The following is a 61,575-nucleotide window of genomic DNA, read 5'->3' as shown; positions in this document are numbered from 1 at the left end:
ATGCATATTGCATAATATTTTTCATAACTCTGACCATCCTTTACATTCAGATCTCCCGGGACAATTCTATCCTGTTCGTAATACTAGGCAGGCAGTTCATTCTAATAGCCAGGCCTTCTCCATCATGAGGCTCAATACTACACAGTATTCTAGAAGTTTTATTCCAGCTGTGACCAAGTTGTGGAATGAGCTTCCTACTCGTAGGTAGTAGGTTGGCCAGGGCACCAGCCACCCGTTGAGATACTACCACTAGAGATTTATGGCGTCTTTTGACCTGCCAGACAGTACTACTTAGATCCTTCTCTCTGGTTACGGTTCTTTCGCTTTGCCTACACATACACTGAATAGTCTGGCCTATTCTTTACATATTCTCCTCTGTCCTCATGCACCTGACAACACAAGAGGTTACTAAACAATTCTCCTTTATCCAAGGGGTTAACTACTGCACTGTAATTACTCAGTGGCCACTTTCCCCTTTCTAAGGGTAGAAGAGACTCTTTAGCTATGGTAAGCAGCTCTTCTAGGAGAAGGACGCTCCAAAATCAACCCATTGTTCTCTAGTCTTGGGTCGTGCCATACTCTCTGCACCATGGTCTTCCACTGTCTTGGGTTAGAGTTCTCTTGCTTAAGGGTACACTCGGGCACACTATTCTATCTTATTTCTCTTCCTCTTGTTTTGTTAAAGTTCACATAGTTTATATAGTAGATATTTATTTTAATGTTACTGTTTTTATTATCTTATTTTTCCTTATTTCCTTTCCTCACTGAGCTATTTTCCCTGTTGGAGCCCCTGGGCTTATAGCATCCTGCTTTTCCAACTAGGGTTGTAGCTTGGATAATAATAATATATAATAATAATAATAATATTTTTATGAATACTATGCTAAAAATAGAAGTTGCTAGAATTTTCATATATTTGAATATTTCCTCATAGTTATTGGGAAAAACCCTCAAATATTTAGACCATATTTAAAAGAAAATATATATAATAATACATATCTTATATTGCTATGTTTACATTGAAAATGCATTGCTTAAAATAGCCTTAGGGAAAAATAATAATTGTCATTTATTATGATTATTTTAACTTTAATAGTAACACACAAACACACACACACACAACCCCCACACATACAAACATACATTTTAACTCTTCTAAAAAGTATATTAACCCCCCCCTCTCTCTCTCTCTCTCTCTCTCTCTCTCTCTCTCTCTCTCTCTCTCTCTCTCTCTCTCTCTCTCTCTATAGATGCTATAAAATCGGTATTTACTGTAGTAAATATTAGATAATTAAAAGATTTAAGCTTAAATTCCTCCCCTGGAGAAGTATTGGAACTACTTCTTTGCGCCATTTGTGACTGACGCCCACCTCCTCCTGTCTAGCTGTGTCAAAACTCAAAAGTCCCCCTTTCTACAGTGTCTTTAGCTGCCATTGTATATAGATTTTCCCGTCAGTATAACCGTGATAGGATTGGCTAATTACAGGTAATTAAATTTCTCACGTAATTGTGGTAATTCATTGCAATTAAACAAATTAACTCCGAAGTTGTCACCAATTCAATATGGCTGCCACGTGTCAAGCAAGCCGGCAGGCGAGCCAAGAGTCAACTCGAAATTTTTTGGATTTGGAAATTATGCCTAAGGTATGTATAGGGCCTCTGTAAATTTCAGTCTTGTATATTTGTATAAGTTGGAAGTGTCTTGTACTGTGAAGTTTCGTCATTTTATTTGATACAGAAATGTCTTCTGGTACCATGTGCAGTATGGGGTCACGTGCTCTATGAGTGGCTTTTATAATTTGAGTAGATAAGTAATTGCGCTAATCAGTTTAAATCGGGTTTGTATTATTTTCGGAGCCTTTGTAGTTTGCTGGGACAGTGAAAAACCACATTTTACAGACAAGAACATCACCTAACCTTACCTTACCTTACTTAACCTAAGGTTCTCCACCTAACCTGACCTAGGAGCCGTAACCTTAGACTGCTGTACTCTTATCTTACCTGTCCCAACGAACTACATTCACCCCAGCTGATCATTAAGGTTTTTGTAAAGATTCACCAGCCCTAAAAATCGATATTCTCGGGTATCAGACTTAACCTGGCTTTATTTATCGGTAAAGATTTACTGTATTACAGATTCTCATTTCGATCAGAAAATATGTCTTCCTGTAGTATATAACGGGATTTGACCGAATTTCAACCACAAACCAACAACAACCAATTCTACTAACTTTAAGTATCCGAACTGGTTACTGTTAATACGGATGAAATGAAGGTGGAAACCGGTTTAATCACATTATTTTCTACAGGAAAACATTTTCTGTTGAAATGTTTAAATGTCTTTTATATATATTTTGTTAAAATTTTTAAATATGACTTGTTCAAAATCCGGTATTATTGTAGTGTATTACAGGGCAATGTAACCTAGTAAAAAAAACTACTTTTTCTTATAGAGAAAATTACGCTCTCTTGGAAAATGACACGTTCCTGTCGCAAATTAATAATTTCAGAAATATATATATCTATCCTACGGTAATGGAGGACCCCCAGTGGGAGCTCTGGGTTTTGGGTGGGAAAAACATACTGGGGAAACGATGTATAATAGTAAAACAAATACTTTCTTCTCTATACATTACCTTCTTGGATTTATAATAATTGGAGGAAAAGACAAAACAGTATAACTGGATAAACTTTGGAGGCGCCGTTGCAAAGGTTATGCCTCATGAAAAAATACAGTAACCAGTACTGTCAATGTCTGATGTAGATTAAATGTTAGCATTCCATGCTAACATTAGCACGCTCACGCACTTACGTTCGTACATACCAGTTTTCGATCTTCTGCGCAAAAACCCCGCCTCCCTGCGCAGAAACTTTTCCCCCACCAATAGGATTTCTTCTTCCCTAACCGTGAAATGTAACTTCGTCTCTCTACCAGCTCTTCAAGTCTATTACGTGATTTCTTATGTAATACCCCCGTATACATATTACTTTTGACCCTAGAATTACTCTTTATGATCCTATACCTTATAAAATCAATCATTTTAATTCCCATTCAATATTATTTATCATACATCGCATTTTATCTTCCTATATTGGTTTTATTCCTTTTGTTATTTCTGTCACACCCCGATTTCACATAAATACTTGCTCTATACAAGTTTCTCTATCCAATTCATTCATGTTTACCCTCTAGACTCCGTTGTTTTCCCGTTAACCAATCACGAACCTGTACGTATTCAAAGTTTTCACAAAGGGGGTTGTCAGTTGATATTTCCCTACCCCCTTCCTCTAGCTCTTTAAGTGGTCTATTCATACCCCTTCCGCCGAATCCTATTCCCTGGAAACCTTTGTCCTAGTAAGGTGTCCTTCATTTCAAGCGAGATTTATTTTTTCGTATTTTGCGATGGAGGAAGTTATAGAAACTTGTAATGGCTGCAGTATTCCATACCTAAAGGCATTTGCTGAATTCCATGGTGATTTCTATGATTCTTCATCCAATGTTGATAATTTCCTTAAAGCATACGATGTAATTCCTCAACGTTTACAGTGCCCCAAGTGCCGTTCCCTCCTATCTTACAAGAAAGACATTCACGTGTTTTATTGCCGTTCCCTCCTATCTTACAAGAAAGACATTCACGTGTTTTATTGTAATACCAAAACCAAGATACCTAAAACCAAAAATAATCGTCGCTGTGGTTATACTGTTACTTCTTATAAAGGTACATTTTTTGGAAAAAGTCGCCCACCCCCATGGTAGATAATATTTAAAGTTAAGCCGTCAGTCTCACCCTCCCGTGTCCCGCAAGTTTCGACGTCCCCTTCATAACCGTAAGTCATTCAACTAAAGTCATTATGTGTGTTTTGTGACCTGTTAACTTCTAGGTTAGGTTAGATGGGTTTGTTAGGTTCTGTACCCTTTTTGTACCTTTTTATATATTTTGTAAAGTATTTGGAACAATTCATTAAAGTACACATGACAATATTACCGTAGCATTGCTACCGTTAGCAATGCCTTTGTAACGTTGTTAACACTGTGTATCATTGGTAACGTTGCTTATTTTAACATTCCCAGTACTTACGCGAGTTTTGTGACCTGGGAACTCCTAGGTTAGGTTAGGTGGGTTTGTTAGGTTCTGTACCCTTTTTGTACTTTTTATAGATTGTGTAAAGCTTATGTGGAAAAATTATTTAAAATACGTATGGAAATATCTAGCATTATTATCGCTAGTAATGTCACCGTACCGTTGGTAACGCTGTGTATCATTCGTATCGTGTCTAATTTTACCGTTTTCAGTAAATACCTGAGGTTGTGACCTGTCAACTACTAGATCAGGTTGGTTTGTTAGGTTCTGTACCCTTTTTGTACTTTTTATATATTGTGTAACCGGTAATATTATAATAACAATCCCAGACATCATTGGTAACACTGTATCATTGGTAACGTTGCTAATGTTATCGTTCGCAGTACATTCGTGAGTGAAGTGACACCGTTGAACAAGTGCTTATATTTAAATATTTTAACACATATGTGACAACAGTGATTATATTTAGCCATTTTAACAGAAAATATGTGTTTTCCTGTAGAAAATAACGTGATTTAACCGGTTTTCACTTTCATTTCGTCCTTAACAGCAACCAATTCGCAACTTAAAGTTAGTCGAATTGGTTGATCTGTTTGTTTGCGGTTGACATAAAGGTCAAATTCAGTTAAATCACGTTATTTACTATAGGAATACATATTTTCTGGTTGAAATCACACCCTGTAATACAATGCAACTCTACCGAAATTTGTTGAACATAGAAATTGTTATAGTACAGTTCAGTGCTAACGAGTAGAAAATGGGTTTATACCGTTTTCTTTGCCAAGGCAATTTTTTTTTGGGGGGGGTTTACTTTAAATGAATGATCGTTATTGTTATTACAAGGAGATTCACCAGCCAAAAAGATCGATAGTCTCGGGTATCAGACCTAACATATCCTAACCTATCCTTTACCTTATCTTTAATAGCTGTTCTGGGGGTACAGTAGTTTGACGACATGTTCCTTCATATAATAGTTTTTAAGATGCAATGCACAGATGTCCATTTTCTGTAAATTAGTGGAATTAATTATAGGAGTGTCATGAAATGTTGAAAAATAGAATTATGAACTGTAATCGGGTAGTGTAGAGGTGGTTGAGTCATCGGAGGTTTGTCGGCTAAAATACTTGGCTGCTCGGCTTACACACAGAGCATGATGCTCATCTCTTGTCAGTACAGAGGCGAGCCAGGTGTTGAGTTCCTCATGAATGGCAGAGGCAGGGGATGGTGGCATTGCCCTAGCAAGCCGGGCAATGCCCTAGAGACTGACTATAAATACATAGGATCAGGGAGGGCCTGGTAATGGATGCTGATGCCTCAGTAGGTTGACCTATAGGCACCCCCAAATCCCCCAACCTTAGTTCGCAAGGATGGTGAGGTTGCAGCTACTAACGGAACTAACGAGTTTGAACGGGACTCGAACCCCAGTCAGCGACGTTACCAAATAAGGCTAACACAATCCTAAAATAAGCAAGGTTCTTATATAGTTTAATTGCTAGCGAAAATGAAATTCGCCATAAGAAATGGACGAGCGCTAGCTAGCTAGCTTGTCTTTTTCTGTATATTTAATGTGTGTTGGGTCATAATAACTTACGTATCGGTCGATTTAAATGTGAAGTATGTTTTTTACTCTGTCCATTGTTTACATTTGAGAGACTGGCGGGATATCAAGAGTTACGTTCTTCATGGCGGAATTCAAAAAGAAAATTTTATTCAATATTTATCTCGTTATGTCTTTATCTGCCAGGTAAAAATTATTATACGTATTTTAATGTTCAGTTTCTTTTTTTCAATGATTAGTAAACTAAAGTGTGCTTATTTTTCCAGCAGTACAAGAGGTCTAATTCCCTGCTTCAAGCCGCCAAACTGTACCCCCACCCATCTACGTTTACGACAGGGTCAGTGACAGTTCTTCGTTTGTCAACGGAAGACCCACAGCCTTTGACCTGCCGAACTTAAGGTAAGGATTTATTTGTGAATTTGTGATTTCGCTTTAGTTTGTGACCTGGTAAGGGGGTTTGGGGGCTTGCCCCCGGCTAGGGGTTGTAACCTGGGAAGGGGGTCCGGGGCTTGCCCCGGCTAGGGGTTGCGACCTGGGAACTACCAAGTTAGGTTAGGTGGGTTTGTTAGGTTCTGTACCCTTTTACAAATCTCTAATGTGTTAAATAATCATAGTTTGCATATGTTCAGCCACTTACATGATCCATATATTTTTCCAACCTTGTTATCTTGTTCTTATTTTCCATTTCTGACCATTATTATTGCTGTAAATCTCTCGTTTATGACCTTCCCCCACCCTTAAAACCCTGGTATCGTACTGGGGCCGCCCATAATTGTCTATATAATGGGGTCCAAAAACTCATGAACTGGTGGTTTGCCCCGACAATCAAAGTAAGAAATGCATAAAACACATAACTAGCAGGAAAAATATATGGATCACGTATTTGACTAGAAATTAAAGTATCTTATATTTACTGGTGGACCTATAGGCGCCACCAAATCCCCCAACCTTAGGTCGCAAGAATGGTGAGGTTGCAGCTACCAAAGGAACTAAGGAGTTTGAGCGGGACTCAAACCCCAGTCAGCAACGTTACCAAATTGGCTACCACAATCCTAAAAAAAGCAAGGTTGATATATGTTAGTTTATTGCTAGCAAAAATGAAATTCGCTATAAGAAATGGACGAGTGCTGGCTAGCTTGTTGTCCTTCTCTGTATGTTTAATGTGGGCTGGGTCATAATAGCTTACGTATCGGTCGATTGAAATGTGAAGTATGTTTTTTACTCTTTAGTCCATTGTTTGCATTTGAGAGACTGAAGGGGGACTTACTGTACACACGTTTTATTTTTCCATGGAATGCGGAGCTTTCTGTGCATTTACAATGACATATGTCAGGTGGTTTTTTAAAACTAATTAACAGCTTACAAGTAGTTCTTCATGAGTTCCCGTATGTTGTTTTACAACACCTATCCCCACCCGCTTTTTTCTTTAGTTTCATCATGGCTTCCGTTTGCCAAGGTTGTTGTCTGAGGGAGTGGGAGATACATTCCCTCTTTTTCAGAGAAAATGAAGGGGTATATGAATTCCTACAGAACCATGGAGTCATCCCTTCAGACATTCAATGCCCTTCCTGCCAACAGCCATGTGTCTTTAGATCTCAAGTTAATCAGTGGGCTTGTAATCGATCAGTCAAGGTTGCTAAGAGGGGAAAGCGTCGTGCATGGGGTTTTTCCGTAACCGCATTTAAGGGCACTTTCTTGGAAAAGGCTCACGTTCGAGCATGGGAAATACTGCTGTTCGTGAATCATTTCCTTGAAAGGGCCTTTTTGCACGATGATGTCACCTATAACCTTGGCTGGACATTACAAACTTCGGTTAACTGGATGTCTTATTGTTCGGAAGTCGCGGAAAATTACTGCCAGAACTTGCCGGGTATTGGTGGGCCTGGCAGTGTCGTCGAGGTGGATGAATCCAAGCTTGGGAGGACAAAATATAACAGAGGTAGGACTTTGTCTAGGGTGTGGTGTTTGGTTGAATGGAGCGGGAGAGCAAAAAAATGTTTTTGGTCCCTTTGGTGGACCAACCAAGAAATGCCGAGACCCTTGTGCCCTTGATACAACGTTATATTAAGGCGGGTAGCGTAATCCACAGTGATTTATTTTATTCAATATTTATCTCGTTATGTCTTTATCTGCCAGGTAAAAATTATTATACGTATTTTAATGTTCAGTTTCTTTTTTTCAATATTTAGCAAACTAAAGTGTGCTTATTTTTCCAGCAGCACAAGAGGTCTAATTCCCTGCTTCAAGCCGCCAAACTGTACCCCCACTCATCTACGTTTACGACAGGGTCCTTGACAGTTCTTCCTTTGTCAACGGAAGTCCCACAGCCTTCGACCTCCCAAACTTAAGGTAAGGATTTATTTGTGAATTGTCATTCCACTTTAGTTTGTGACCTGGTAAGGGGGTTCGGGGGCTTGCTCCTGGCTAGGAGTTGTGACCTGGGAAGGGGGTCCGGGGTCTTGCCCCCGGCTAGGGGTTGCAACCTGGCAACTACTAAGTTAGGTTAGATGGGTTTGTTAGGTTCTGTACCCTTTTACAAATCTCAAATGTGTTAAATAATCATAGTTTGCATATGTTCAGCCACTTACATGATCCATATATTTTTCCAACCTTATCTTGTTCTTATTTAGCATTTCAGACTTATTATTGCTGTAATTCTCTCGTTTATGACACCCCCACCCTTAAAACCCTGGTATCATACTGGTGCCGCCCATAATTGTCTTTGTGACCTGCCAGAAGATGTGTGGTTTTAGCACACAAACTCCACTATCTGTGCTTGCAAGAAGATGAGTCTCCTACTCTAGTGGAGGGTTAGAGTAGGAACAAAAGGAAATAAATATCTCGGGCTGGGATATTTCGATATCACCTAGTGGGAAGGAAGAGGTTTGCCTTCGTGGAATGCTAGTGTTTCACAAACACCAACTTCATTCCTCAACCACATTTATTCCTCCCATTTTATAGGACCATGTAGTTTGACTCAAGGTGTAACAACTAGCTCTTACAGAATGATGCATTTCAAAATGCATACTACAAACAAGGTCGTCGTTGAAGTTATCAGAGTTGATGTTATCTTCATATTGAAGTCTTGTCATTGCATTCGTCAAAGTCGTCGTCATTGAGTTCGTCTAAGTCTTCGTCGTTATCATCAGAGTCGTCTTCATACGTAATTTTTGCATGAAGAATTTATATTTTTTTCAGGAAATCTTATAATTTTTTTTTTCAGAACTTAATCAGGAAAAATTGAATCTTCCTAATTTTTTTTAGCTACCACCACTTTTTTTTTTAATTCATTAAACTTCATATAAGAAATATGTGTTACTTCTCATTTCAGACTACGATCTACTGTACATGGTGATCCCAGCATCATTGCATGTTGGAAAGGATATTTTATGATGGTTTTCGCCATCACTCACCTTATTCCGTTCGGAACATCGGAAAACGCCTGTAAGCTACTCCCCGTTCCGACTCTTTTTAACCTTGGGATTTAGGTCGAGAATCCTCGGCCTGAAGGACAAGACTCCTGAGGAACGTGAGAAACGAACGTAATGGAACCCTGACCTAAGGTTATCATGCAAGGGATTAACCGGTTGCAGACCTACCGTGAGGTATTAGGAGTACCTGCGATAAACTCTCCCAGAAGACATTGCAGAATCTTGCAATTAGTGTTCCAGAGCTCTTGGAAGGTTTTAAGAAAAGGGCTATCTATAAAATAAGGAATAGGGAGTTTTAACCCAAATATTGTGTTGAAGGCTGATTTATATATTAGCCTGTTCTATAATGCTGGTATTTTTTAGTATGATTTCGGAGGACTTTATTCGGAAGAAAATGTTCTTCATAATTGTGTTATACTGTAGTTAATTTACTATTTTTTCTTTCAGAGTATTATCTACAAAATGATAGAAATGAAAGCATTATTTTGTAAATGATCATTTGTTCCGATATGGTATACTTTAATGCTCTGCATACTTAGGAGGTCCTGGAATCTCCTAGTCTTGACTAGAAAAATTCAAGCTATCATGTGATCTGCTAGATGATGTCTGATTTAAGCAAACAATTGCCGCTATGATGTGACCTGCCAGAAGATGTGTGGTTTTAGCACACAAACTCCACTATCTGTGCTTGCAAGAAGAGTCTCCTACTCTAGTGGAGGGTTAGAGTAGGAACAAAAGGAGAAAAATATCTCCGGGTGGGATATTTCAATATCACCTAGTGGGAAGGAAGAGGTTTGCCTTCGTGGAATGCTAGTGTTTTACAAACACCAACTTCATTCCTCAACCACATTTAATCCTCCCACTTTATAGAACCATGTGGTTTGACTCAAGGTGTAACAACTAGTTCTTATGGATGGATTTCAAAATGCATACTACAAACAAGGTCGTTGTTGAAGTTGTCGTCGTTGAAGTTATCGAAGTTGATGTTATCTTCATATTGAAGTCTTAGTATTGCATTCGTCAAAGTCATCGTCATTGAGTTCGTCTAAGTCTTCGTCGTTATTATCAGAGTCGTCTTCATATGTAATTTTTGCATGAAGAATTTATATCTTTTTCAGGAAATCTTATATATTTTTTTTTTACCTTTTTTTTCAGAACTTAATCCGGAAACGTTAATCTTCCTAATTGTTTTAGCTACCACCACATGTTTTTCTAATTTATTAAACTTTATATAAGAAATATGTGTTACTTCTCATTTCAGAATAGGATCTACTGTACATGGTGATCCCAGCATCATCGCATGTTGGAAAGGATATTTTATGAAGGTATTCCCCATCACTCAACTTATTCCATTCGGAACATCGGGAAACGCCTGTAAGCTACTCCCTGTTCCCACTCTTTTTAACCTTGGGATTTAGGTCGGGAATCCTCGGCCTGAAGGACAAGACTCCTGAGGAACGTGAGAAACGAACGTAATGGAACCCTGACCTAAGGTTATCATACAAGGGATTAACCGGTTGCAGACCTACCGTGAGGTATTAGGAGTACCTGCGATAAACTCTCCCAGAAGACATTGCAGAATCTTGCAATTTAGTGTTCCAAAGGTCTTAAAAGGTTTTAAGATAGGGCTATCTGTAATATAAAGAATAGGGAGTTTTAACCCAAATATTTTGCACTGCATACTTAGGAGGTCCTGGAATCTCCCAGTCATGACTAGAAAAATGTAAACTTATCATGTGATCTGCTAGATGATGTCTGATTCAAGCACAATTGCCGCTATGATGTGATCTGCCAGAAGATGTGTGGTTTTAGCACACAAACTCCACTATCTGTGCTTGCAAGAAGATGAGTCTCCTACTCTAGTGGAGGGTTAGAGTAGGAACAAAAGGAGAAAAATATCTCCGGGTGGGATATTTCAACATCACCTAGTGGGAAGGAAGAGGTTTGCCTTCATGGAATGCTAGTATTTCACAAACCAACATCATTCCTCAACCACATTTATTCCTCCCATTTTATAGAACCATGTGGTTTGACACAAGGTGTAACAACTAGCTCTTATGGATGGATTTCAAAATGCATGCTACAAACAAGGTCGTCGTCAAAGTCATCGTCATTGAGTTCGTCTAAGTCTTCGTCGTTATCATCAGAGTCGTCTTCATATGTAATTTTTGCATGTAGAATTTTATATCTTTTTCAGGAAATCTTATAATTTTTTTTTTTACATTTTTTTCAGAACTTAATCCGGAAAAATTTCATCTATCTAATTGTTTTAGCTACCACCACTTGTTTTTTTAATTTATTAAACTTTATATAAGAAATATGTGTTACTTCTCATTTCAGAGTACGATCTACTGTACATGGTGATCCCAGCATCATCGCATGTTGGAAAGGATATTATATGAAGGTTTTCGCCATCACTCAACCTATTCCATTCGGAACATCGGGAAACGCCTGTAAGCTACTCCCCGTTCCCACTCTGTTTACCCTCTGATTTAGGTCGAGAATCCTCGCCAGGAAGGACAAGACTCCTGAGGAACGTGAGAAACGAACGTTATGGAACCCTGTAAGGTCGTTCTGCAAGTGATTAACCAGTTTCAGACGTACCGTGAGGTATTAGGAGTACCTGCGATAAACTTTCCCAGAAGACATTGCAGAATCTTGCAATTAGTGTTCCAAAGCTCTTGAAAGGTTTTAATATTAGGGCTATTTATAAAATAAAGAATAGGGAGTTTTAACCCAAATATTTTGCACTGCATTCTTAGGAGGTCCTGGAATCTCAGTCTTGACTAGAAAAGTGTAAACTATGATGTGATCTGCCAGAAGATGTGTGGTTTTAGCACACAAACTCCACTATCTGTGCTTGCAAGAAGATGAGTCTCCTACTCTAGTGGAGGGTTAGAGTAGGAACAAAAGGAGAAAAATATCTCCGGGTGGGATATTTCAACATCACCTAGTGGGAAGGAAGAGGTTTGCCTTCATGGAATGCTAGTATTTCACAAACCAACATCATTCCTCAACCACATTTATTCCTCCCATTTTATAGAACCATGTGGTTTGACACAAGGTGTAACAACTAGCTCTTATGGATGGATTTCAAAATGCATGCTACAAACAAGGTCGTCGTCAAAGTCATCGTCATTGAGTTCGTCTAAGTCTTCGTCGTTATCATCAGAGTCGTCTTCATATGTAATTTTTGCATGTAGAATTTTATATCTTTTTCAGGAAATCTTATAATTTTTTTTTTTACATTTTTTTCAGAACTTAATCCGGAAAAATTTCATCTATCTAATTGTTTTAGCTACCACCACTTGTTTTTTTAATTTATTAAACTTTATATAAGAAATATGTGTTACTTCTCATTTCAGAGTACGATCTACTGTACATGGTGATCCCAGCATCATCGCATGTTGGAAAGGATATTATATGAAGGTTTTCGCCATCACTCAACCTATTCCATTCGGAACATCGGGAAACGCCTGTAAGCTACTCCCCGTTCCCACTCTGTTTACCCTCTGATTTAGGTCGAGAATCCTCGCCAGGAAGGACAAGACTCCTGAGGAACGTGAGAAACGAACGTTATGGAACCCTGTAAGGTCGTTCTGCAAGTGATTAACCAGTTTCAGACGTACCGTGAGGTATTAGGAGTACCTGCGATAAACTTTCCCAGAAGACATTGCAGAATCTTGCAATTAGTGTTCCAAAGCTCTTGAAAGGTTTTAATATTAGGGCTATTTATAAAATAAAGAATAGGGAGTTTTAACCCAAATATTTTGCACTGCATTCTTAGGAGGTCCTGGAATCTCAGTCTTGACTAGAAAAGTGTAAACTATGATGTGATCTGCCAGAAGATGTGTGGTTTTAGCACACAAACTCCACTATCTGTGCTTGCAAGAAGATGAGTCTCCTACTCTAGTGGATGGTTAGAGTAGGAACAAAAGGAGAAAAATATCTCCGGGTGGGATATTTCAACATCACCTAGTGGGAAGGAAGAGTTTTGCCTTCATGGAATGCTAGTGTTTTACAAACACCAACTTCGTGGAATGCTAGTGTTTTATCAACACCAACTTCGTGGAATGCTAGTGTTTCACAAACACCAACTTCATTCCTCAACCACATTTATTCCTCCCATTTTATAGGATCATGTGGTTTGACTAAAGGTGCATCAAGTTTCTCTTCTTGGTGGATGCATTTCAAAATGCATGCTACAAACAAGATCGTCATTGATGTTGTTATATTCGAAGTCTTAGTTGTCTTCGTCGTAATCATCAGAGTCGTCTTCATATTTGATTTTTGCATTTAGAATTTATATCTTTTTCAGGAAATCTTATAATTTTTTTTTTACCTTTTTTTTCAGAACTTAATCCGGAAACGTTGAATCTTCCTAATTGTTTTAGCTACCACCACTTGTTTTTTTAATTTATTAAACTTTATATAAGAAATATGTGTTACTTCTCATTTCAGAGTACGATCTACTGTACATGGTGATCCCAGCATCATCGCATGTTGGAAAGGATATTTTATGAAGGTTTTCGCCATCACTCAACTTATTCCATTCGGAACATCGGGAAACGCCTGTAAGCTAACGTCATCATGCAGGTGATTAACCAGTTGCAGACGTACCGTGAGGTATTAGGAGTACCAGCGATAAACTCTCCCAGAAGACATTGCAGAATCTTGCAATTAGTGTTCCAAAGCTCTTGAAAGGTTTTATGATAAGGGCTATCTATAAAATAAAGAGTAGGGAGTTTTAACCCAAATATTTTGCACTGCATTCTTAGGAGGTCCTGGAATCTCTTAGTCTTGACTAGAAAAATGTAAACTTATCATGTGATCTGCTAGATGATGTCTGATTCAAGCACAATTGCCGCTATGATGTGATCTGCCAGAAGATGTGTGGTTTTAGCACACAAACTCCACTATCTGTGCTTGCAAGAAGATGAGTCTCCTACTCTAGTTGAGGGTTAGAGTAGGAACAAAAGGAGAAAAATATCTCCGGGTGGGATATTTCAATATGACCTAGTGGGAAGGAAGAGGTTTGCCTTCGTGGAATGCTAGTGTTTTACAAACACCAACTTCATTCCTCAACCACATTTATTCCTCCCAAGGTCGTCGTTGATGTTATCATATTTGAAGTCTTAGAGTTGTCATCGAATTCGTCAAAGTCTTCGTCGTCATCAGAGTCATCTTTATATGTAATTTTTGCTTGTAGAATTTTTTATCTTTTTCAGGAAACCTTATAATTATTTTTTTTACAAAGGATACGGCTTTTAGCATAGGTTAGGTGGGTTTTTTAAGTTAGTTTCTCCCGTCAAAATCATTTTTAGAACGACGGCCACAGTTCAGAATATTCCAGTTTTCTACGAACTCGATTTTAGAATGAGGGCCACAGTCTACCCCACATTATAATATTCCCATTTTCTATGAATGAAAACGGATCTGGCAGTCACCCTACAAAGGCTCCATTGAATGTATTTTTTTTTTTCCATTTTGGCCTTTTTCGTCTTTCAGTTTAATGAAATTGTAACCGCCATTGTTTTTCAATTTTTAATTACTAATTATTCATTGTGTGGGAGGGTGGGCTGTGCCACCCTAGCAGTATCAGCCAAACTCGATTGAGTCCCTTGTCAGGCTGGGAAGAGCATAGAGAGATGTCCCCTTTTTTGTTTCATTTGTTTGATGTTGGCTACCCCCCAAAATTGGAGGAAGTGCCTTAGTGTATGTATGTATGTAATTATTCATTCATTTGTAGATGTATCTAGGATTTTTTTAGTATTTATTCTCATGTCTTTAAATGTTGTAGTAAAATCTGGTTTTTCGCTTAGTAATAAGTGAATTTGATGTTGAGTGAACAAAAAAGGTCAATGTTTTTAATACTTATTTTATTTCTACAGGTAATTCTTCACAGTCTGCAATACAGTACGTCTTATTCAAGTTGATCTGACTCTCAAGATTTGAAGTGAATTTCAAGATTATGCTGACGTCATTTGCATCAGGAAGAATTTAAGCATCTTTACTCAGTTAACAAATATGGTAGAAATTTTCTTATCACCCTATGTGGAATTTTAAATACATTGGCTTGATAATTTTTTTTTTTCTTAAGCACCGCATTTAGAGTTCAGTTGTCTTTTAATTTCTATGTAAACTCATTGCCTTCATTCAATAAAAGTTATAGGGTATCTAGTGTGGTCTTAAGACCGGCAAGTATGAAGTTATGCTACTTCACACTCATTACAAAAGATTGTTCCAAATCAATGATTTGTCTAAATGTGAAGCATTTATAATTGGTCTGTTCACAAACCTCTATGTATTGGTTACCCTTGGGTGTCTTCACCCTTATTACTGGAAAGGGATACTAATTGTCAAAATTTATTGTTACCATTTTATTTGTAAGAAAATTGGGTCTTTGTCTTTAACCCTTTTACCCCCAAAGGACGTACTGGTACGTTTCACAAAACTCATCCCTTTACCCCCATGGACGTACCAGTACGTCCTTGCAAAAAAATGCTATTTAAATTTTTTATTGCATATTTTTGATAATTTTTTGAGAAACTTCAGGTATTTTCCAAGAGAATGAGACCAGCCTGACCTCTCTATGACAAAAATTAAGGCTGTTAGAGCAATTTAAAAAAAATATACTGCAAAATGTGCTTGGAAAAAAAAAAAACCTCATGGGGGTTAAGGGTTGGAAATTTCCAAATAGCCTGGGTGTAAAAGGGTTAAAAATCTTTTGATTTGAAAGTTCCATTATTTTATTGAAACTTCCTGGAATTCATTTGCTATTTATTCTAAAACCAGGAGCCCTTTTAATTAGAGAATGCCTTGATGAAGTCGGTGAGCTTCAGCACGGCACACTTGATGGGCAAGAGGGCTCTTGAACTTGGGGAAATTGCTCCCCCAGTTTGAATCTAAATTTCTCAATCATCTTTTTCTTCCAATATTAATTTGACCTTCTCCTAATTTTATAAACTTTCTTTCGTGTTGCTTTACCAACTCCACGAGAAAAATTTCCCTTATATATGTATATATGTATTTATTGATTTTTCTTTTTCTTTTGGCTTGGATGTTTCTACATCCATTATAGCTGCTGGCACGGATGGTTATATATTTGCTATTGAGGTAGTAGGTTGGCCAAGGCACCAGCCGCCCGTTGAAATACTACCGCCAGAGAGTTATGGGGTCCTTTGACTGGCCAGACAGTACTACGTTGGATCCTTCTCTTTGGTTACGGTTCTTTCTCTTTGCCTACACATACGCCGAATAGTCTGGCCTATTCTTAACAGATTCTCCTCTGTCCTCACACACCTGACAACACTGAGGTTACTAAACAATTCTTCTTCGCTCAAGGGGTTAACTACTGCACTGTATTTGTTCTGTGGCTACTTTCCTCTTAGTAAGGGTAGAAGAGACTCTTTAGCTATGGTAAGCAGCTCTTCTAGGAGAAGGACACTCCAAAATCAAACCATTGTTCTCTAGTCTTGGGTAGTGCCATAGCCTCTGTACCATGGTCTTCCACTGTCTTGGGTTAGAGTTCTCTTGCTTGAGGGTACAATCAGGCACACTATTCTATTTAATTTCTCTTCCTCTTGTTTTGTTAAAGTTTCCATAGTTTATATAGGAAATATTTATTTTAATGTTACTCTTCTTAAAATATTTTATTTTTCCTTCTTTCCTTTCCTTACTGGGCTATTTTCCCTGTTGGGGCCCCTGGGCTTATAGCATTTTGCTTTTCCAGCTAGGGTTGTAGCTTAGCAAATAATAATAATAATAATAATATTGCTGCCCTGCTTTGACGAACTGGAGAAGGTGTAGTGGTTGGGAGGTATTTGCATTCAAAGTTATATGTGAGAGTATTGGATGATCTCAGCCATCCCGAAGATAGTTTGGACCTTTTTGGAGGAACTATTCTCAAGTGTTGGGTCTTCGGAATCCAGGGGGATCCAATGCTTGGAGTAGGACTCTCAGCTTTTGGCCGGAAGCCCGTCATTAAAGATATGGGGAGGATGATTCCATAGTTAATTGGTCCCAGTCCTAACAGGCGGGTTCAGCTTACACGTGTGCCTCTATATCTGTTTTGATGCTATCCTTCGGGTAGGGTATGGAGTGGACCATCTGGGAAGTATACTCTCATTGTGCCGATAGTGGAGAGTGCAAATTTCCTATCTGACGTGTGATGGCTTAACATTCTCGAGCAGGTACATCAAACAAACCCTTTTCTCTCTCTCGTCTAATGGATTCTTCAAGTAACGAACCCCCATCCCCTGGATACGCTGACTCCCCCGGCACTGTTGACGACCTCTGCTAATTCAATTAAGGAAAATTTTATTGACGACCTAGGAACAAAAAAGGACCCTTCTACTAATGTTTTAAAACCAATTTAATTGGGTAATAAAGGGAAACTTACAATCCTTCTTGTTACCCAAATTTCAATAAAGCATTCAGATGCTATGGAGTGATAAAAGAAATTATAATGAAACTTGAAAATGAAAAATGGCATTCATGGATAACTTAGAATAATCATGAAGAAGCATTCAATGCAATATGTAACATCAATGATATCAAAATTAATAATTTAATGTCATGGGTGCCCTATGTGATAAGATACCAAACAATTTGGATGTATATAGACCTGCTGACTGGTTTGAGAAGGATATCGATATAACTATACTCCCCCAAAGAAAGCTAAAACCAACAAGCCACTTGTTGCCGATCCTAAAGGGAGTAATGGAAATTGTTTTGAAATTAGCAAACTAATTCAGAAAAAGGTAGGAACCATTGCACCAGGTGATATATCTCGCTTTGGGAAAAATAGCTTCCTAATCCATGCAAAATCATACACGCAATCAGTAATACTGTCTGACCTTAAGACAAGCAGTGATGAGGATATGTTAGATGTCAAACCCCACCTAAATTTTACTTACGGAAGGGGAGTAGTCTTCAATAAAGATCTGTACGAATTTATAGAAGAAATACTAGCCCTATGCCCATTAACAGTGTGGAAAGTGCATAAGATTCCTGGGACGTCGATTATTCTTTACTTTCCAGGATGCTGATGTGCCTTTCCACATCGTTATTGAAAATGAAAGAATTAAAGTTAGACCTTTCAAACAAAAGCCCTTACAATGTTTCAAGTGTTTCAAATTTGGACATCCTTCTAAAGTTTGTAAAAATGAAAAAATGTGTAGCATCTGTGCCAGTCCTTATCATGGAGAGTGTACACTTGAGCCCAGCTGTTTGAATTGCAATTCAAACCATAAGTCAACTGACAGGAGCTGTGAGATTTATAAGTTTGAAGAAGCAGCCCTCAACAAATCCAGCGTAGAACACATAAGTGTAGAACATGCCAAAAGACTACTGAAAAAAACCAAACAGCTATGCAAAGGCATTGAAATCAAGAGAAAATATACCACAGGAGACATCGAACCCATATAGTGCTGCCAGTAATTCCAAGAAAAGAAATATATCATCTAATGATGGTAGAGTTTTACGTGACAAGGTAAGCATATTGCTTTCCAAGGCTTTGCCACAGTGTATTAAAACTGCGGCGCTGCCCACATCTATACAAACTTCATCCCCCATTAACAGCAATATAACTAACCTCTCTGTCCGTGTCCTTGCCTGATTTGATGGAGGTTCCACCCGAAACCAAGTTACCAGGTGTACCTGTGGTGAGGAGGGTGCTAAAACCTGGCAGGCCCTCACCACCTATAAATCTGAAAAGAGAGGTAACCCCTTCTATCAGAAATATTATAGTTATGTCATCAGATAAATATGTTTTGTCTGTTGATGTTTGTAATCAACTAGAAGACATTTTAAGTAAATCAGAAATTCAGGTTGAGGTCCACCATCCCTTTCAACAATTGGATCAAAAGGACAAGAAAAGCTCAAACTCAAAACCATATTTATCAAGACCCCCTCTAATAAAACCACCAGGAAATAGCATTAGATCAAAAATTGCCAATGGGAAGACTTCATCTAAAAGCTCTTCCAAAAAATAAACCTTAGTTTTTTTCCTCCATTTTGCATTGGAATTGTCAGGGTTTAAGGGCCAAATATGAAGAACTTGAGCTCCTGGTTTACAAGCATTCCCCCATAATTGTATGTCTACAGGAAAGTATGCTTGATTCTAATACCCCTTGTCCTTGCGAAAATATTAGTTATAGGACACCTTATGATCACGGAGTGGGGAGTCATGGCGGAAGTCTCATATACGTTCGTCGAGGTGTTCCTTCCCCAAATACCTTTATCTGTCCGTACACCTTTGCAGGCAGTGGTTGTACAGATTGATATAGGGAGAAAATATACAATATGTTCGCTGTACTTGCCTCCAAATGATAACATATCGTATGATGATTGAGTAGAGGTGATCCAACAGCTCCCTCAACCTTTTCTTTTACTTGGAGATTTGAATGGTAGACATCCATTGTGGGGTGATGTTTTAGCAAACACCAGGGGCAATATTATATCATCAATTGTGGAAAACGAGGATGTCGGACTCCTTAATACAGGAGAACCCACACACTTCCATGTACAGACAGGTACCTTGTCATGCATCGACCTTTCAATTGCAAGCGCTCAACTGCCTCCTTGATTTCGATTGGAGGACATTGGATGATTGACATACTGGGATAGATTTCATGAGCTAAGTGAAATAGAAGGAAATGCAGAACAGTTTGAAAATATTGATCATGCAATAGACTTACTGAATGGAACCCTTCATACAGCAGGAGTTAATTCCATTCCCAAAACAACAGGGTTATTCAAACGACGACCAGCCCCGTGGTGGTCTTCAGAACTAACTGCCCTGCACAGAGCCACAAGAAGGTCTTTAACTCGACTGCGCAGACACCGCACTGAGGGCAATTTGATTCTATACAAGAAATGTGGAGCACAGTTCCGTCGTGCCATGAAGGAAGCTAGGCGCCAGTCATGGGTGTCTTTAGTTTCCTCCATTAACAGTAGAACACCACCATCTGCTGTGTGGAGGAAAATAAAAAAGATTGCCGGCAAATTTACCCCGAACCCTCCACCAGTGTTGAAGGTGAACGGTCAGTATGTGACTGAAGCAAATGATGTCAGCAATGCCCTGGCTGAACATTTTACAAATGTATCCAGCAAGTGTGAAGGAGCTCCTGGTTACCAGTATAGGAGCAACGAAGAAAAGAAAATTTTAAATTTTGTAACAGGAAGGGAAGATTCATATAATTCTCCTTTTACTGAAAGAGAATTTGATTCCGCTCTTAATAGTAACGATACAGCCCCTGGACCCGATGGAATTCCATATGCAATGATTAAACATGTACATTTTATTACAAAGCTATTTATTTTAAGCATTATTAATAGAATATTGCATTATCATAGTTACCCAAGTGTTTGGGAACTAGCCATTATTTTAGCCTTTTTAAAACCCTGTAAAGACAAGTTTTTAGCAGCAAACTATCGTCATATTGCATTGACATCTTGTTTATGTAAAATCATGGAGAAGATGGTCAATGCAAGGCTGATGTGGTACCTTGAAAAGAAAGGTATTTTATCACCGATTCAGTGTGGATTCAGAAAAATGCACTCAACAACTGATGTGTTAATACAAGTCCTCTATTTGTGAAGCCTTAGCTTCCAAACAGCACCACGTGACAGTCTTTTTTGACCTTGAAAAGGCATATGATACCACATGGAGATATGGTATACTTAAAACTATTCATGAACTAGGATTAAAAGGAGAACTACCACTATTTATTCAGTCATTTCTTTCACATAGAGTTTTTCAAGTGAGAGTGGGGGATACTCTATCAGAGAGTAAGTGCCAGGAAGGAGTTCCTCAGGGCAGTGTGCTGAGTGTAACCATATTTGCACTAGCAATTAATGGGATATCCTCAGTCATTCCCTGGGATGTTCTCTCAACACTATTTGTGGGTGATCTCCATATCATTTACTGGAGCTAGAATAGCAATGGTAGAGAGAAAAATCCAACTCTCTATTGATAAAAAATTATCCATTGGGCCGATATGAATGGATTTAAGTTCTCGACAAGTAAAACTACCATTGTCCATTTTTGTCATATCCGGGGAGTACATCCAGACCCGGATATATACATTAAAGATCAACGGATACCATGTGTATCGGAAACCAAATTTTAGGTTTGATATTTGACTGTAGACTTACATGGGTTTCTCACCTAAAAGCGCTAAAAGCTAAATGTGTTGAAGCTCTGAATCTTTTAAAAGTATTGTCCCATACATCATGGGGGGCAGACCGCAATACTATTTTAAAATTATACAAGCCCTTGATTTTTTCCAAAATTAGTTATGGATGTGAAATATACTCTTCAGCAACCCCAAACAGATTAAAGATGTTAGATTCAATACATCATGCTGGTATTAGATTGTCTACAGAAGCTTTTAAAACCTCGCCTATCCCAAGTCTCCTTGTTGATGCTGGGGAGTTGCCTCTAGACCTTCACCGAATGTCTTCCATTATTCGGTATTGGTTTAGATTGCAAAGACTCCCTAACTCTCTAGGCTTTCAGACTGCAAGTCTTGTGAGGCACCCAACATACTTTGAGATGCCCCCAAAATCTCCTCAACCCTATGGCTTTCGGGTGAAACGATTATTAAACAGTCTTGATATAATTAGAATTAAGTTGCTTCCATTTAAGGTATCATCAACGCCTCCATGGAAATTACCAGAGATATCTTTTTGTAAATATTTTATCGGAGATAAGAATATGTCAGACCTAGAAGCCAGGTCTCTTTTTAATGAACATGTTAAAGAACATAGAGGATCAACTTTTATCTATACTGATGGCTCCAAATCTGATGCTGGCGTTGGATTTGGAGTACATAGTAATGGTTTTAATTGTACAAGTGCACTTCCTCTGACCGCTTCCATATTTACTGCCGTACTGTATGGCATATTAACCGCTATTGAGAAAATAGCGTTGGAGAAGGAGGGTAATTTTACAATTTTTGTGATGCAAGGAGTGTCTTTCAAGCACTAGAAGTTTTTAATTCTAGCAACCCTCTAGTTTTAAAGATTTTAGAATGGCTTTTTATTATTGGATGGAGAGGTTTAATGGTTAGATTTTGTTGGGCTCCAGCACATGTAGGTGTGTGTGGGAATGAGAAGCCAGATTCACTGGCTAAGAAGGCTGCATCCGAGTTGCTGCCAAGAAGGTATCCCATTCCCTGTAATGATTTCTTACCTGACATCAAGAAATTGGTTTGCAATAAATGGCAACAGCAATGGGATAGCCTAGATGGCAATAAAATGAGAGGTGTAACAAATGTCATATCTCCTTGGAGGTATATTATGATGCCCCGAAAATGGGAAACGTCTCTTTGTCGTCTCCGTATTGGTCACACTCTGTTGACACACGAGTTTCTGCTTAAGAGCCAACACCAACCGTATTGTGACGACTGTTTAGTACCTCTAACAGTGAGGCATTTGTTGACAATGTCCCATAGATATTTGTTTGAGGCTCGAGGTGAGGGTGGCAGGTTCATCCTTGCCAAGATCCTTGGAAATGATGTGTCCTACTATGCAAGTGGCATTTTTAGATTTATTTCAGAAGCAGGTCTTCTGAAAACTATTTAACTTTTATGACATTCAACTTTTAAGATTTTAATTAAATACTTTTATTTTTATTTTATTTTATTTTTTATTTTTGTATACATAAATTAAGTGTTACCGGCGTCAATGACCTTAGATGCCTGGAAACTATAAATCAATCAATCATTAGAAGGATGGAAAGTGAATCAGATGAATGTTCTAATTTCCAGCCACTTACGTAATCCATATATCTCCAACTACATTGTGTTTATTATGCATTTATGACTATCATTACTGCAAATCACTCATTTTGGACATTTTTCGCACCCAAAAACCCTGGTTTCCCCACTGGGGTCTCCCATAATGCTTAGAGTGGTGTGCCCCAATCATGGTTGGAAATGCAAAAGAAAAAAATAAAAATAAAGGAAGCGAGTGGAAAAAGTATATGGTTTGGTATTTAGCTAGAAATTAAAGTGTCATATATTTACCCAGATTTTTTGCTCTTATAGCGTGTATTTGAATGAAGTATTGTATGTTTTTCTCTCCTTGCTGTTTGAGATTTTCCTCCCAGAGCAAAATTTTTATTCAGAACCAAACATTGTGGGAGTAGCCTTGCCATTCACATTTAGTTCTGGTTTCATAGTAAGGACACAGCAAATGATAGACTTTATTATTCTGATATTCTAATCAATACAAGTACTTTAATATAATAAAACCAAAGAAATTAAGAATTATTTGATAACTGGGTTATATTTTTCAGGTTTTTGGTACATGCAACATGAAAATTGCTGACACGGGAAGGGGCCTGCCACTTAAAGAAAGCTGACACGGGAAGGGGCCTGCCACTTAAAGAAAGCTGACACGGGAAGGAGGATCCCAACTTTGAGAATTTTAGGACGGTACTTCCACTCTAAGACCAATTAAAAAAGTGTCTAGTTCAACCCTCTGTGAGTATATATACAGGTGACTGGTACCACCCTCTACCCAAGCTATGGGTAGAGTTACCACCTTGCACCAAAAGTCTTAATTTGCTCCCCGTTTTGATAAAAAAGATATCCTTATATAAATAACGGAAGGTTTGTATTAGGGAAAAATACATTTGTTCCGTAACTGGAATACAAACCATGCTTTTTATTAGGGGTTATACTTTCGGCGGAGCTGAAATGACAAGCCATTAAAATCTAGCGAGGGTTAACTACCCACACCGCTAGTTAGCGGGGTTAGGGAGGGTTAGCTTGCTACCACTCTCGTTCACACACCTGTGATTTAGTCACTTTACTTTTGGCTCTGATCGAAAGCGGTTGTTTCCTCTCCCTCCTCGCCTATTCTGGACTGCCATTGTCTTTTAACTTACTTTTTTTTATACTTGTATATATATGAAAACATTCTTAATGTTTATGTATATGTGTATAGAAATGTGATGTTTCCTTTTCAGTGTTTGTGCTGTGTGTGTGATACATATACGACAACGACACTTGAGTACATTAGCAAGGTCAGCACAGTTCCACTTCGTGGGGAACAACCTTTCCCTCTCTGGTCCATCGGTCTTCTCGTCGGCATATAATCGTTAACTCGGCCGCCGCAGGGGAATTGTCGTCGCCTGGACCCTCTTCATTCAACTATTGTCTTTGCCTTATCCTTTTTCCTATGGGAAACATGGATTTCTGAGCGAAGGGAATATGGCCTTTCAAAGAATGACTACGGTCTTTCTCTTCTCGAGGTCCTTCACCTTTACAACAACAGTGTTCTATTGGGGAAGCTCCTTGCCTGTGCGCGGGTTAGGTTGCTCTTCTGATTGTTTGTCTCAATTATTTTTAGTGAAAATATAATTGTATTTTAACTTCTCAGCTTTCTCCATGGGGAACACTTCCTTTCGGAGGGTCAGTGGTTCTCACTATTAGTGAATATTCTTAGCTGATTTAAATAATCGCAATTATGTTTTATTACAGTTACTCCGCTCCCCCCTTCTCCCGTGGATGTTGACTGGGTAAGGAGGAGCGCAATACTTAATTTTATGTTGTTCCCTCAGGGTTCCTCTTCAGAGTTCCTCCCTAGGGAATTTGTTATATTATTAGTTTTATTTTTTCCCAGTTAACTATGCAGTTTTTCTTAGACTAAGAGTGCCGACGAAGCAGAGCTGTTCTGTTCATGGCCGGGGAATCTGCTGTCTCTGCCGTCCCTCAAAGGACGTCGTCATGGGCGTCATCTCTTCTCTTAGAAGTACTCCCCTGACAACATGACCAGCACTTCAGATCATCTTAGAACGCTAAAGGAGGTTCGCCTCCAGGGGTTGGACAACTATCCTTCCGAGGGAAGTTTCCTCCCCAGGTGTGAGGTTGTTTCTCCCTTCAGAGGGAGAACTTCCCACATCTTAATAAATTCATCGTCTCCGACTGCTGTTGCTGCCTTCGCCCAGACTTCTCTCCCCCCTTGCTGAGTTTCTCTTCCTTCTGGGGCGGAGCACGTCTCTTCTACGAAGTGCTTAGTCTCTTCTACGAAGTGTTCACCTCTCTCGTTCCCGAGAGAGGCCACTCATAGAGACTCCTCTTGGGAGGATCGCTACTGTTAATGGTCAGCTTGCTAATCCACCGGCCCTCAATGGGCATCTTCTAGTCTCTTCTAGGAAGTGTTCGAATGAGAGGCCACTCATAGAGACTCCTCTTCGAAGGATCGCTACTGTTAAAGGTCAGCTTGCTGATCCACCGGCCCTTGGGTGTCTTCAAGTCTCTTCTACGAAGTATTCACCTCTCTCGTTCGCGAGAGAGGCCACTCATAGAGACACCTCTTCGGAGGATCAAGCAGACCTACCAGCACAGCAGACCTACCAGGACCTACCGATCTATCAGCGCAACCTTGCGCTGCATCTTAGTCCTTTGGGCTTCGGTCCTGGACTCTAACGCGGACCTTTTTACGGTCCCCATCGGTGGATGCTCGCCCTTCCATAGGGCACATCCCAGTTCCTGATCGTCCTACCACTGGTCGTCCTGCCAGCTGACCTGCCAACCTACTAGCGCTACCTTCTCGCGCACGCGCGCCAACAGTCTCCCGTGCGCGCGCGGGCACCAATGGTCTCCAGCGCACGCTCCAATATTCTCTCTGTACTTACCTCCAAATGATGATATTTTATAGGATGATTTAGCAGAGGTCATTCAACAACTCCCTCAACCTTTTCTCTTACTGGGAGATATGAATGGTAGACATCCTTTATGGGGTGATGTTTTGGCTAACACAAGGGGCAATATTATCTCATCAATAGTGGAGAATGAGGATGTGGGACTCCTTAATACAGGAGAGCCCACGCACTTCCATGTTCAGACAGGTACTTTGTCATGCATTGACCTTTCAATTGCAAGCTCTAACTGCCTTCTTGATTTTGATTGGAGGACATTAGATGATTGGCATACTTGTGATCATGCACCAATCATTATAAACACCAACAAGGGTCCGTCTTTGCAAAGATCGCCACATTGGAATCTAGACAAGGCAGACTGGGTTAAATTTTCTGAGCTAAGTGAAATCGAAGGGAGAGCAGAACAATTTGAAAGTATTGATGATGCCATAGACCTACTGAATGGAACTCTTCATACAGCAGGAATCAATTCGATTTCCAAAACCACTGGACTATTCAAAAGATGACCAGTCCCGTGGTGGTCCTCAGAATTAACAGCCTTGCACAAAGCCACCAGAAAATCCCTGATTAGATTGCGTAGATGCCGTACTGATGAAAATTTGATATCATACAAAAAGTGTAGAGCACAGTTCCGTCGTGCCATGAAAGAAGCTAGACGCTAATCTTGGGTGGCTTTTGTTTCCTCCATTAATAGTAGAACACCACCATCTTCTGTATGGAGGAAAATAAAAAAAAATTGCAGGCAAATTTACCCCGAACCCACCACCAGTGTTGAAAGTGAATGAAGTTAGCAATGCCCTGGCTGACCATTTTTCAAATGTATCGTGCAAGTGTGAAGGAGCTCCTGGTCACCAGTATAGGAGCAACGAGGAAAAGAAAATTTTAAATTTTTTAACAGGAAGGGAAGAGTCATATAATTCTCCTTTTACCGAAAGGGAATATGATTCCGCTCTTACTAATTGTAACAATACAGCCCCGGGACCCGATGGAATTCCATATGCAATGATTAAACATGTACCTTTTAATACAAAGTTATTTATTTTAAACATTTTTAATAGAATATGGCATGATCATAGTTATCCAAATGTTTGGGAACTAGCCATTATTTTAGCCTTTTTAAAACTTGGTACGGACAACTTTTTTTAGCAGCGACTATCGACTTATTGCATTGACATCTTGTTTATGTAAAATCATGGAGAAGATGGTCAATGCAAGACTGATTTGGTACCTTGAAAAGAAGAATATTTTATCACCCATTCAATGTGGATTCAGGAAAATGCACTCAACGACTGATGTGCTGATACAACTTGAGTCCTCCATTTGTGAAGCCTTTGCTTCCAAACAGCACCACGTGACAGTCTTTTTTGATCTTGAAAAGGCATATGATACCACATGGAGATATGGTATACTTAAAACCAATCATGAAGTCGGATTAAGAGGAGAGCTGCCACTATTTATTCAGGCATTTTTTTCGCATAGAGTTTTTCAAGTGAGAGTTGGGGAAGCTCTATCACAGAGTAAATGCCAGGAGGAAGGAGTTCCTCAGGGTAGTATGCTGAGTGTAACCCTTTTTGCACTAGCAATTAATGGGATATCCTCAGCAATTCCCCAGGATGTTCTCTCAACATTATTTGTGGATGATCTCTCAATATCATTTGCTGGAGCTAGAATGGCAATGGTAGAGAGAAAACTACAACTCTCAATTGATAAAATTATCCAGTGGGCTGACATGAATGGATTTGAGTTCTCGACAAGTAAAACTACTATTGTCCATTTCTGTCGTATCCGGGGAGCACATCCAGACCTGGATATATACATCAAAGGTCAACGGATCCCATGTGCAAGTGAAGCTAAATTTTTAAGGTTGATATTTGATTGTAGGCTTACATGGGTTTCTCACTTAAAAGCATTAAAAGCTAAATGTGTTGAAGCTATGAATCTTTTAAAAGTATTGTCCCATACATCAGGGGGAGCAGACTGCAATATAATTTTAAAATTATACAAGGCCTTGATTTTTTTCCAAAATTAGTTATGGTTGTGAGGTATATTCTTCAGCCACCCCAAGCCGGTTGAAAATATTAGATTCAATACATCATGCAGGTATTAGATTGTCCACGGGAGCATTCAGAACATCACCTATCCCAAGTCTCCTTGTTGATGCTGGAGAGTTACCTCTAGACCTTTACCGAATGTCTTCCATTCTTCGGTATTGGTTTAGATTGCAAAGACTCCCTAGCTCTCTAGCCTTTCAGACTAAGCCTTGTAAGACACGTATCATACTTTGAGTTGCACCCAAAATCACCTCAACCCTATGGCTTTCGGGTGAAACAATTATTAAACAGTCTGGATATAATTGGAAGTAAGGTACTTCCATTTAAGGTATCATCAACGCCTCCATGGAAGTTACCAGAGATATCTTCTTGTAAATATTTTATTGGAGATAAGAAGAATATGTCAGACATAGAAGCCAGGTCTCTTTTTAATGAACATGTTAAAGAACATAGAGGATCAACTTTTATCTATACTGATGGCTCCAAATCTGATGCTGGCGTTGGATTTGGAGTACATAGTAATGGTTTTAATTGTAGAGGTGCACTTTCTCTGACCGCTTCCATATTTACTGCCGAACTGTATGGCATATTAACCGCTATTGAGTAAATAGCGTTGGAGGAGGATAATTTTACAATTTTTAGTGATGCAAGGAGTGTCCTTCAAGCTATGGAAGTTTTTAATTCTAATAACCCTCTAGTTTTAAAGATTTTAGAATGGCTTTTCCTTATTGGACGGAGAGGTATAACAGTTCAATTTTGTTGGGTTCCAGCACATGTAGGTGTGTGTGGGAATGAGAAGGCAGATTCACTGGCTAAGAAGGCTGCATCCGAGTTGCTGCCAAGAAGGTATCCCATTCCCTGTAATGACTTCCTACCTAACATCAAGAAATTGCTTTGCAATAAATGGCAACAGCACTGGGATAGTCTAGATGGGAATAAAATGAGAGAAGTAAATGTCATATCTCCTTGGAGGTATGACATGATGCCCCGAAAATGGGAGACGTCTCTTTGTCGTCTCGGTATTGGTCACACTCGGTTGACACGAGTTTCTGCTTAAGGGCCAACACCAACCGTATAGTGACGACTGTTTAGTACCTCTAATAGTGAGGCATTTGTTGACCGAATGCCCCAATTATAATAACTTTAGGAATAGATATTTGTTTGAGGCTCGAGGTGAGGGTGGCAGGTTCATCCTTGCCAAGATTCTTGGAAATGATGTGTCCTACTATAATACACTCCTATTATAATACTCAGGTTTGTAAAGAAAAAAGCAAATTACTTGAAAATGTGCGAGTTTTCCTAATTGTTTATATAATCATTATAAACGTGTAAAGTGTTTTGTAATATTCTCTAACCTGTGTAGTGTGTATTTACTGGACTCGTTTTGTATTATTTTTTTTTTTTACCTTATTTGATTTTGGACTTGACTTTATACATGAGCATAGATTTATGTATTCCTTTTTATCCACAGAACTTTAGCTAGATTTGAGGAGAGCCAAATTATATGGCCTTGAATATGGACAGCTTCGAATTTGAGTGCTGTAACAGTTTGCAGTTCATCAGAATTTCAGCTTATCCCATGTGTAAGTGAAGCTAAATTTTTAGGTTTGATATTTGATTGTAGGCTTACATGGGTTTCTCACTTAAAAGCGTTAAAAGCTAAATGTGTTGAAGCTCTGAATATCTTAAAAGTATTGTCCCATACATCCTGGGGGCAGACTGCAATACTATTTTAAAATTATACATGGCCTTGATTTTTTCCAAAATTAGTTATGGATGCGAAATATACTCCTCAGCCACCCCAAGCCGGTTGAAAATATTAGATTCTATACATCATGCTAGTATAAGATTGTCCACTGGAGCATTTAGAACCTCGCCTATCTCAAGTCTCCTTGTTGATGCTGGAGAGTTACATGTAGACCTTTACCGAATGTCTTCCATTATTTGGTATTGGTTTAGATTGCAAAGACTCCCTAATTCTACAATCTTAAAGACTGCAAGCCTTGTAAGGCACTCAACCTACTTTGAGTTGCACCCAAAATCTCCTCAACCTTTTGGGTTTCGGGTGAAACGATTATTAAATAGTCTGGATATAATTAGAAATAAGGTACTTCCATTCAAGGTATCATCAACGCCTCCATGGAAATTACCAGAGATATCTTTTTGTAAATATTTTATTGGAGATAAGAAGAATATGTCAGACCTAGAAGCCAGGTCTCTTTTTAATGAACATGTTAAAGAACATAGAGGATCAACTTTTATCTATACTGATGGCTCCAAATCTGATGCTGGCGTTGGATTTGGAGTACATAGTAATGGTTTTAATTGTAGAGGTGCACTTCCTCTGACCGCTTGCATATTTACTGCCGAACTGTATGGCATATTAACCGCTATTGAGAAAACAGCGTTGGAGAAGGAGGGTAATTTTACAATTTTTAGTGATGCAAGGAGTGTCCTTCAAGCTCTAGAATTTTATAATTCTAGCAACTCTCTAGTTTTAAAGATTTTAGAATGGCTTTTTATTATTGGATGGAGAGGTTTAATGGTTAGATTTTGTTGGGCTCCAGCACATGTAGGTGTGTCTGGGAATGAGAAGGCAGATTCACTGGCTAAGAATGCTGCATCCGAGGTGCTGCCAAGAAGGTATCCCATTCCCTGTAATGATTTCTTACCTGACATCAAGAAATTGGTTTGCAATAAATGGCAACAGCAATGGGATAGCCTAGATGGGAGTAAAATGAGAGAAGTAACATATGTTATATCTCCTTGGAGGTATAACATGATGCCCCGAAAATGGGAGACGTCTCTTTGTCGTCTCCGTATTGGTCACACTCGGTTGACACGAGTTTCTGCTGAAGGCCCAACACCAACTGTATTGTGACGACTGTTTAGTACCTCTAATAGTGAGGCATTTGTTGACCGAATGCCCCAATTATAACAACTTAAGGAATAGATATTTGTTTGAGGCTCGAGGTGAGGGTGGCAGGTTCATCCTTGCCAAGATTCTAGGACATGATGTGTCTTACTATGCAAGTGGCATTTTTAGATTTATTTCAGAAGCAGGTCTTCTGAAAACTATTTAATGACATTAAACTTATATGGTTTTAATTGAATATTCTTTTATTTTTTATATATATAAACTAATTGATATCGGTGTCAATGACCTTAGATGTCAGGATATCTGAAAACTTTTAAAATCAATCAATCAATCCTAGATCAACTTCTAAGAGAAACGGAAATGTCCCAGTTCCTACGAACATGGAATGTGGCTGTCTCGGCTGCATGTGGATAGAAGGGATGTCCTGAAACTTTCTCTCCTTTTCATAAGGTGATTCCCCAGGATCATCCTTATGGGCCCATTAGATCTCATACTCCCTTGATTCCATCTGCTTATAATGCAAGTTTTCTAGATCCTTTTGTTACGACATCTAAGAGTGAGTGACTTGAAAAGGAGTTCCATTTGGTCCCTATTATTCTCGACCACCTCAAATGAGGATGATGATAAGCCACCACTTCCTCTTGCTAAACGATATCCTGACCCTGCTTCGCCTACGGAGTTGTTTCCGCATGATCGGACTTTCCCCCATTCCTGCACTAGAGTTGGGAAGACAGTGGAAAGACATTCTTCTATTGTGTAAGAATTGTCATCCAGTAGTCGAGCATGAAGATGCTTCTGTTCCCCCGCCAAGTAAAAGGGCTAGGGTAGACCTCGCTAATTCTCCCTCTCCAATTATGATTTAGGATCTGTCTTCCGCCACTGTAGAGGTACGTCTTCCGCCACTGTAGAGGTAGGTTGCTCAGATCCTACAGGCTTAGATCCTATGGAAGTTCCTACAGCAGAGCTGGGTGAGGAGTCGTCCTTTCTGTTGGTTCTTGGAGTAATCCGAAGGTTAAACTTGGAGAGGTCCCTCTGTTACCTTCCATAGGGAGGAAGACATCCATTGGTGGGTTCTTCCCTGAACATAGGCTGGAACTACTCTGGTCCTGACAGGGTTAAGACACCATTCATAAGATTAAACAGCAGGTCTCTGCTTTGAAGGATTCTCTTAAAGTTGAGATGTCGTCAAAGTTAATTCCAGCAGTGCTTTCTACATAGAGAAAGGTCTGCGTCCCAGAAGGGATATATCCTAATCCGCTGCCTCTGGGTCCTGGTGTGGCGTCCTTGACCCCTTGTTTCACGAGTGAGAAACTCGGCAATTGGTGGTTTTCTCAGCGCCAGAGATGTAAACTTTAGAAAGGCTTCTATATTACCCCTTGTAAGCATGCTCATGGTTGGATCAATTGTACAAAAACAGCACAAAGAACTTGTGCAATCAGGCTAAAGCACTAGAATTCCTGATTCACCAATGTGCTTCCCTCTGGGGTAACTGCATCCCTAAGAGAAGGGATGCAGTTGTTAGTAAGTTTGTGCATCAAATGGCTTCGAGGGATTCATTTGGGTCTTCGGGACACTCTGACTCTGGTGCATAGGTTAATGCTACTATAATTGTTGCTTTTAAGTCAAAGTGGGGACCATTATTGAATTCCATTTGGAGCTCAAGATATTTCAAATACTTATGTATATAATGGCCTAATTGGAAGAAGCCTACTTTCATGGCAAAAAGGCACCTTGTTCATAATCACAGTATATTCCTTTTGGCTGTAAATCTTATAACAATTCAATTATCATCTGGAACAGTCTAAAGTATGTTCTGTGTTTATTTGATAACAGGGCATACAACACAGGAAAACACCACCGTGTCCTGCCATAAGACAATGAAAACATCTTAAAAATTCCCTCTGCATACCACACATCGGATTTGTGATAAAAAAAGCTAACCAGCTTTGCCTTCCAAAAATTATTCTTTCATCTTCTTGACCATGTTATATGCTTTTAGATATTCTGCAATAGCATGGTTAGGTTTCTATGTTGCATCATATTGAAATCCATCACATTTAGAAAAAAAGAGACAGCATTTCATTTCATCTCAAGTGCCAAAATAGCCTGGCCTCAGGAAGGATGTCGCTATCTCAAAAAGGACGTCGGTAAACCACTTTGGCACCAAATAGCTGTCTCCAAACAGCTAAAGCCGAAAGGCGGCGCCAAAGAAGTCCCATTCCGTAGTATATGACCCCCAGGTTCGAGACCTTCTCCATCCCATTGTCCTGCAGTGGACTAGAAACAGCGGCTGTTGTTGTTGTTGTTGTAGATTTATACAGGTATTAACATTTGTTGTTTTAAGGATTGTAGTTTGCTTTGAATATCCAGTTACCAATAAAGTAAGGGGTAAATTTGTGTTGTTGGACTATTGACAGTAGGATTAATAAAAGGTGTGGGTTTTACATCCTGCCATACTGCTTTCAAGTTACACATCAGAGCTCCATTCTTTTATCTTTAAAAGAGGTATCTTCCACCTTCTTAAACAAGGGATGGTGAAATCTATGCAAACCCATTAATCATCATACAGGTAAATTATTCAAAACTGACATCTCCCATTTAAAGGTTTTTTCATTTGGCCAATACATGTCTCTGTGTACAAGACCTATCAGTCTTTTCATCCCTACGAAAGACAAATAGGAGCTTCCTGGAATCACTGTTTTGCTCCCATATGAGACCAAGGGGTTGGACACTTCCAGGGAAGAAGAACCAACCAGTTCAGTTCTAGGGGGACTACCAACCCGGTGCAGTGAGTCTCCATATTGACAGAAATTATTCATAGCTATACAAACCCGACTATAACCTAACTCCCCCCTCCCCCCAGTCCTGGACCGAAAGGTCAGAAGTAAAGCTTTCAGACTGGTGAGAGGGCTTGGCTTCTTATTCGCACCCTATCAGTAGTTTAAGCACTCGTTAAAGCATTCTCACAACAGTCTATCGTGGGCCGAAACACTCTAAGAGGGGAAGTATGGAGAAAATTTATACATTCTCATTAATCATATAATGCTACTACATTCCGGTAGGCCCTGCTGCTTCCTCCGGTGCCTTGGATGACTGCGAAGGTAGCAGCAGTAGGGGAATCAGTGTTACGAAGCTTCATCTGTGGTGGATAACGGGGGAGGGTGGGCTGTGGCACCCCTAGCAGTACCAGCCGAACTCTGTTGAGTTCCTTGTCAGGCTGGGAGGACCGTAGAGAGGAGAGGTCCCCTTTTCTGTTTCATTTGTTTGATGTCGGCTATCCCCCAAAATTTGGGGAAGTGCCTTGGTATATGTATGTATGTACATTCAATCACTTAGTCCTATAGGACTGAAATCAGTGGTTCCCAAACTTTTTCAGGGTGGTGTCCCCCTGGTTTTCAGATGAACTCCTAGGGACCCCTTCCCCGTTGATACACTTTGAACTACGCAACAGAACAATGCATTCACTTATAATTCTAATGACAATTGTATTTTGTAAACTTGACATGTTTTGACATAAGATTATGTAAAAACAAAGGAAAAACGTAAACTAGTTATTTCTTAAAGGCTCTTATTGCGACTATCGCGCCCAGACAGCTTTTGCTCACCGCTCACAATGTCAATCCACTGCCCACTTTGGGAAAAACCAATTTAGATTCTCGTAAGGCTTTCCACTATTACACAGTATTCTAGAAGTTTTATTCCAGCATTGGAATGATATTCCTAATCAGGTAGTTGAATTGGTGGAACTTTTAAAAGTTCAAACTTGCAGCGTTTTTATGTTGAACCAGCTGACTTAAGGGTCTTTCTATAGTTTATATAAAAAAGATCTATTTGAATGCTGTTACTATTTTTAATACGGTATATTTTATTTCAATTGTTCCTTACTTATTGTAGTTGATTTATCTCCTTTCTTTTCCTTACTGGGGTATTTTTCCATGTTTGAGCCCTTCGGCTAATAGCATCTTGATTTTCCAACTAGGGTCGTATCATGGTCTTCCACTGTCTTGGGTTAAGAGTTCTCTTGCTTGAGGGTACAGTCAGGCACACTATTCTATCTCATTTCACTTCCACTTGTTTTGTTAAAGTTTTTATAGTTTATATAGGAGATATTTATTTTAATGTTCTGTTCTTAATTATTTTATTTCCTTTTTTCCTTTCCTCACTGGGCTATTTTCCCAGTTAGAGCCCCCTGGCTTATAGCATCTTGCTTTTCTAACTAGGGTTGTAGCTCAGCCTCTAATAATAATAATAATGATAATCCCTAAGGGAGGCCTAGCCTAACATCTTTAGTTAGGATGTTGAACAGGAATCATGACTTTCACTTCTCTTCAGGACCAAAATACGTTGATATATCCTGGGTCAGTAAAGCAGTCAGATTGGTCATGCAGGGATTTCCACTCAACTTAGGATAAGTCTCCTTTTACAGGCACGCTCTTTCTATATGGTTTCTCTTCCTCTTGTTTTTATGAAGTTGTTATAGTTTATATAAGGTAGATATGATTTAATGTTAATTATCTTGAAACTTTATTTTGATTGTTATTACTTCTCTTGGAGTTCATTTCCTTTTTCCTTTCTGTACTGGGCTATTTTTCCCCTGTTGGAGCCCTTGGGCTTATAGCATCATGCTTTTCCAACTAGGGTTGTAGCTTGGCTAGTAATAATAATAATAATAATTTTTTTATTCTTTTGTCATTATATATCCTAAAATGTTTTATTTTGATTGTTATTACTTCTCTTGGAGTTTATTTATTTCCTTGTTTCCTTTCTTCTTTGGGCTATTTTTCCCTGGTGGAGCCCTTGGCCTTATAGCATCATGCTTTTCCATCTAGGGTTGTAGCTTGACTAGTAATGATAATAATAATTTCTTTTATCCTTTTGTCATTATATATTGCATAAACTTATGTGGAAACTTCAATTATTTTTATACATACATCTACCAAGGCACTTCCCCCAATTTTTGGGGGGGTAGCCGACATCAACAAATGAAACAAAACAAAAAGGGGACCTCTACTCTCTACGTTCCTCCCAGCTTTATGTATTTATTCCACTCTTTAACCCTTTTACCCCCAAAGGACGTACTGGTACGTTTCACAAAAGCCATCCCTTTACCCCCATGGACGTACCGGTACGTCCTTGCAAAAAAATGCTATAAAAATTTTTTTTTTCATATTTTTGATAATTGTTTGAGAAAATTCAGGCATTTTCCAAGAAAATGAGACCAACCTGACCTCTCTAAGACAAAAATTAAGGCTGTTAGAGCAATTTAAAAAAGTATACTGCAAAATGTGATGGGATAAAAATAACGCCTTGTGGGTTAAGGGTTGAAAATTCCCAAATAGCCTGGGGGTAAAAGGGTTAACGGCCTTTTCCAGCTGTTCCAAAGTCATACTCCCATTAAAGGTCTCCGGTTTGCATGTTAAATAGATACAAATTGGTGAGGAGGTCCTTAAATTATAGACATTTGTAGGTACAAACACATCCAACTGAAATCGTAAATCTCGGATAGTGTATCATATGTTCAGACACTGTAACAAGATAAAGAAATATAGTAATAAAGCAGTTTTTTTATAGTTTGATACAGTAAGCAAAATGACATTTACAATAAAAGGATATTATTTCATATGAAAGGACTATTCGTTGAGTTTTGTAGCAGGAAATTGTAGGCATGTAAGTCAGGTTAGGCCTACCCTAAGCCAAAATTTGATAAAATTCAACTTACAGTTTCTTTGAACCAATTATTATGTAAGTTGAGGATCTTATGTAATTACTTATTTGTAGTACAGCATTTTCTAATTATACTTAGTTTACAATCATTATGCATTTGTTGAGCTGTTATGGTATTTATTATTGGGGTGTTACAGTAACTCCCTGTATATTTGGTATTTAAGATTGTCTTAAAATAATTCTCTCTTGTTGCAAGGACCATGAACCGGCTGGTATTACTAAACCGGTGGTACACGAGGTGTTGGGATCCTTGACTGTGTCTGCAGCATACCACTCGAGAGTGTATCCCCGGATAAATTTTCAGCGTTTGAACGGAACTTCCTTCCTCCCCAAGGATGAGTCTCCTATATAAAGCTTGAAGGTTGTTTAACACTTCTCTTTGCATCTTTGTTTTATCAATTTACAATCACTTTTAACAACAAAGATTCTTTTTAACTCTCATAGCTTTACCTTTGAAATGAAAAAAGAATTATAGATGATAATGATCCCTGAAAAATTCTCTCTCTCTCTCTCTCTCTCTCTCCTCTCGCTCTCTCTCTCTCTCTCCTCTCTCTCTCTCTCTCTCTCTCTCTTCTCTCTCTCTCCTCTCTCTCTCTCTCTTCTCTCTCTCTCTCTCTCTCTCTCTCTCTCTCTCTCTCTCTTCTCTCTCTCTCTCTTCTCTCTCTCTCTCTTCTCTCTCCTCTCTCTCTTCTCTCTCTCTCTCTCTCTCTCTCTCTCTCTCTCTCCTCTCTCTCTCTCTCCTCTCTCTCTCTCTCTCTCTCTCTTCTCTCTCTCTCTCTCTCTCTCTCCTCTCTCTCTCTCTCTCTCTCTCTCTCTCTCTCTCTCTCTCTCTCTCTCTCTCTCTCTCTCTCTCTCTCTCTCTCTCTCTCTCTCTCTCTCTCTCTCTCTCCTCTCTCTCTCTCTCTCTCTCATCTCTCTCTCTCATATAGTTGCATGTAAATTATTTTCATTTTCAAGTGGTTATCCAACATTCACTGCATTTATGGCTAACAAATATGGTTTAAAAATATCCACCCAAAATTTTCCTAAATCTAACTTGTATTTTATAACCATGGCCTGCTTACTATCTTTTATTGACAGAAAATTAGAGTATGCTTGTTAGCTATTATATTTATGAAGTATTTTGATTTTCATAATTGTGGAGTATTCTATAGCACAGTAGTAAGACCAGTGCTAATGTATGGATTTGAAATGTGGGCTCTAAGATAAAAATAGAAAGCAAAAGCTTGAGAGTAAGAGATGAGAATGCAGAGGTGATAATGGAAATAGCACTGCTTGATAGATTGTAAAATGAAGAAGTAAAAATGGCAGGCGTAGTGAAGATCACCGAGGTGATCAGTGTGTCCCAACTGAGATGTAGATGCATGTTAAGGATGGACGGTGGGGATGTAGTGAGGAGTCCTTGGGAGGAACCTTCTAGGGGGAGGAGATCGAGCGGGAGGTAGAAAATTAGACGGCGAGAGGTAAGGTTGAGGGTGATATGGAAAGAAAAGGTTTGGTGGAAAAGGATGCCTTCGGTAGAAGGCATTGGAGAGGTCGTAGAACCAACCCCTTAATATAGGGACAGTGGTGGGAAAGAAAAAAGAATAGAGTAGAAGTGTGTATCCAGGAAAGAGATACTGCTGTACTAGAAAATATTTCAATCCAGTGATTTCTTGAGGCTACCGAATGCAGGTTGCAGTACAATCCTCTCTTGCATCTTTGAACTTTGATGTTTTGGTGCCCAGCTGTTCCCCTTTTTTAGCTGTTTATTCCTATGGTGTCCACCTAACGTTTTGATTAAATTCTTAATATCCTAGAGATGGGATTGCTTGGTTTTTCGAAGACTCTGTCAAGGAAGTCATTTCCGTTTCATGTTTAAAATCTTCAATATCACCAAAACTTTTCTATGGTAGTTATCGTGAACCTTATCATTAGACATCTTTGTACCCAGCTGTTTGCTTTTTTAGCTTGATATTTCTCTGGCGTCCACCTTTCCTTAACGAAAAATATCTCTATAGCATAAAGATATGATTGTTTGGTCTTTTGAAGACTTATGTCAAGGAAGTTAGGTTAGGTTAGGTTTACCATTCATGATGTGTAAGTTCTCCAATATCACCAGAACTTTTTTATCGTAGCTTTTCTGTGGTAGTTCATGTGTACATCAACTTTATAATACAGTGATCTAATTATCTTCTTTTATCTTTCAGGTATGCTTGCTGCCCTGTAAAATTTTTCGCCAGTGGAACATGCCTCTTTGGAGCAGCTGCACCTACTAGTTCGGCCTCATCCCTCGGCCTTGGACATAATCTAAACGTTAACTTCAATTAAATAAAATCTTGGTGTTATCTTTATAACCTTTGCAGTGAAGGATTTTGTTATTTTTACATTTTTACTGCCAAAATCATGAAACCTAGTGGTTTTTATTATCTATTTTGACTATGTTAGAGTGAAACAATTGTGGTTTTTTATCTATTTTGACTTATGAGATTTGGTTCTGGTATACAGTATATGTTTGCTTTGATCTGAAAAAATTTTCAGGTTGAGGAGTATGTGGACAGTAATTTCAAACATTATGTAACTAGTCTTCTAAATCATTGGGAAGACACCAATGAATTGGTGGTATGGAGCCAGAACCGTTATAGGTTTATTCATGAATTATATCTTGGGTCAATGTTGAAAGCTGTGAGTAGAGTTACCTCTGTAGGGGAGTAATATGTTTTAATAGGATTGCCCCTGTAGAGGAGTTGAAATAGGATTGCCTTTAAATATGAGTAATATGCTGTATTAGAATTGTCTTAAGTGGAGTAAATAGATATTTTTTTGTATTGAATATTTCTGCTAAAATCCCATTTTAGATTTTTTTAATTTGTGAAATGGAGACTAGATTCCAAACCCCAACTGGTGTGACAGGAGTTAAGTCATTGAAGGAAGTCAAAGTATCTTAGTAATAGTGATAACTTAGATGTTTAGTAAAGTTTTTTGTCTAATGTTCTGTCAAACTAAAGAGAAAATTATTAATCATTTTGTCTGTTTGTAATAGATTCGGTCTCTGACAAGCCATTGAACTCTTTTTGTTTTCCTGGCATTCTTTCACCTGAATACTTCTACAAATTTAACATTATCATTGTTAACTTTTATAGACGCATTAGTTCTCAACTGTTTTTATCATTTATGACATTTCCATGCAGCCTTACAGTACTTACGGAAGTGCCATGTCCTGGACGGTGGTGGTCAGTTGCCTCCACCTCAACCTCTCCCTGCCTCTAAGCCATTTTTATCACTTCATTTGTTTGTATAATTACCCTCAAAGACCACCACAATACTGTCCATGTACTTTACTCTCTGCTTTCTCCTCTATCCTCCCAGTGAGACATTGGTGCTCAATTTTCTCTCCTTATGAATAGCCCAGCAAAACTCGGTTTGGTCTCTCCTATTTCTTTTGCCATTGCTCTTTGCACTCCAAAACTTGCCATTATCTTTTCATTAGTTACTTTGTCCATCCATGATATTCTAAGCATACTCCTGTAAAATATCTCTTCCGCATTTAGCTTGTTTCTCAACCCTCATTATTGTCCAGCTTTCCGACCCATCCATAAGGGTGGACCGCACACATGTTCTTAAAGCTCTAATTCTTGTTTGTACACCAACTCTATTATATGTCGGCATATTTTTTTAATTTTTGAATGCATTTTTGGCTATCAGGATTCTCTATTTCTCATTTTTTCTCTTCCTTCTTGAGTCACCATACTACCCAGGTAAACAAAGTTGTTTGATTGTTGTAACTTTTTTGCAGTTTCAGCAATGATCACTGTCATATACATAATGTTATTTATATTGACTTCCAATACTGATACCGTATCTATTGTGTTTCTCAAGGTATTTTCCCCATATATTAAAATTAGGTTTGGAGACAAAACACATCCCTGGTGCATTCCTCTTTACTTCTGTCCTCATTGCAAATAGGTCTTGGGACAAAACGCATCCCTGGTGCATTCCTCTCTCTATTTTTATCCTCATTGCAAAAAGGTCTTGGGACAAAACGCATCCCTGGTGCATTCCTCTCTCTATTTCTGTCCTCATTGCAAATAGGTCTGGAGACAAAACACATCCTTAGTGCATTCCTCTCTCTATTTCTATCATTGCAAATAGGTCTTGGGACAAAACACATCCCTGGTGCATTCCTCTCTCTATTTCTATCATTGCAAATAGGTCTTGGGACAAAACACATCCCTGGTGCATTCCTCTCTCTATTTTTATCCTCATTGCAAAAAGGTCTTGGGACAAAACGCATCCCTGGTGCATTCCTCTCTCTATTTCTGTCCTCATTGCAAATAGGTCTGGAGACAAAACACATCCTTAGTGCATTCCTCTCTCTATTTCTATCATTGCAAATAGGTCTTGGGACAAAACACATCCCTGGTGCATTCCTCTCTCTATTTTTATCCTCATTGCAAAAAGGTCTTGGGACAAAACGCATCCCTGGTGCATTCCTCTCTCTATTTCTGTCCTCATTGCAAATAGTTCTTGGGACAAAACACATCCCTGGTGCATTCCTCTCTCTATTTTTATCCTCATTGCAAAAAGGTCTTGGGACAAAACGCATCCCTGGTGCATTCCTCTCTCTATTTCTATCATTGCAAATAGTTCTTGGGACAAAACACATCCCTGGTGCATTCCTCTCTCTATTTCTGTCATTGCAAATAGTTCTTGGGACAAAACACATCCCTGGTGCATTCCTCTCTCTATTTCTATCATTGCAAATAGGTCTTGGGACAAAACACATCCCTGGTGCATTCCTCTCTCTATTTTTATCCTCATTGCAAAAAGGTCTTGGGACAAAACGCATCCCTGGTGCATTCCTCTCTCTATTTCTATCATTGCAAATAGTTCTTGGGACAAAACACATCCCTGGTGCATTCCTCTCTCTATTTCTGTCATTGCAAATAGTTCTTGGGACAAAACACATCCCTGGTGCATTCCTCTCTCTATTTCTATCATTGCAAATAGGTCTTGGGACAAAACACATCCCTGGTGCATTCTTCTCTCTATTTTTATCCTCATTGCAAAAAGGTCTTGGGACAAAACGCATCCCTGGTGCATTCCTCTCTCTATTTCTGTCCTCATTGCAAATAGGTCTGGAAATAAAACACATCCTTAGTGCATTCCTCTCTCTATTTCTATCATTGCAAATAGGTCTTGGGAGAAAACACATCCTTGGTGCATTCCTCTCTCTATTTGTCCTCATTGCAAATAGGTCTGGAGACAAAACACATCCTTAGTGCATTCCTCTCTATTTCTATCATTGCAAATAGGTCTTGGGACAAAACACATCCCTGGTGCATTCCTCTCTCTATTTCTGTCCTCATTGCAAATAGGTCTGGAGACAAAACACATCCCTGGTGCATTCCTCTCTCTATTTTTATCCTCATTGCAAAAAGGTCTTGGGACAAAACGCATCCCTGGTGCATTCCTCTCTCTATTTCTATCATTGCAAATAGGTCTTGGGACAAAACACATCCCTGGTGCATTCCTCTCTCTATTTCTATCATTGCAAATAGGTTTGGGACAAAACACATCCCTGGTGCATTCCTCTCTCTATTTTTATCCTCATTGCAAATAGGTCTTGGGACAGAACACATCCCTGGTGCATTCCTCTCTATTTTTATCCTCATTGCAAATAGGTCTTGGGACAAAACACATCCCTGGTGCATTCCTCTCTCTATTTCTGTCCTCATTGCAAATAGTTCTTGGGACAAAACACATCCCTGGTGCATTCCTCTCTCTATTTCTATCATTGCAAATAGGTCTTGGGACAAAACACATCCCTGGTGCATTCCTCTCTCTATTTCTGTCCTTATTGCAAATAGTTCTTGGGACAAAACACATCCCTGGTGCATTCCTCTCTCTATTTTTATCATTGCAAAAAGGTCTTGGGACAAAACACATCCCTGGTGCATTCCTCTCTATTTTTATCCTCATTGCAAATAGGTCTTGGGACAGAACACATCCCTGGTGCATTCCTCTCTATTTTTATCCTCATTGCAAATAGGTCTTGGGACAAAACACATCCCTGGTGCATTCCTCTCTCTATTTCTGTCCTCATTGCAAATAGTTCTTGGGACAAAACACATCCCTGGTGCATTCCTCTCTCTATTTCTGTCCTTATTGCAAATAGTTCTTGGGACAAAACACATCCCTGGTGCATTCCTCTCTCTATTTCTATCATTGCAAATAGGTCTTGGGACAAAACACATCCCTGGTGCATTCCTCTCTCTATTTCTGTCCTTATTGCAAATAGTTCTTGGGACAAAACACATCCCTGGTGCATTCCTCTATTTCTATCATTGCAAAAAGGTCTTGGGACAAAACACATCCCTGGTGCATTCCTCTCTCTATTTCTATCATTGCAAATAGGTCTTGGGACAAAACACATCCCTGGTGCATTCCTCTCTCTATTTCTATCATTGCAAATAGGTCTTGGGACAAAACACATCCCTGGTGCATTCCTCTCTCTATTTCTGTCCTTATTGCAAATAGTTCTTGGGACAAAACACATCCCTGGTGCATTCCTCTATTTCTATCATTGCAAAAAGGTCTTGGGACAAAACGCATCCCTGATGCATTCCTCTCTCTATTTCTGTCCTCATTGCAAATAGTTCTTGGGACAAAACACATCCCTGGTGCATTCCTCTCTCTATTTTTATCCTCATTGCAAAAAGGTCTTGGGACAAAACACATCCCTGGTGCATTCCTCTCTCTATTTCTATCATTGCAAATAGGTCTTGGGACAAAACACATCCCTGGTGCATTCCTCTCTCTATTTCTGTCATTGCAAATAGGTCTTGGGAGAAAACACATCCTTGGTGCATTCCTCTCTCTATTTTTATCCTCATTGCAAAAAGGTCTTGGGACAAAACACATCCCTGGTGCATTCCTCTCTCTATTTCTGTCCTCATTGCAAATAGTTCTTGGGACAAAACACATCCCTGGTGCATTCCTCTCTCTATTTTTATCCTCATTGCAAAAAGGTCTTGGGACAAAACACATCCCTGGTGCATTCCTCTCTCTATTTCTATCATTGCAAAAAGGTCTTGGGACAAAACACATCCCTGGTGCATTCCTCTCTCTTTCTATCATTGCAAATAGGTCTTGGGACAAAACACATCCCTGGTGCATTCCTCTCTCTATTTCTGTCCTCATTGCAAATAGTTCTTGGGACAAAACACATCCCTGGTGCATTCCTCTCTCTCTTTCTATCATTGCAAATAGGTCTTGGGACAAAACACATCCCTGGTGCATTCCTCTCTCTATTTTTATCCTCATTGCAAATAGGTCTTGGGACAAAACACATCCCTGGTGCATTCCTCTCTCTATTTCTGTCCTCATTGCAAATAGTTCTTGGGACAAAACACATCCCTGGTGCATTCCTCTCTCTATTTCTGTCCTCATTGCAAATAGTTCTCGGGACAAAACACATCCCTGGTGCATTCCTCTCTCTATTTCTATCATTGCAAATAGGTCTTGGGACAAAACACATCCCTGGTGCATTCCTCTCTCTATTTTTATCCTCATTGCAAAAAGGTCTTGGGACAAAACGCATCCCTGGTGCATTCCTCTCTATTTCTGTCATTGCAAATAGTTCTTGGGACAAAACACATCCCTGGTGCATTCCTCTCTATTTCTGTCATTGCAAATAGTTCTTGGGACAAAACACATCCCTGGTGCATTCCTCTCTCTATTTCTATCATTGTAAATAGGTCTTGGGACAAAACACATCCCTGGTGCATTCCTCTCTCTATTTTTATCCTCATTGCAAAAAGGTCTTGGGACAAAACGCATCCCTGGTGCATTCCTCTCTCTATTTCTGTCCTCTTTGCAAATAGGTCTTGGGACAAAACACATCCCTGGTGCATTCCTCTCTCTATTTCTATCATTGCAAATAGGTCTTGGGACAAAACACATCCCTGGTGCATTCCTCTCTCTCTATTGCTCTCCTCATTGCAAATAGGTCTTGGGAGAAAACACATCCTTGGTGCATTCCTCTCTCTATTTCTGTCCTCATTGCAAATAGGTCTTGGGACAAAACACATCCCTGGTGAACTCCTCTATTTCTATCCATGATATCAGATTGTTATGGATGTTGACTCCGGTATGTTGGAAACGAGTCTGTCTTTTCCATTTAGGTTTAATCTTTGCAAGATTAGTATTAGGTGTGTTCCTCACTGTTCTATGTTTTTCTTTTTTGGCCTTCATTTCCATTTTCTACTGTACTGTGATTGTTTGGAACTTGTAACCTAACCAAAATGGGTCTTGTTATTCTTCATGTGGTTATCCCATATTCAAGTCAACTTTGTTTAAGAATTTATTTTTTATCTTAGGTCGACAAGTTCATCGGTAATTTCTGTAATCTGGTCTTCCTGTCACATTGTTTATGAACATCTTTTATAATCATATTTTCAAACTTTTTCATTAGCTATAATTCTTCACTATAGTTAAAAGCATTTTTACATTGGCTCCAAATTCTTGTGGATTTACTCCTGATATGATAGTTGTCCACTGTCTTATTTTTGCCCTGTAATTCGTACCTGAATTCCTTTTATGCCTTCTGTCCCTAATTTCCTGGGCCTTCTTACAGGTCTGCTTATAGTTATTTCCATATCTACTGGTTTTCTATAAATTCTTAAACATTTCTGGAATATTTTATAGTCCTAATTTAATCTTTTGCTGAAGTGGATGTTGCAGACTTTATTTAAATTACTAACTCCCTTCTTTTTTAGCTCTTGCTTGAAGGTGCACTCACGCACAGTATTCTATATTATTTCTCTGTTTTTTTATAATTTATATAAAATATCCATTATGATGTTACTGGTTTTGAAAGATATTTTATTTTAACTATTCATTACTTGTAATTTGTTTATTTCCTTGTTTTCTTAACTTTCTGGGCTATATTTCCCTGTTGGAACCCTTGGGCTTATAGCATACTGCTTTTCCCACTAGGGTTGTAGCTTATCTAGTAATAATGATATAGGACTTTTTTATCTTGTGTTTAATCCAAATTTCAAGTCAACTTTTAAGAAATTGTTTTTCTTGGGTCTTCATCGGGAGTATATGTAATCTGTTCTTCCTGCCATGTTCTATATATGAAGATCTTGTTTAATATACTTCAAACTTTGTCGCTAGATAACTCGTCACTACATATATAAACGTTTCTATGTTGACTATAACTTCGGGGTTTCTATGTTGACTATAACTTAGCGGTTTCTATGCTGACTATAACTTAGGGGTTTCTATGTTGACTATAACTAAGGGGTTTCTATGTTGACTATAACTTAGGGGTTTCTATGTTGACTATAACTTATGGACTTGCACTTGGTATGATGGCTGTCCCCTGTCTTCTCTCTGTCTTGTAATTCAAACCTGAATTCCTTGTGTAATTCAAACCTGAATTCCTTGTGTAATTCAAACCTGAATTCCTGGTGTAATTCAAACCTGAATTCCTGGTGTAATTCAAACCTGAATTCCTGGTGTAATTCAAACCTGAATTCCTGGTGTAATTCAAACCTGAATTCCTGGTGTAATTCAAACCTGAATTCCTGGTGTAATTCAAACCTGAATTCCTGGTGTAATTCAAACCTGAATTCCTGGTGTAATTCAAACCTGAATTCCTTGCGTAATTCAAACCTGAATTCCTTGTGTAATTCAAACCTGAATTCCTGGTGTAATTCAAACCTGAATTCCTTGTATGTTCCCCCCTTATATCGTAGGAATACCCTGTTAGTCTTGATTTTCTTTTACCAAATTAGATGTTGTAGACCTTGTTTAAATTGATGACTTTTCTCTTTTAGCTCAGACCTTTTTTAAAATTATGACTTTTCTCTTTTAGCTCAGACCTTTTTTAAATTGATGACTTTTCTCTTTTAGCTCAGACCTTTTTTAAATTGATGACTTTTCTCTTTTAGCTCAGACCTTTTTTAAATTGATGACTTTTCTCTTTTAGCTCAGACCTTTTTTAAATTGATGACTTTTCTCTTTTAGCTCAGACCTTTTTTAAATTGATGACTTTTCTCTTTTAGCTCAGACCTTTTTTAAATTGATGACTTTTCTCTTTTAGCTCAGACCTATTTTAAATTGATGACTTTTCTCTTTTAGCTCGACAGAACATAGGTCAGAACAGTGCTTACATTGAGGGAAGTAAAATTAAAATGTGCAGTTAATAGGTTCGATAACGTCAAAGCATAGGTATATTCATTGACAGTTTTATAGCAATTAGAATTTCTTGAATTATTAGTGTGTGGGGGAAAACTGGTCCAAAGAAAATTAGTTTATTAGGCTTATATTGGTTGTCTGAGAGTTGGGTAATTTATAATTTGTGTATAGCCCCAGTGAATTTTTTTTTACCATTGGCTCAAAGTGTTTATCATTTGTCTTGTTGAATAGAGTTTCATGATGAGTAAAATCAAATGGCAGAAGAAAGTATTTTAAGGTAATCACATTTTTGGTGTTTTATAATTTATAAGTATTGTATTATAAATTGTATCTGGAGACAGTCACGGGAATTTGTTCCTATGCAAATACAGACCATTGTTCTTCAGATAAGGGGTATGCTTTCAGCCTGATGCTGGAGCGCCACTGAATAGTTTAACGAGCAGTTAAGCAACAGGTTGGACCAAAGGGGGAGGAGTGTCGCCCCCTTGTCAAGGTTTCTTCACTTTTGGTTTCTGGCCACATCAATCTTTTTTTCTCTCTTCTTTTTTCTTTTTCAGGAAGTGAATGCTGTCTACAGATTATGTGAAGTGAGACACTCAATTGTGGGAAGATGGACTTTACATCCAGGTTTATTTCTTTTATAGAAAACTGGCTGTAGATCCAAACCCTGTGCTCTAGGGGCATAATTGTTTGCAGTCAGTCCCATATGTCAAGTGTTAGTTGTGACCTCTTTGTGGTGGCAGACGCATGCTTTGAGGGGGAAGGAAGAGCTATGCTTTTTCTTCACGCTTATCAGGTGCGTCTGCTTTTGCTGCTGCTTTGCTTACTCCTCTGGCTCAATCCCCAGGGAATGTTATAGGAGCAAGGAGCCCTCTGATCTACAACTGTGATCTCTCAAGTTCTGGTGGCATATGCGGTTCCTCCTGCAATCGCCCCAACCCTTTAGAGGTTGGAGGCTCTTCTCCATTTGCCTACCACTGAGGATGAGTGTAACGTAAGGAGGTTTTGGTCCCCTTAAGTCTTAAAGGTACAGTAGGCTAACTATTGTCAGTGTTACCAATGGTGTCTGCAGTGGTTTCCCTCCTTCAGGCAGGGAGGACAGTTTTGCAGGTGGCATAGGGTTACCTGTGCATTTCCTTCACCAAGTCGCCCATCCCCACCTTTCCCTTGTGCTTCACCTTGACTTCTGCTTTGGGGGTTCTGGGGCTTTGTTCCCCTGTAAATGTGACTATCCCTCCAGGAGACATTATTCTCCAGTGTTGTGGTTCCTGTTATAGCAACCCCGGTGGTTTCTTCCCTTGGTGAAGAGTCATCCGGGGCTTCTCTCGGATTTCAACTCCTGTGCTTTTAGTGCCCGAGGGCAGGGTTGGAAACATGCACATTCTTCTTCTTTGTCGTCGTCTTTGGTTTCTAACTGTTAACTTCTTAGATGAAGAAGCAGAGTAAGTCTTGGTAGCTGTATGAAGGGCTCCTTATTGACACTTCAGTTACCAAGGGCCAATACAGAGGTCGAGGGTCACGACCTCCATCATCTGCCCCATTAGAGCCAGGCTTGGGTCCCTTGCTACCTGAATGTTGCTATGGCTCTGTTTTTTTAGGCCCACAGGGCTGATGTACATGGTCTGGTTTGTGATCTTTGGTCGCAGCTTCGATCCTCGGCCTCACTGTGACTCCTTACGTTCTGGACTGCCTCTATAGCTAAGTGGTACTGATGCTTTTGCGGCACTGTGTGTTGCTGCTTACTACCCTCTTCTTCCCAATGTTCCCTTCCTTTTTCTCTTTTGCCAAGAGTATACGCATCCATTCTACCAAGAGCCCTTGCCTTGCAGAAATAGGTAAGAGGGAGTTTTGAGTGGATCCGCAAGAGAATCCTATAGGGTGACGACTTTATGCTTTCAGTGAATCTGAAAGATCCGTACTTTACCTGTGCATTAGATCATTATTAGTGCTTCCCTTCTGTAATGGTTTCATATGCTATTTTCATGTCTCTGGGCTTCAATCTGGGTACTGCTCCTCAGGAGTTTGTTCAGATGATATTCTGGATAGTAATTTACGGACCCTTTTATGGAATACAGTACGTTCAAAAATGTATTCCTCAAGTTGGTGATCCTGGTCTTCTTCATATGTCAGTAGTGACATGATTAAGGTTAACTTTGCGCTTTCATCATGATATTGTAATTGTGATAATTGAGGCAAAGTTGAATTCCTTACCCAAGCTGAGTTTAAACACTTTGCGATGCTGGAAAGTTATATTTGATTACACAAAGTAATCTTGGCTGCTGTTCTGCACTTGAGAAGCTGGTACGGTACCTCAAAAGCAAGTGGCTTTGCACGAGATCTCTTCAGGTACTTTTTGGAGAATCTGCTTCGTCGCCAAGGATTGCCATCCCTCGTGCTGATGGGAATAGGACACTTTGGTAGGTCTTATCTCTTGGCTAAAGAGGAATCCTTGTATGAGAGTCCCACTCTACTTTGCATATTGACATGCAATGGTACGCAGATGTGTCACGGGTTGCCACGCACCTTAACAACAGGATTGTCATATTTGTGGTCAGATGAAGCAACTACATTGAAATCCTGGAATTAGCAGCTGTTGTAGTGCTACAAGCCTTCCAATAACGTTAAGGAGACATCCAGTTAGTTGCAGACACCACCACCACGTGTAGCTCTACAAGCTGAGAGAGCAAATGCATTTCAGGACATTACATGTCAGGGAGTTGTCAATTGAGAACATTCCTGGCAAGGAGAATGGGCTGGCAGAATCACTTTAGTTGCCAATGGTCATAGTGGTCCCTACATCCAGATGTATCGGATAGGATTCTGGTTGTAGGGGTCTACGGAAATCAACACTGGTTCACCTTACGGTTAGATAATAAGTGCCCTAGGTTTCCCCTCCTTATCCAACCCCATGATTTGTATCAAAGTTGCCTTCCAACTTCCATGGGACAACTTGGATGGTTACACCCAGTCTCCATTCAATCCTGTTCCTTTTGCTAATCTGTTGTGGGGTATTAGACCAATACTCATTGATTTGGGTGGCTCCCAGATGGTCATGTGGGAATGGTTTCCTGCTCTGCTTTGTCGAGATCCCAAACGAACTCTCTTGGGCCTCAAGTTGGATCATTTCTACACCAGATCGCAGAGTTTCGGTTCTTCCTGGCTGGGAGAAGCTCCTATCAGTTGCCTAAGTCAAGGCTACCCTCGGACTTGAGCTTGGTATTTCCTCAGTCTTGCTGTTTTTAGTACCTTGTCCAAGCCTTTTTAGAGAAGACCTCAGTCAAGATTCTGACTTTGGTGCCTTAGAATCTGAAAAGGTTAGGAGAGTGACTTGATATCTCTGCCTTAGTCTCCTATTCTAAGAGTTGTAGGAATTCCTTAGTCTAGTACCAAAGCACATGGAAAAACTCTTTCGCTGATGGGGACATAATTCCAAGTTTGAGTCCTGTATCCCATCTCTGTGTAGAGCTTTAAGTGGTACGGAGAGAAGAGGCTTTTGTTGCTCTTTGTAAGGTTTTGCAGTGGTGTCTGAAGAAGCCCGGTGGATCTGTAACTTCTATAGCACGGGCAGAATAGAGAGGTGTCTAATACCTTCTCTTTCAGACTTGAGTCTATTAGTAAAGCATACTGTATACTGTACCTCGACTGCAAAGAGATTCTAGGTTGGACTGGAACTCTCGAGGTCATGACTTTAGCCCCAACCTTATCTTCTGGGAATCTTGGAGGGCAATTAGGGATAGGGTGTGTTTGCGGTTGACCATGTTCAAGGTGTTTATTCTGCATGAGTACCCGCAAGTCTTGACGCATTTGTTTGGTCTTGTGGTGGCTGCTCGATTAGTGGTGTACCTAGCCCAGATCCCTTACAGGACAGTAAGCATCTTGTCTGTAGTAACATATAGATGTAAGTCGGGTATGAAGCCTGAATGACTGGCACTTCTCCATTCTTTCTGCTCCCATTTTAAGGTCAAAGTGTTTCTATCTAGATCTGACTTTGTTAATGAACTAACTTTCAAGTTCCATTTTTTTAGATCGTGAAGAACTTCTATCCTCCCTAGATGAGGATGAGGATTGTGGAATATATACTAAGGTCCTCACATGCCTTTTAAGTAATTTGTATTTTTCCTAGCTATACAAACCAGTCATTTAGATTATACTTCCCTCAGCAACCACACCTCTTGGTCATTTCACTTGTAACTATTGGTTTCCTGTTGTCATCTGTAGTTTCAACAGTTTTGAATGTTATGACACCATTAACCTTGGTTGCTTTCCTGGTTTTTCCTCGTTCCTGCGCATTTCAAAGAAGTCTTTGAAAGTAATTGGCCTGCGTTGTGTCCTCTGCATTACATTTGATAAGCAAGAAGTAATGTTCATTATTGCAACCATTTGGACCTACTTTGCATTTTCACCATTGCAATTTCTTTCAATATTTTTTCTTGACATGGTTCTTATCAACCACCAGATTAATTCTGGTTGATGAATTGGTCACTCATTCAAATTAATGGAATTCTTTGTTAAATATCTTCTAAGGTATGGTTATATCTGTACCTTGGTTTTATTTTTCTGCACATTGCTGCTGCTTTACTATGTTCCCAAGGCCTGTAGGAAACTGCCTCTCTGAATACTGCTAATAATGGTTGCTTTTTCTAATTCTGAAGAAGTTTATCAAAGGTTCCTGGACTTGGTAGCCTTTTGCTACTGTGTTGTTTGCCACCTTGCAACTGCACTTCATACAATTGTTCTTCCAGCTCAGTTTTCAACTTCTGGACCTTTATTCTTTAGTCCAATTGTACTGGGTTTGGCACCTTTCTTACAGCTGGGCTTCCAATCTTTGCAATAGTGCAACTGCACTGTTTTCACTACCTTCCAGCTGGGTTTCTAACCTCCAGATATGTTGTTCATCTGTGCATAATGCTACTGTACTTCCAGCTAGGGTTCCAATCTCGACCTTCGGCTTTCTAGTGCACTTTTTGCCACCTTTCTAACTAAGGTTTTCCAACCTGTGGACCTTTACTCTAGTGCATTTGTTGTACCATTTGGGTTTCCAATCTCTGGACCTTTGCTCTATTGCACTTTTTACCACCTTTCTTCCAGCATGGGTTTTAACCACTGGAATTGCAACAGCCAATTTATACTCCATAGTTTTAACACTACTAAATTTCCTACTAAATGAACACCATTGGAAGAGACTTATTCTGATACACCATTGGAAGAGACTTATTCTGATAAATCTCTCCTTACACCCTAGCCAGGTTTTGTACCACCCGTGACTTCCTCCCTAATGTTGTATTGCTGATAGCTTTTATGCTTTAGCCTGACTAACTGACCAGATATAATCTTATGTACTTTCAGCCATTGTGTGTAAAGTTGAAAATATTAAATCACAAAAGTCGTTTCAAATTGAGACTGCCAGTTGATTAAGGTATGAATTAATGAAGATCAAAAATAAAAAACTTGATATAAATTGATCTTTGGTTAAAGGTACTGCCTTTAGTGCAAGCTGCTTGTTGCTAAAATGAGTATAAACAACAGGTCAAACTAATTTGCTTAAAATAGTATAGGCAATATTGAACAAGCTAGCTTTGCAACAAACAGCTTGCACTAAAGGCCTTTTTTCAAGGGCTAGTCCTTAATACTGAATTGCATGTAAATTAAAGTAAAATGTATAACAGGATATAATAAAATCAAAGAAATAAACATGGTAATTTTATTAACATCTCAAAAAGAAATAAACATGGTAATTTTATTAACATCTCAAATACCTTACATAAGTTAAAATGCCTATAAGCACCTCTTGGGTTGCACGGGGCAGGGAGTGCAGTGTGGCCACCCACCTGAAGAGGAGGAAAAAGGAAAGAAGAGAATGAGTTGATGGAGAGGTATGGGATCCCAGACACTTCTTTTTCATAACCCCCTTCTCTCTCCCTCCCTCCCCTACCCCCTTTTCTAATTGACTTGTATGTATGATTCTTTCCCTCAGTATCTCTCCTCTCTCCTCTCTCTCTCTCTCTTTCTCTCACCCAGGTTTCTGTTCCAACCAGTTTGATCCAGACATTCAGTTCTGTAACTTTGGTCTGGAATACGTCATTTAATATTGCCATGTTAGGTGGTAGATTTGGCTTGTTGGAATATGATGTTTTAGAGTGACCCTCAAATAGTTCAAGTCAGTAAATTTCAAGTGTCCATCAAAAAGGGCTTAGTCATGTTCCTCATAAAAAATGTGGGTGAAATAAGTATTGCATTCAAGAATTATAAACTTTCTCAGAGTGAGGTTACTTTGATCCAATTATTTTTGGTACAGAAGTTTTCTAATGAATAAATACCAGGATTTAACCTGTGATATTATTTCTGTAGATTATTCAAATGCAAATCTAGAAATGGTGGTAACAGAAAACACAAGTACATGATTTGGTATATATTTACATGAGAAAATAACAGACTTTACATGGATAAGGAAATATTTAAAATCCTTCACGTTTCCCAAAGGAACAGGAAAGAACTGTCTCTAAGACTTAGCAAGATTGTTTTTTTTTTTTTATAAAAAGAGAAAATGAAAACCCAACCAAGGCCCACCCCAGGTCCCACCTAGTAACAAATGATTAAAGCAGTTTTCATTCTTTAAATAAAGGTGTTACTAGGTCCTTGAATGTTTTCATTTTCTCTTTTTTTTTCTTTTTTTTAGCAATTTATTTTCATACACAGATTCACATAGCATAATTATAAACTGCTTATTTTACTGCTTACATTCTAACCTTCAATATCACTGGTTGAACAATCTTATAATAAACTCAAACTAAACTTCAAATTACATTTTAAAAATTTATTCTAAATTTGCTGCTTGTCTTAAAATAATAAACTCAAACAAAACTTTAAATTACATTTTAAAAATTTACTTTAAATTTGCTACTTTGTCTCAAAATTTCTTTGGTTGCTAAAAAGGCCACATTACATTCAGAAGAGATAAGATACAACATTTTTATCTAAAATATCATCCTCGGTCAAATGCAAGTAAAAGTCACTTTAATAAAATGGTATCAAAAGACCTTATAGCATTTCTCGCATTAGCAGTAATTGCGGAAATATTTCTATCCAAATTCCATTAAAAATTGCCCGAAATCCGTAAACACCAAAATGTACAGACAGAGACACAGAACATTTCATGGGTCACACGTATCCATCTCTTGAGCCATGAGAATTTTCCAAAGAGAACCATAGCCAATATTTGACCGAATCCTATGCGAACCTCTTACACTCGACTTGTAACAAATCCTGAATAGAAGAACCATGGTATCGCCAAGTGCTTATCAGAGCTATGTGAGGAAAACGTCATCAGCTGAATACAGTATGAAACACTTGTGTAGGCTTGCCATTGTTAATCGGCATTTCAACTCCCTTTCAGTTTTTTAATTTGGAATGCTGATGCCCTGGGTATATGAGTCGCCTCTGTTCAACAAATACCGTTTCAGAACCAACTTAAGAAACACACTTCCGAGTATTATGAAGTAAATTAAATCGTGACAAATCAATTAAATTGGTTTTGTTTCAGCATGTAAATAGAATAATTTTGTAACTTTATCTATGTTACAAGGAAGAAAAATTAAGTACAGCACTGCAAGATACAAGAAAGCACAGTAATTACATAAGGGTCCAGACACCTACTGTAACTTCTCAAATCTTTGATCACAAAATTGAAGATCTGCTTCCAATAATTCACTACATAAGTAGTTTCATTTGAAAGTACCAAACTGTATATTAATGCCCTTCAGTTACATCTACTGAAGTTTGGCCAATCTATATTTCAAGGTAACATCCAAAATAAAGAAGTGAACTATACAAAAACCTGACTACGAAACACGGTCATCGAGTTACCAAAATCCAGAAAATGCCGATACAAGAATATCTATTAAAAGTAAAGAATCACTTCTTGCATATGTTCTGCAAAGAAAGGGCTATTCATCTAACCTATCCGAGATATGAACTTGCTGTTAGATTAGATATAATCTTTACATTATTACATTGAAGGAATGTTGATGAAATCACATACAAGAGAATACAATATCCTACATTGAAAAATCTTTTCGGCATCTCAATGCAATAAAATCTGAAACTTTCATCTAGAAAAGAGAACCCAGTTGGAATAAAGGTGGCAAAAACATACTGCATATATGCAGTGTAACATGTAAAAGATGCCATCCTCCAAAATAAGTTAATGTAAGTCATCGTGAACATAGATCAGATCTTTAGGGAAAGTCCCAAACCAAGGAAAGAATTCTTTAACTGCAAAAGCAATCATGAGATTGGCACACGCCTAGTTCAAAGGATCATGCAAAATTTCCCAGATCTAAAACCTATAGGCCAACTATGTAAGAAAAGATCATGATGGTATGACAACCTTAGAGGATTTTTTTAAGTACATATGGCATAACGTGGAGCAACCTCATCTTCGAAATCAAAACTCAGAAGCTTTTAAGAGAGACCTTAGAAGACTTGAGAAGTCAGTACAAGAAATTATTAAAGTAAGGTCACAAGTAGTCCATGTACTTGAGTACCAAGAATACTTAAAATTTCATTTCCAAAAATGATTTTAGATTCTGCATATATGAAATACCAATGAGGTTTTATGAGTCAATCCCACAAGGATACGAGGCTAAGGATGCACGAGGATAATACGACAATACCTGTACTGGGAAATCAAGAAATGCTACTTTTCCAGTGCTGTAGTTCCCTCCTAATAGATTAGGAAGATGCAATAAGAGGAAATACAAAGAGATGCAATTCCATACTCAAACACCACTGCAAATTAAAAACCTTCACATTGCCAACAGTAAACCAAACTACGAAAAAGACCCAACCTCTCATCACTATACCTGGCAAATGTGGTGTACATGGATAAATACTACAAACGGAAAAATTGATTCTATATGACTCAAGTTACCTCAAAGCATGAAATGACCTTCAACTTTCCACTAATATGACTCCACCAACGTAAAAGAATAAAAGTCCTGTCTATCGGCTTCTCTCTATGCAATTTTATAATCAAACAGTTCAACTACGGAGCATTTGGCATCCTTAATGTTGCAGATGCTAAACAAAGGATCAGTTGACCATAAAGAATTTCTATAGGATGTGGATCACTTCATCAAGACTGGAGATTTGAGTACAGAACTATGACAGATGTCAACCAACAATATCTAGTTTCTCATTGCCACTATCAATGTAATTTCATTTATGGAATGAAAATAGAGGCTAATTCATTAGATTAACTTTGATATAAAAATATCTACAAGTACACTTCAATATTTCCTTTCCAAGTATCCGTGTATGACCAATTCAAAATGGGGAAACCAGACTCAAAACTTATTTCCAAAGAAACACGGGAAAAAACTGAATATGACGGACTTATTGTCAGAAGTTCATCAAAAAAGGCTATCTGCCGCTAGAATTATTCAAGAAAAGTAACGAGAGAAGCAATTCCTTCACAGAACACTGAAACAAACAGCATTCAAAGATAATGCCCTCAACAATACAATTCAAACGGAATTTCACTTCCTTTTGCTCTTTCTACACCTGGCTATTTGATAACCAGACTTTTCTTGCTACAATTTTCATCTCTCGATAAAGAACAAATGATCCACTAGTCAAAAGAAAGTAGGAAGCTGTCTTGGTAGTCAGGTGGTAAAACTACTAAAACCTTATTTAATCAGAAAACCTTTTTAATCAGCTTCAATTAAACAACAGAAGGCAGAGGATCCCCACCAACCTTCAGAATAAAATAGTCAATAAATAAGACTTAAAAGACTGATTCCATTTCAAATTAGCATCAATGGAGGCAGAAAACCACCACCGATATACTATTCATGCAGTTTTAACCTTCCTTTAAACAACATGACATTGGTTTATACTTTCAGCCATCCTGATTGGAAATGGTAATTAAAGTCACCATGGACATAGATGAGAAGTTCTTTTGGGAAATTCCCAAAGAGAAAAGATCTCTTTAACCAAGAAAGCTCTTGTGAGACTGATAGGCACAAGTCTAGTTCAAAGAACTATATAACATTTCCTAAAACTTATAGGCTTAATATGAAAGAGAAAAATATGATAGTATGACAAATCTAGAGGATTTATTTGAGTACATAAGCCATAGGTGAAGCATCCTCATCTCAAAAATTAATGCTCAGAAGCTTTAAAGACTTTCAAAAATAATTGGCATAGATAATGGGTATTCCACGACCTTGAGTACCGTACCAAGCAGTAAGGTCACGGGTAGACCATGAACATGAATACTGTACCAAGCATGCTTGAAATTCCATCTTAAAAAAATTAATTTGTATTAGACTGCATATATACAGTGTAACATAAAGAGGTGCCATCATAAACAATATAAATAAATCACGTATGGACTTTTTGCCTTCCTGTTTACTGTATAGCCAACAGTAGATTGCACACAAAAAATTGGCTTCTTGAGAATATCTTTTATGATTTCCAGTGAATAGTCTATCGACAGGGAATGTTTTAATTCTTTCATTCTACCATGATACAGTACTGTTGTCCTGTCTGGTCTTACGGTGCTGACTTTCATATCAATTTGTTGGACAATAACTTGGTATATGAAAGTCATTATTCCTGCTCTGGATATTCCCTGGGAACTTTGTTGAATTACTTCTTTATGCATATTACATAGGATTCTTTATTCAGATCAACCATTACATTCAGATCTTCCCAGTCTGTACCATCTTGTCTGTAGAACTAGGTGATAAATTTTGCACATTTAGACATGTTTTTAGTATTCAAATAAGCCATATATTATCCTCCTCCTAATATCTGGATTCTCTCTATACCTCAGGATCAGAGACCCAAGGGGGAATCGACTCAAAGATAATAGCTTCTGGTTGGCCGGGGAATCGAACCCGGGTCCGAGAAACTGAGGTGACGGTGAAATACCATCTAGCCGTTAATTCTAAATTTTGCCTTCTCCATCAAAAAGGCTCAACACTACACAGTATTCTAGAAATTTTATTCCACCTGTGACCAGATTGTAGAATGACCTTCCCAATCGAGCAGTTGAATCAGTGGAACTTCTGAAGTTTGAACTTTTTACAAATGGTTTTCTGTTGGACTCTGTTGGACAGGTTGACTTAAGTCTTAACATTATTACTGATCCATGCTGGAGCATTTAGGCTTGTAGCATCCTGCTTTTCCAACTAGGATTGTAGCTTGGTAGTAATAACAATAAGTCAGGAAAAACAATGAAGAGAATTCCACATCGTGTATCTGGGTCTTGAAATAATAAAAGTCACAGGAACATGAGAAAGATTATCCAGGACACCACCTTCTGTAAAACTAATTTTCAGGAAGATTTCAAAGAGTCTATTGGCACCCTGAACAAAAAAGTTAAGGATACTGTCCCTTAACTTGTGAAAATTTCAAAAATTGAACCATCTTAAGAATCAGAGAAGCAGTAATGCTATACTGTACTTAAAAGTGAAGTACCATATAGCTTTTGAAGTTTTACCCGTATTTATCAACTGGGTATGAGAATATTCCTTTCTTTTTTCAAAATTAGGACATTCTACTCTGAAGAGGATTATCTGTCCATATGGAAAATGAGATAATTATTATCTTTGGTACAAAATTAACTACTTTGTATGCATATAAAAAAAGCATTTTACTACCGAGCATATTTCTTGAGAAGACAGACTGGACGTGAACTGTAAACAAGAAAGCTCCAAGTCTATGTGAGAAGAAACAAACACATGCTCATCTTTGGTTCAAAATGAACTGCTTCGTAAGCATATAAAAAAAAGCACGCTTACCACCGAACATATTCTTTGAGACAACAGTCTGAATATAAAACGGTACAAAAAAGGGATTTTGACGAAGGAAAAATCTATTTCTGGGTGAGGGACCTGTGTTGCCCAGTGAAATGCTCCTTAAAGCACCATTTCAAAGGTATAGATACTGCTAAATATACCAGAGAAAAAAGTTGCATGGAATGCCAGGAATATATCCAGCTCGCTCACCCCTAAAAGGGTGTCTACATTAAAACTGGGGCGAGTGATACCACTACCAGAGGTCCCTTTCCAATTAGACTTCTCCCTCCTCAAAATCCCCCGTTACTACGAGGTGTCGCTCAAAAGCTTTAATGTACAGTATATGTGAGCTTATGGAATGTGGAAGATGAAACTAGAGACCTTCACTTATTTTCTCTAATTCTGCTTTCTATCCTGAACCATCAAATTTTCAAGATTCAATTTAATAAAGACTTCAAGAAGTCTCTGTTATAACTATTGCAGTTGTCATCTTCATCAACTTTTGCTTATCCCTTTCTTAGAAGATTTTAAAAACAATGTTTTTTCAAGTCCATTAGATCATGACTTGAATCTGATAAGCAGATGACAAATTGAAACCAGTCATAATTTGATCTTCCAGAAAGGAGAGATGACCCTTAAATGGGTCGCACATAATGTTTGCTCTTTCTTTTCCCACAGCCCTGGGTACATTAGGCTCTTTGAGGCGTCAATTTGAAGCCTCGGTTTTGAACGGTCGTCTGCTCTCTTAATTCTATCTGGTTGTATTTGTGTAACTTCAACTCTGCGTTGTTCCATCACTCACTTATTTCAAAGGACCAAGCCTATAGAATCCTATGAACCAACTAAGTGTTCTGTTCTACTACAATGGAACACTGTAATAACAATCTCATATTGATGAAAACAATGGAAGAATGGGGGAAGACCTTAATAAAAGTTATAGACGTCCCCATGTAATGAAATGGATTGTACTGGTATAAGATTTAGGCAACAGGCCAGGAACTTGGATGGGTGAAGTCACTCAGCGCTATCATGAATAGTCAACGAACCACTCTTGTGGATATCTCTTTTAACACAGTACCTAGTGATAAATAATCATTTCTAAGACAAAACTCAAATCAGTAAGCATGAGTTAACAAGAGCCAAGATTTTACAGCAGTAAACACTGCTTTTTTCTTTGTCCATTTGGGTGGATGGATGGAGTGAAGGAAGCTCTGGGTGATAGGAGGATAGATGTGAGAGAGGCAAGGGAGCGTGCTAGAAATAGGAATGAATGGCGAGCAATCGTGACGCAGTTCCGGTAGGCCCGGCTGCTTCCTCCGGTGCCTTGGAAGAACGCAGAGGTAACAGCGGTAGGGGATTCAGCGTTATGAAGCTTCATCCGTGGTGGATAACGGGGAAGGGTGGGCTGTGGCACCCTAGCAGTACCAGCCGAACTCGGTTGAGTCCCTTGTCAGGCTGGGAGGAACGTAGAGAGGAGAGGTCCCCTTTTCTGTTTTATTTGTTTGATGTCGGCTACCCCCAAAATTGGGGGAAGTGCCTTGGTATATGTATGTATGTATTATCTCTCTCCACATTTGTTTAACCCTTTTATCCCCCGGGGTATTTGGAAATTTCCCACCCATAACCCCCAGGGGGTTATTTTTTTCCAAGCACATTTTGCAGTATATTTTATTTAAATTGCTCTAACAGCCTTAATTTTTGTCATAGAGAGGTCAGGTTGGTCTCATTCTCTTGGAAAATGCCTGAATTTTCTCAAAAAATGTATCAAAAATATGAAAAACAAATTTTTATAGCATTTTTTTGCAAGGACGTACCGGTACGTCCATGGGGGTAAAGGGATGGCTTTTGTGAAACGTACCAGTACGTCCTTTGGGGGTAAAAGGGTTAAAACATGGGAAAAGTAAAGTAAAGGAACTTTCCCAATACACTAAATTTGTCGCAAAACTTGAGCCAAATGTGTTCTGCATACAAGATATGTATGTTTATTTATCATTTCCATCAGTAGTTTAACTATAATCTTTTGTCTTTATTTTGTCTCAAGACATAAGGGGTGGAGAGATACAGGACTTTGAGCCAGTTTCTTTGAGAATAATAATAACAACTATCTCCCAAAGACATGGGAACAGTACCAAGCGTTCTTCAAATACAACAAATAAACCGGGAATAAGAATGTCAGCACAGCAACTAGATGAGACTGAAGGCCAAACATCCAGAGCTTTGAATGTTCCTGGAACAAAAACAGGAAACAAAGGACACAAGCCTTTTCTGGGATACATGGAACAAATACAGTGATCCTTATGATTCCTCCAAAGGTCCATAATATTCAACCAACAATGTTTCCTAGATTCCCAGACATCTGAAAACCCACCAGTTCAGCGACATAGCTAAGACAAGAACGAGACGACAACATGACACCCCTATTCAGAATTTCCTACAGGGCCGCTAAAGGTCTAAACGGCAATACTAACTATGGCCCGCAGTGTCCGACGCCCTGTGGACCAAGAGATCTCAACGCACCCGCAATATCGGCGAGTCTGTCTGTACATATGGTGAAAACAGTTGACGAGTATTCCCAATGACAATTTAACAGAAATTCAATTCAATTAATGCAGCTAAAGAATACGATACAGTATTTTAAAGCCATTATACAAAAGTGGCTTTTACATTTCATGTGACTCGTTTAAATGATTATTTACAATTCATTTTACATCTCAGTTCAACTGAAAATAAGTGACATTTATATCAACCAAAGAAATGAAAAAACTTTCAATACTATTTAATTACAAAGAAATGCCATTATCCTTTCTTACTTTAAACACTAAGACTTAAAAATATTATCAACCAGATCACATTGGTTAGATTGTAAGTTGTAATTACAATCTTGCTACCTATTTATATGAGACAGTAAATTCCTTAATGAGAACAAGAAGTATTTAAATAAAACCTTGAAAGTGTTAAGCATTACATGTAAAGTCATATTTTCTCTTGCAATACACATCAAATCATGTACATAATCATTTCTAAATTTGCTTAAAGAACAGAAATAGCACACAGAATAAAAATTACATATACATTCATTAGAAAAATTTCAGTACTAAAATAATTGGATCAAAATAGCTGCACACAATGAAATAAGCAAATGATTTTAACAAATGCAATACTGACTTCAGTAACAAATTTTTAT

General features: G+C 38.7%; 1 long non-coding RNA gene across 3 annotated transcripts; it reads left to right on the top strand.

The window, feature by feature from the left end:
• The first annotated feature begins 1,286 nt into the window (after window positions 1-1,286).
• Window positions 1,287-23,616, top strand: LOC137637117 (uncharacterized). 3 transcript variants are annotated; one of them, XR_011043401.1, is made up of 4 exons: window positions 1,287-1,486; window positions 5,910-6,039; window positions 7,860-7,989; window positions 23,377-23,616. It is a non-coding gene; the product is annotated as an uncharacterized lncRNA (long non-coding RNA). The 3 variants fall into 3 exon arrangements; XR_011043399.1 differs by having other exon boundaries at window positions 5,907-6,039; XR_011043400.1 differs by having other exon boundaries at window positions 5,907-6,039; window positions 7,857-7,989.
• The last annotated feature ends 37,959 nt before the right edge of the window (window positions 23,617-61,575 follow it).

The sequence above is a fragment of the Palaemon carinicauda genome, unplaced genomic scaffold (genome assembly GCF_036898095.1).
Source record: "Palaemon carinicauda isolate YSFRI2023 unplaced genomic scaffold, ASM3689809v2 scaffold54, whole genome shotgun sequence".
Taxonomy (NCBI): Eukaryota; Metazoa; Arthropoda; class Malacostraca; order Decapoda; family Palaemonidae; genus Palaemon; species Palaemon carinicauda.
The sequence above is the reverse complement of the archived record's forward strand: the minus strand, read 5'-3'. Positions and strand labels throughout refer to the sequence as shown.